Raw genomic sequence first — 71,280 nt, forward strand, 5'->3', positions numbered from 1 at the left:
CGCGGGGCAGCGGATTTTTGTTTCCAAGAGAAATGGTCCGTGGTTTGTTTTTGGGGGTTTATGGCTGGGTGTGGCCGGCTGGCTCCTTAAAAAGCTCGATATGCAGGATGGTTCCCTGACACAAGGTGGCACCAGTGCCACGTCGGGCGGTTTTCGTAGTACAAAGTGCGTCCTAAAATTTGCCATCCAGAAGAGGGGCAGTTGAGTTTTGTTTGCCAGAGAAAAGGGCCGTGGTTTGTTTTTGGGGGCATATGGCTGAGAGTGGCCGGCTGGCTCCTGAAAAGCTACGATAGGCAGGATGTTTACCAGACCCATGGTGGCACCAGTGCCAAGTTGGGCTGATTTGATAGTACCAAGTGGCTCCTGCAATCTGCCATCCAGAATCGGGGTAGCTTACTTTTGTTTTCCAGGGAAACGGGCCGAGGTTTGTGTCTGGGGGTCTATGGTTGGGAGTGGCCGGCTGGCTCCTTAGAAACCACGATACGCAGCATGGTTCCCAGACAAGAGGTGCCACCAGTGCCAAGTTGGGCTGGTTTGATACTACCAAGTGGTTCCTGCAATCTGCCATCCAGAAGCGGGGCAGCTTACTTTTGTTTGCCAGGGAAACGGATCGTTGTTTGTGTTTGGGGGCCTATGGCTGGGACTGACCGGCTGGCTCCATAAAATCCACGATACGCAGGATGGTTCCCAGACCAGAGGTGGCACCAGTGCCAAGTCGGGCTGGTTTGATAGTACCAAGTGGATCCTGCAATCTGCCATCCAGAAGCGGGGCAGCTTACTTTTGTTTGCCAGGGAAACGGGCCGAGGTTTTGTCTGGGGGCCTATGGCTGGGAGTGACCGGCTGGCTCCTGAAAAGCTACGATAGGCAGGATGGTGACCAGACCCATGGTGGCAGCAGTGCCAAGTTGGGCTGGTTTGATAGTACCAAGTGGCTCCTGCAATCTGCCATCAAAAAGTTGGCAGGCGAGTTTTGTTTTCCAGGGAAAAGCGCCGTTGTTTGTGTTTGGGTGCCTGTGGCTGGGAGTGGCCGGTGGCTCTTTAGAATCCACGATACGCAGGATGGTTCCCAGACCAGTGGTGGCACCAGTGCCAAGTCGGGCGGGTTAGATAGTAACAAGTGCGTCCTACAATCTGCCATCCAGAAGCGGGGCAGCTTACTTTTGTTTGCCAGGGAAACGGGCCGAGGTTTTTGTCTGGGGGCCTATGGCTGGGAGTGACCGGCTGGCTCGTGAAAAGCTACGATAGGCAGGATGGTGACCAGACCCATGGCGGCACCAGTGCCAAGTTGGGCTGGTTTGATAGTAGCAAGTGGCTCCTGCAATCTGCCATCAAAAAGTTGGCAGGCGAGTTTTGTTTTCCAGGGAAAAGCGCCGTTGTTTGTGTTTGGCGGCCTGTGGCTGGGAGTGGTCGGCTGGCTCCTTAGAATCCACGATACGCAGGATGGTTCCCAGACCAGAGGTGGCACCAGTGCCAAGTCGGGCTGGTTTGATAGTACCAAGTGGCTCCTGCAATCTGCCATCCAGAATCGGGGCAGCTTACTTTTGTTTGCCAGGGAAACGGGCCGAGGTTTGTGTCTGGGGGCCTATGGCTGGGAGTGACCGGCTGGCTCCTGAAAAGCTACGATAGGCAGGATGGTGACCAGACCCATGGTGGCACCAGTGCCAAGTTGGGCTGGTTGGATAGTACCAAGTGGCTCCTGCAATCTGCCATCAAAAAGTTGGCAGGCAAGTTTTCTTTACCAGGGAAAAGCGCCGTTGTTTTTGTTTGGGGGCCTATGGCTGGGAGTGGCCGGCTGGCTCCTTAGAATCCACGATACGCAGGATGGTTCCTAGACTTGACGTGGCACCAGTGCCAAGTTGGGCTGGTTTGATAGTACCAAGTGCGTCCTGCAATCTGCCATCCAGAAGTGGGGTAGCTTACTTTTGTTTGCCAGGGAAACGGGCCGAGGTTTGTGTCTCGGGGCATATGGCTGGGAGTGACCGGCTGGCTCCTGAAAAGCTACGATAGGCAGGATGGTGACCAGACCCATGGTGGCACCAGTGCCAAGTTGGGCTGGTTTGATAGTACCAAGTGGCTCCTGCAATCTGCCATCAAAAAGTTGGCAGGCGAGTTTGTTATCCAGGGAAAAGCGCCGTTGTTTGTGCCTGGGGCCCTATCGCCTGGAGTGGACGGATGGCTAATTAGAATCCACGATACACAGGATGGTTCCCAGACCCATGGTGGCACCAGTGCCAAGTTGGGCTGGTTTGATAGTACCAAGTGGTTCCTGCAATCTGCCATCCAGAAGCGGGGCAGCTTACTTTTGTTTGCCAGGGAAACGGTCCGAGGATTGTGTCTGGGGGCCTAAGCCTGGAAGTGACCGGCTGGCTCGTGAAAAGCTACGATAGGCAGGATGGTGACCAGACCCATGACGGCACCAGTGCCAAGTTGGGCTGGTTTGATAGTACCAAGTGGCTCCTGCAATCTGCCATCAAAAACTTGGCAGGCGAGTTTTGTTTTCCAGGGAAAAGCGCCGTTGTTTGTGTTTGGGGGCCTGTGGCTGGGAGTGGCCTGCTGGCTCCTTAGAATCCACGATACTCAGCATGGTTCCCAGACCAAAGGTGGCACCAGTGCCAAGTTGGGCTGGTTTGATAGTACCAAGTGGTTCCTGCAATCTGCCATCCAGAAGCGGGGCAGCTTACATTTGTTGGCCAGGGAAACGGGCCGAGGTTTGTGTCTGGGGGCCTATGGCTGGGAGTGACCGGCTGGCTCCTGAAAAGCTACGATAGGCAGGATGGTGACCAGACCCATGGTGGCACCAGTGCCAAGTTGGGCTGGTTGGATAGTACCAAGTGGCTCCTGCAATCTGCCATCAAAAAGTTGGCAGGCGAGTTTTGTTTTCCAGGGGAAAGCGCCGTTGTTTGTGTTTGGGGGCCTGTGGCTGGGAGTGGCCGGCTGGCTCCTTAGAATCCACCATACCCAGGCTCATTCCCAGACCTGAGGTGGCACCAGTGCCAAGTCGGGCTAGTTGGATGGTGCAAAGTGGCTCCTGCAATCTGCCATCCAGAAGCGGGGTAGCTTACTTTTGTTTGCCAGGGAAACGGGCCGAACTTTGTGTCTGGGGGCCTATGGCTGCGAGTGACCGGCTGGCTCCTGAAAAGCTACGATAGGCAGGATGGTGACCAGACCCATGGTGGCACCAGTGCCAAGTTGGGCTGGTTTGATAGTACCAAGTGGCTCCTGCAATCTGCCATCAAAAAGTTGGCAGGCGAGTTTTGTTTTCCAGGGAAAAGCGCCGTTGTTTGTGTCTGGGGGCCTGTGGCTGGAGTGGCCGTCTGGTTCCTTAGTCTCCACGATACGCAGGATGGTTCCCAGACCAGAGGTGGCACCAGTGCCAAGTCGGGCTAGTTTGATGGTGCAAAGTGGCTCCTGCAATCTGCAATCCAGAAGCGGGGCAGCTTACTTTTGTTTGCCAGGGAAACGGGCCGAGGTTTTTCTCTGGGGGCCTATGGCAGGGAGGGACCGGCTGGCTCCTGAAAAGCTACGATAGGCAGGATGGTGACCAGACCCATGGTGGCACCAGTGGCATGTTGGGCTGATTTGATAGTACCAAGTGGCTCCTGCAATCTGCCATCAAAATATTGGCAGGCCAGTTTTGTTTTCCAGGGAAAAGCGCCGTTGTTTGTGTTTGGGGGCCTGTGGCTGGGAGTGACCGGCTGGCTCCTTAGAATCCACGATACGCAGGATGGTTCCCAGACCCAAGGTGGCACCAGTGCCAAGTTGGGCTGGTTTCATAGTACCAAGTTATTCCTGCAATCTGCCATCCAGAAGCGGGGCAGCTTACTTTTGTTTGCCAGGGAAACGGGCCGAGGTTTGTGTCTGGGGGCCTATGGCTGGGAGTGACCGGCTGGCTCCTGAAAAGCTACGATAGGCAGGATGGTGACAAGACCCAAGGTGGCACCAGTGCCAAGTTGGGCTGGTTTGATAGTACCAAGTGGCTCCTGCAATCTGCCATCAAAAAGTTGGCAGGCGAGTTTTGTTTTCCAGGGAAAAGCGCCGTTGTTTGTGTTTGGGGGCCTGTGGCTGGGAGTGGCCGGCTGGCTCCTTAGAATCCACGATACGCAGCATGGTTCCCAGACCAGAGGTGGCACCAGTGCCAAGTAGGGCTGGTTTTATAGTACCAAGTGGCTCCTGCAATCTTCCATCCAGAAGCGGGGCAGCTTACTTTTGTTTGCCAGGGAAACGGGCCGAGGTTTTTGTATGGGGGCCTATGGCTTGGAGTGACAGGCTGGCTCCTGAAAAGCTACGATAGGCAGGATGGTGACCAGACCCATGGTGGCACCAGTGCCAAGTTGGGCTGGTTTGATAGTACCAAGTGGCTCCTGCAATCTGCCATCAAAAAGTTGGCAGGCGAGTTTTGTTTTCCAGGGGAAAGCGCCGTTGTTTGTGTTTGGGCGCCTGTGGGTGGGAGTGGCCGGCTGGCTAATTAGAATCCACGATACGCAGCATGGTTCCCAGACCAGAGGTGGCACCAGTGCCAAGTCGGGCAGGTTTGATAATACCTAGTGGATCCTGCAATCTGCCATCCAGAAGCGGGACAGCTTACTTTTGTTTGCCAGGGAAACGGGCAGATCTTTGTGTCTGGGGGCCTATGGCTGGGAGTGACCTGCTAGGTCCTGAAAAGCTACGATAGGCAGGATGGTGACCATATCCATGGTGGCACCAGTGCCAAGTTGGACTGGTTTGATAGTACCAAGTGGCTCCTGCAATCCGCCATCAAAAATTTGGCAGGCGAGTTTTGTTTTCCAGGGAAAAGCGCCGTTGTTTGTGTTTGGGTGCCTGTGGGTGGGAGTGGCCGGATGGCTCCTTAGAATCCACGATAGGCAGGATGGTTCCCAGACCTGAGGTGGCACCAGTGCCAAGTTGGGCTGGTTTGATAGTACCAAGTGGTTCCTGCAATCTGCCATCCAGAAGCGGGGCAGCTTACTCGTTTGCCAGGGAAACGGGCCGAGCTTTGTGTCTGGGGGCCTATGGCTGCGAGTGACCGTCTAGGTCCTGAAAAGCTACGATAGGCAGGATGGTGACCAGACCCATGGTGGCACCAGTGCCAAGTTGGGCTGGTTTGATAGTACCAAGTGGCTCCTGCAATCTGCCATCAAAAATTTGGCAGGCGAGTTTTGATTTCCAGGGGAAAGCGCCGTTGTTTGTGTTTGGGGGCCTGTGGCTGGGAGTGGCCGGCTTTATAATTGGAATCCACGATACGCAGGATGGTTCCCAGACCTGACGTGGCACCAGTGCCAAGTCGGGCTAGTTGGATGCTGCAAAGTGGCTCCTGCAATCAGCCATGCAGAAGCGGGGTGGCTTACTTTTGTTTGCCAGGGAAAATGGCCGAGGTTTTGTCTGGGGGCCTATGGCTTGGAGTGACCGGCTGGCTCCTGAAAAGCTACGATAGGCAGGATGGTGACCAGACCCATGGTGGCACCACTGTCAAGTTGGGCTGGTTTGATAGTACCAAGTGGCTCCGGCAATCTGCCATCAAAATTTGGCAGGCGAGTTTTGTTTTCCAGGGAAAGGCGCCGCTGTTTGTGTTTGAGGGCCTGTGGCTGGGAGTGTCCGGCTGGCTCCTTAGAATCCACGATACGCAGGATGGTTCCCAGACCTGAGGTGGCACCAGTGCCAAGTCGGGCTAGTTTGATGGTGCAAAGTGGCTCCTGCAATCTGCCATCCAGAAGCGGGGCAGCTTACTTTTTTTTGCCAGGGAAACGGGCCGAGGTTTGTGTCTGGGGTCTATGGCTGGGAGTGACCGGCTGGCTCCTGAAAAGCTACGATAGGCAGGATGGTGACCAGACCCATGGTGGCACCAGTGCCAAGTTGGGCTGGTTTGATAGTACCAAGTGGCTCCGGCAATCTGCCATCAAAAAGTTGGCAGGCGAGTTTTGTTTTCCAGGGAAAAGCGCCGATGTTTGTGTTTGGGGGCCTGAGGCTGGGAGTGGCCGGCTGGCTCCTTAGACTCCACGATACGCAGGATGGTTCCCAGACCTGAGGTAGCACCAGTGCCAAGTCGGGCTGGTTTGATAGTACCAAGTGCGTCCTGCAATCTGCCATCCAGAAGCGGGGCAGCTTACTTTTGTTTGCCAGGGAAACGGGCCGAGGTTTGTGTTTGGGGGCCTATGGCAGGGAGTGACCGGCTGGCTCCTGAAAAGCTACGATAGGCAGGATGGTGACCAGACCCATGGTGGCACCAGTGCCAAGTTGGGCTGGTTTGATAGTACCAAGTGGCTCCTGCAATCTGCCATCAAAAAGTTGGCAGGTGAGTTTTGTTTTCCAGGGAAAAGCGCCGTTGTTTGTGTTTGGGGGCCTGTGGCTGGGAGTGGCCGGCTGGCTCCTTAGAATCCACAATACGCAGGATGGTTCCCTGACCTGAGGTGGCACCAGTGATAAGTTGGGCTGGTTTGATAGTACCAAGTGCGTCCTGCAATCTGCCATCCAGAAGCGGGGTAGCTTACTTTTGTTTGCCAGGGAAACGGGCCGAGCTTTGTGTCTGGGGGCCTATGGCTGGGAGTGACCGGCTGGCTCCTGAAAAGCTACGATAGGCAGGATGGTGACCAGACCCATGGTGGCACCAGAGCCATGTTCGGCTGATTTCAAAGTACAAAGTGGCTCCTGCAATCTGCCATCAAAAGTCAGCAGGCAAGCTTTGTTTTCCAGGGAAAAGCGCTGTTGTTTGTGTCTGCGGGCCTGTGGCTGGAGTGGCCGGCTGGCTCCTTTAAACACACGATACGCCGGATGGTTCCCAGACCCAAGGTGGCACCAGTGCCAAGTTGGGCTGGTTTGATAGTACCAAGTGGTTCCTGCAATCTGCCATCAAAATGTTGGCAGGCGACTTTTGTTTTCCAGGGAAAAGCGCCGATGTTTTTTTTTGGGGGCCTGTGGCTGGGAGTGGCCGGCTGGCTCCTTAGAATCCACGATACGCAGGATGGTTCCCAGACCAGAGGTGGCACCAGTACCAAGTCGGGCTGGTTTGATAATAACAAGTGGATCCTGAAATCTGCCATCCAGAAGCGGGGCAGCTTACTTTTGTTTGCCAGGGAAACGGGCCGAGGTTTGTGTCTGGGGGCCTATGGCTGGGAGTGACCGGCTGGCTCCTGAAAAGCTACGATAGGCAGGAAGGTGACCAGACCCATGGTGTCAGCAGTGCCAAGTTGGGCTGGTTTGATAGTACCAAGTGGCTCCTGCAATCTGCCATCAAAAAGTTGGCAGGCGAGTTTTGTTTTCCAGGGAAAAGCGCCGTTGTTTGTGTTTGGGGGCCTGTGGCTGGGAGTGGCCGTCTTGCTAATTGGAATCCACGATACGCAGGAGGGTTCCCAGACCTGAGGTGGCACCAGTGACAAGTCGGGCCAGTTTGATGGTGCAAAGTGGCTCCTGCAATCTGCCATCCAGAAGCGGGGCAGCTTACTTTTGTTTGCCAGGGAAACGGGCCGAGGTTTGTGTCTTGGTTCCTATGGCTGGGAGTGACCGGCTGGCACCTGAACAGCTACGATAGGCAGGATGGTGACCAGATCCATGGTGGCACCAGTGCCAAGTTGGGCTGATTTGATAGTACCAAGTGGCTCCTGCAATCTGCCATCAAAAATTTGGCAGGCGAGTTTTGTTTTCCAGGGAAAAGCGCCGTTGTTTGTATTTGGGGGCCTGTGGCTGGGAGTGGCCCGCTGGCTCCTTAGAATCCACGATACGCAGGATGGTTCCCAGACCCAAGGTGGCACCATTTCCAAGTTGGGCTGGTTTGATAGTACCAAGTGCGTCCTGCAATCTGCCATCCAGAAGCGGGGCAGCTTACTTTTGTTTGCCAGGGAAACGGGCCGAGGTTTTTGTCTGGGGGCCTATGGCTGGGAGTGACCGGCTGGCTCCTGAAAACTACGATAGGCAGGATGGTGACCAGACCCATGGTGGCACCAGTGCCAAGTTGGGCTGATTTGATAGTACCAAGTGGCTCCTGCAATCTGCCATCAAAAAGTTGGCAGGCGAGTTTTGTTTTCCAGGGAAAAGCGCCGTTGTTTGTGTTTGGGGGCCTGTGGTTGGGAGTGGCCAGCTGGCTCCTTAGAATCCACGATACGCAGGATGGTTCCCAGACCCAAGGTGGCACCAGTGCCAAGTTGGGCTGGTTTGATAGTACCAAGTGTCTCCTGCAATCTGCCATCCAGAAGCAGGGCAGCTTACTTTTGTTTGCCAGAGAAATAGGCCTAGGTTTTTGTTTGGGGGCCTGTGGCTAGGTGGGGCCGGCTGGCTCCTAAGAATCCACGATACGCAGGATGTTTCCCAGACCCAAAGTGGCACCAGTGCCAAGTCGGGCTGGTTTGATCCTACCAAGTGGCTCCTGCAAACTCCATCAAAAAGTTGGCAGGCGTGTTTTGTTTTCCAGGGAACAGCGCCGTTGATTTTGTTTGGGGGCCTGTGGCTGGGAGTGGCCGGCTGGCTCCTTAGAATCCACGATACGCAGGATGGTTCCCAGACCCAAGGTGGCACCAGTGCCAAGTCGGGCTGGTTTGATTACACCAAGTGGCTCCTGCAATCTGCCATCCAGAAGTGAGGCAGCTAAGTTTTGTTTGCGAGAAAAAAGGGCCGTGGTTTTTGTTGGGGGCCTGTGGCTGGGAGTAGCCGGCTGGCTCCTTAAAATCCACGATAGGCAGGATGGTTCCCAGACCCAAGGTGGCACCAGTGCCAAGTCGGGCTGGTTTGATAGTACCAAGTGGCTCCTGCAATCTGCCATCCAGAAGCGGGGCAGCTGAGTTTTGTTTGCCAGAGAAAAAGGCTGTGGTTTGTGTTTGGGGGCCTGTGGCTGGCAGTGGCCGGCTGGCTCCTGAAAATCCACGATACGCAGCATGGTTCCCAGACCCAAGGTGGCACCAGTGCCAAGTGGGGCTCGTTTGACAGTGTCAAGTGCCTCCTGCAATCTCCCATCCAGAAGCGGGGCAGCTGAGTTTTTTTTGCCAGGGAAACGGACCTTTGTTTTTGATTGGGCTCTGTGGCCCAGAGTGGTCGGCTGTCTCCTGACAATCCACAATACGCAGGATGGTTCCCAGACCCAAGGTGGCACCAGTGCCAAGTCGGGCTGGTTTGATAGTACCAAGTGTCTCCTGCAATCTGCCATCCAGAAGCGGGGCAGCTGAGTTTTGTTTGCCAGAGAAAAGGGCCGTGGGTTGTGTTTGGGGGCATATGGCTGGGAGTGGCCACCTGGCTCCTTAAAATGCACGATACGCCGCATGGTAACCAGACGCAAGGTGGCACCAGTGCCAAGTCAGGCTGTTTTTGTAGTACCCAGTGGCTCCTGCAATTTGCCATCCAGAAGCGGGGCAGTTGAATTTTGTTTGCTAGAGAAAAGGGCTGTGGTTTGTGTTTGGGGGCCTATGGCTGAGAGTGGCCGGCTGGCCCCTGAAAATCAACGATAGGCAGGATGGTTCCCAGATCCAAGGTGGCACCAGTGCCAAGTAAGGCTGGTTGTATGGTTCAAAGTAACTCCTGCAATCTGCCATCCAGAAGCGGGACAGCTGAGTTTTTTTTGCCAGAGAAAAGGTCCATGGTTTCTTTTTGGGGCATACGGCTGGGAATTGCCGGCTGGCTGCTTAAAATGCTCGATACACAGGATGGTTCCCAGAGCCAAGGTGGCACCACTGCCAAGTCGGGCTCTTTTTGTAGTACCAAGTGCGTCCTGCAATTTGCCATCCAGAAGAGGGGCAGTTGAGTTTTGTTTGCCAGAGAAAAGGGCCGTTGTTTGTGTTTGGGGGCCTGTGGCTGGGAGTGTTCGGCTGGTTCCTGAATATGTACGATACGCAGGATTGTTCCCAGATCCAAGGTGGCAGCAGTGCCATGTTGTGCTGGTGTGATAGTCCCAAGTGGCTCCTGCAATCTGCCATCCAGAAGTGGGGCAGCTGATTTTTGTTTGCCAGAGAAAAGGTCCGTGGTTTGTTTTTGGGGGCATATGGCTGAGAGTGGCCGGCTGGCCCCTGAAAATCCACGATACACAGGATGGTTCCCAGATCCAAGGTGGCACCTGTGCCAAGTCGGGCTGATTTGATAGTACTAAGTAGCTCCTGCAATCTGCCATCCAGAAGCGGGGCAGCTTACTTTTGTTTGCCAGGGAAACGGGCCGAGGTTTGTGTTTGGGGGCCTATGGCTGAGAGTGACCGGCTGGCTCCTGAAAAGCTACAATAGGCAGGATGGTGACCAGACCCATGGTGGCACCAGTGCCAAGTTGGGCTGGTTTGATAGTACCAAGTGGTTCCTGCAATCTGCCATCCAGAAGCAGGGCAGCTGAGTTTTGTTTGCCAGAGAAAAGGGCCTTGGTTTGTGTTTGGGGGCATATGGCTGGGTGTGGCCAGCTGGCTCCTTAAAATGCACGATATGCAACATGGCTCCCAGACCCAAGGTGGCACAAGTGCCAAGTTGGGCTGGTTTGATAGTACCAAGTGGCTCCTGCAATCTTCCATGATCACGTGGAGAAATACTTTCTGGTTTCAGCCTCATGCTCTTTCTTCTCTCCCTCAACTTCTCTATCACCTCTCATCTGGTTCACATGCGCTGTCTTCAAGGTCCACAGGCTACTTTTCACAGAATCTTCTGGCCTGATGAAGTAAGGATGATGAATAGAACAGAGCTGGGATCTATTTTCCAGTTTGGATAAAATGCATTCTGCACACAAATCCAAGGAGAACGGGCTGCCCCGATGCCCAGAAAATCTTTCACTCCTGCTAGTGTTCTACGTCAACCGCAACTTAGTCTGAAAGAAAAGCTTTTTCTCTGAGAGCATCTGAGAGGTTTGCATGAAGCACTGATATCTGACATATGCAATTTTGAATAGGAGAGGAAAAAGAAAATGGCAAGGAGTTTTTAATTTTAGTGGTTTCAATTTTAATTTCCGTGCACTTTTTCAAAACTTGTCAGCTCAAATGCCCATCAACATCTTTTAGTCATCTGTAAGTCAGTATTCATATAAAATGTGCTTCAAATCCAAAGAATTTCAAATTTGCACTCCAAGCTTCTATGCCTAGATTTATGATTTCCTACACATATTAGATGAAAGGAAGGCCTTTTTTACTGTGGGAGTGCTGGAACACTGGAACAGGTTGCCCAGAGAAGTTGTGGGTGTCCCATCCCTGAAAGTATTCAAGGTCACCCTGGACGGGGCTTGGAGCAGCAACAAAGGAGAAGCTTGATGGTAGAGAAACAAAGTTGGACTATAGAAGAAACTCGGATTGAAGTATAGGATCAAGTTTTCTCTCAGCTCTTGGGGTAAATTCAAAGTTGTACAAAATGACATTTATCTGTGCTATTCACTACTGTAACAGAAAGTTTCATGAAAACTGTACAGAAGATAGTAAATTTTAAAAGAGATAAGAATTACAGCATAAAATCCATGGGATAGGTTACAACATGAGACACTCTCTAAGAGAAAATCTCTGTGTTTCAGCACTTCATCGGGGTAAGATTTCATGAAGTGCCAAAGAAGGCGGCAAAATATCATTCGGGACATTATTTACTGGAATTCAGCCTGGCCATTAGTAGGAACTGCCTTTGAACATATCATGTAGATATACCACACACACTTTCCCTTCACTGAAAAATTACTGTTTACAACAAATAAGCAATTGACAATCAAAATTGATTGAAAGCATCTTAAACATGTCAAGTATTTCATTGTAGATGATCTGTGATCCAAATGCTTCTTCCACCTTCGAGAGGGACAGAAGAATTCTTCCATATCATGATGGTTTAAAATTGTATCAACCAATGTTTTCTGCTGAAAAGATATCATCTATTTTTTTCTATTTTTGGAAGAAAATATTCCTAGACATACAACAGGTGAGAACTAAGTAATTTTAAAGAAACAAATGAAATGAAAATATTCTGTAAATAGAATGAAATGAAAAGCTGTGTTTTAAATAGGAGCTAAATATTAAACAGAATTTTTGTACCAGGCATTTGAATTACTGCACCAGCTCTTTTGCCCATCAAGAGAGGCATTTAGCATTTCAGTCTTTTCCAAGGTGTTCATGATCTGCTATGCTGATCTCTGTGTGTGCCTAGGTGTGTGTGGAGGGGGGGGCATATGAAGGGGAGTGTGTATGTTTGCTTTACAATTGTTGTGGCAGATTCATGCCTCAGCTCCACATTTTGTTTTAAAAAGGTCACACCGAGTGGATATGAAGTTTACTATCAACAAGAGATCGATTCCCAAATCATCCATTTGACTCTCCCTTATAAATCATGTGCTTTGTTGCATATTTTATCAAATATACTTTCAAGCCAGATGGAGGAAGGAGGATGTGGGAATCCCTCCACCATCTTGCAACTTTTATGTAAGTAGGTTTTCAAGAAAATCATCATTTCTCTTTTAAATATGTCTGGAACAGGCATGATGGTAGTGTCAACCTGTTGGAGTTTTTGTTGCTGGAAGAAGTTGTACAAAAGGATTGGTTTTTACATTGACCAGTTACTGAATCAAGCGCAGGAATACATTGGAAATTTAGCTGGGGGTTCCTTTTCCCAGCAGACTACTTCTAGAACGAGCTTGTACACTGAAGCTGACTCTTTTGCTCTCTTTTTGTTTCTTTCCTATTTTCTTGGCTTCTTTGCCACTATCTAGACAATTTTGGAACTTTGTTCCCAACTAAAATGGTTTCAATAGTCTGATTGTGATCATACATTTTTACAAGGAATTTTTAAAATCTTTCCTCGAGTCCAGAAAGTCAAGGACTTAGATCTTTTTCTTCCCTTATCAATATTGCCATGAAATTGATAAATAAAGACCAACTCTTTATTTTTGTTTTTAACCCACGTAGATAATTCCCATCCATTAATCCATTTTGTGGACCAATAGCTGCCATTCTGATGGAAGCTGTCACTTCTTAACAATAGGCATTCTGTGACTATGTTGACAGCACTTTGGGTGAAGATCCTAACTGGTCTTAGATATACATAGGGAGAAATTTGCTCAGCCAGTGTCAGTCTTAAGCATGCGTATCAGAAGATCTTTCTAGAGCTGGGAATTTTCCCATGAAAGGGATTCAGTTAGGGAAGAGACACTTGTGCCAGAGTTTTACATTCTTCTTGAACACTGCTTAAGGAACTTAGATGCCATGTCCATTTGGATCTCTGTCTGCACAGAACTTTGTCATGCCAGTGCTTTGAAATGCATCTTGAAGAGAATTCACTAGCACAGAATGAAAGAGAGTGGAAGGGGTTGGTGGGGCTAACCAGGCCCAACCCCCCTGCCTAAACCAGGATACCTAGAGCCTCTTGCCCAGGATTCTATCTGGGTGTACTTTTAATGTCTTCAAAGATCCAGGCTCCACAATCTTTCTGGGCAGTCTGTGCCGTGGTTCAGTCACCCTGACAGTAAAGAAACATTTACTGATGTTCAAAGGCAATCTCCTGTATTTCAGTGTGTGCCCACTGCCTCTTGTCTTTTCCCTCAGCATCACTGAAAAGACACTGATTCCCTCCCCTTTGCACTATTGCTTCCATATGTATGTGTGATGCCATGTAGAGGTATGTCAAAAACCTCCCTGAAGCCCAGGCAGAAAATATTCCCTTCATCTACCAGTCAAGTTGATTCATCAGAGGAGTTTAAAGTGATGTTCAGCATGAAATTCCCCTGAAAAATCATGCTAACTACATTATTTGGTCATCTGTCATGTGCCTGGCAAGGATTTCCAGGAAGAGCTGCTTCATCAACTTCCTGGGGATAAAAAAGAGGCTGGCTGGTTTGTACTATGGCGAGTCCTCTTAATTGCCTTTTTTGAAGATGGGTGTCATTTGCTAACATCCACTCTTTAGCCTCTCTTGTCGTCTACATCTTAGCAAAACGCTTTTCCACTATGTCTGGCTAGGAAAAACTGTGCCAGCACAGAAAACATCTCCCATCGTGTTCTAGAAGTTGCACGGATGTCTGCCAAGTGTTTGGCAGGAAGAAAAGAAAAGTTGTCCAAAACAGCTTCCAATCGAATGTTCCTGTGATTGGAAAAGTCAGGAGAGTGCAAAGTACTGTTTTCTATCAGTTGGCAAGGTGCGCACACAATCCCAGTGTTGTACAGCTTGCTTCTTCACCTTCCCGAAGCTGCCGCTCTCGCCTGCTGCCGGAGCCCAAGAAGCGGCTTCTTCGCGCAAAGACGATTGTGCCGCTCACAGTGCTCTCCTTAGCGCGGCTTCTGCCGAAAGACGCCCGGCAGCGGCTCTTACCTCCGGAGAGCATCCTACCTTCGTCTTTAGCTCCTCTTCTCATCTACACCTCGGCAAAAAGCTTTTCCACTATGTCTGGCTAGGAAAAACTGTGCCAGCACAGAAAACATCTCCCATCGTGTTCTAGACGTTGCACGGATGTCTGCCAAGTGTTTGGCAGGAAGAAAAGAAAAGTTGTCCAAAACAGCTTCCAATCGAATGTTCCTGTGATTGGAAAAGTCAGGAGAGTGCAAAGGTACTGTTTTCTATCAGTTGGCAAGGTGCGCACACAATCCCAGTGTTGTACAGCTTGCTTCTTCACCTTCCCGAAGCTGCCGCTCTCGCCGGCTGCCGGAGCCCAAGAAGCGGCTTCTTCGCGCAAAGACGATTGTGCCTCTCACAGGGCTCTCCTTAGCGCGGCTTCTGCCGAAAGACGCCCGGCAGCGGCTCTTACCTCCGGAGAGCATCCTACCTTCGTCTTTAGCTCCTCTTCTCATCTACACCTCGGCAAAAAGCTTTTCCACTATGTCTGGCTAGGAAAAACTGTGCCAGTACAGAAAACATCTCCCATCGTGTTCTAGATGTAGCACGGATGTCTGCCAAGTGTTTGGCAGGAAGAAAAGAAAAGTTGTCCAAAACAGCTTCCAATCGAATGTTCCTGTGATTGGAAAAGTCAGGAGAGTGCAAAGGTACTGTTTTCTATCAGTTGGCAAGGTGCGCACACAATCCCAGTGTTGTACAGCTTGCTTCTTCACCTTCCCGAAGCTGCCGCTCTCGCCGGCTGCCGGAGCCCAAGAAGCGGCTTCTTCGCGCAAAGACGATTGTGCCGCTCACAGTGCTCTCCTTAGCGCGGCTTCTGCCGAAAGACGCCCGGCAGCGGCTCTTACCTCCGGAGAGCATCCTACCTTCGTCTTTAGCTCCTCTTCTCATCTACACCTCGGCAAAAAGCTTTTCCACTATGTCTGGCTAGGAAAAACTGTGCCAGCACAGAAAACATCTCCCATCGTGTTCTAGAAGTTGCACGGATGTCTGCCAAGTGTTTGGCAGGAAGAAAAGAAAAGTTGTCCAAAACAGCTTCCAATCGAATGTTCCTGTGATTGGAAAAGTCAGGAGAGTGCAAAGGTACTGTTTTCTATCAGTTGGCAAGGTGCGCACACAATCCCAGTGTTGTACAGCTTGCTTCTTCACCTTCCCGAAGCTGCCGCTCTCGCCGGCTGCCGGAGCCGAAGAAGCGGCTTCTTCGCGCAAAGACGATTGTGCCGCTCACAGGGCTCTCCTTAGCGCGGCTTCTGCCGAAAGACGCCCGGCAGCGGCTCTTACCTCCGGAGAGCATCCTACCTTCGTCTTTCGCGTCTTTTGTAGTCTACATCTTAGCAAAACGCTTTTCCACTATGTCTGGCTAGGAAAAACTGTGCCAGCACAGAAAACATCTCCCATCGTGTTCTAGAAGTTGCACGGATGTCTGCCAAGTGTTTGGCAGGAAGAAAAGAAAAGTTGTCCAAAACAGCTTCCAATCGAATGTTCCTGTGATTGGAAAAGTCAGGAGAGTGCAAAGGTACTGTTTTCTATCAGTTGGCAAGGTGCGCACACAATCCCAGTGTTGTACAGCTTGCTTCTTCACCTTCCCGAAGCTGCCGCTCTCGCCGGCTGCTGGAGCCCAAGAAGCGGCTTCTTCGCGCAAAGACGGTTGTGCCGCTCACAGGGCTCTCCTTAGCGCGGCTTCTGCCGAAAGACGCCCGGCAGCGGCTCTTACCTCCGGAGAGCATCCTACCTTCGTCTTTCGCGTCTTTTGTAGTCTACATCTTAGCAAAACGCTTTTCCACTATGTCTGGCTAGGAAAAACTGTGCCAGCACAGAAAACATCTCCCATCGTGTTCTAGAAGTTGCACGGATGTCTGCCAAGTGTTTGGCAGGAAGAAAAGAAAAGTTGTCCAAAACGCTTCCAAACAAATGTTCCTGTGATTGGAAAAGTCAGGAGAGTGCAAAGGTACTGTTTTCTATCAGTTGGCAAGGTGCGCACACAATCCCAGTGTTGTACAGCGTGCTTCTTCACCTTCCCGAAGCTGCCGCTCTCGCCGGCTGCCGGAGCCCAAGAAGCGGCTTCTTCGCGCAAAGACGATTGTGCCGCTCACAGTGCTCTCCTTAGCGCGGCTTCTGCCGAAAGACGCCCGGCAGCGGCTCTTACCTCCTGAGAGTGGCAGCTTCGGGAAGGTGAAGAAGCAAGCTGTACAACACTGGGATTGTGTGCGCACCTTGCCAACTGATAGAAAACAGTACCTTTGCACTCCTGACTTTTCCAATCACATGAACATTCGATTGGAAGCTGTTTTGGACAACTTTTCTTTTCTTCCTCCCAAACACTTGGCAGACATCCGTGCAACTTCTAGAAAACGATGGGAGATGTTTTCTGTGCTGGCACGGTTTTTCCTAGCCAGACATAGTGGAAAAGCGTTTTGCTAAGATGTAGACTAGAAAAGACGCGAAAGACGAAGGTAGGATGCTCTCCGGAGGTAAGAGCCGCTGCCGGGCGTCTTTCGGCAGAAGCCGCGCTAAGGAGAGCCCTGTGAGCGGCACAATCGTCTTTGCGCGAAGAAGCCGCTTCTTGGGCTCCGGCAGCCGGCGAGAGCGGCAGCTTCGGGAAGGTGAAGAAGCAAGCTGTACAACACTGGGATTGTGTGCGCACCTTGCCAACTGATAGAAAACAGTACCTTTGCACTCTCCTGACTTTTCCAATCACAGGAACATTCGATTGGAAGCTGTTTTGGACAACTTTTCTTTTCTTCCTGCCAAACACTTGGCAGACATCCGTGCTACATCTAGAACACGATGGGAGATGTTTTCTGTGCTGGCACAGTTTTTCCTAGCCAGACATAGTGGAAAAGCTTTTTGCCGAGGTGTAGATGAGAAGAGGAGCTAAAGACGAAGGTAGGATGCTCTCCGGAGGTAAGAGCCGCTGCCGGGCGTCTTTCGGCAGAAGCCGCGCTAAGGAGAGCCCTGTGAGCGGCACAATCGTCTTTGCGCGAAGAAGCCGCTTCTTGGGCTCCGGCAGCCGGCGAGAGCGGCAGCTTCGGGAAGGTGAAGAAGCAAGCTGTACAACACTGGGATTGTGTGCGCACCTTGCCAACTGATAGAAAACAGTACCTTTGCACTCTCCTGACTTTTCCAATCACAGGAACATTCGATTGGAAGCTGTTTTGGACAACTTTTCTTTTCTTCCTGCCAAACACTTGGCAGACATCCGTGCAACTTCTAGAACACGATGGGAGATGTTTTCTGTGCTGGCACAGTTTTTCCTAGCCAGACATAGTGGAAAAGCGTTTTGCTAAGATGTAGACGACAAGAGAGGCTAAAGAGTGGATGTTAGCAAATGACACCCATCTTCAAAAAAGGCAATTAAGAGGACTCGCCATAGTACAAACCAGCCAGCCTCTTTTTTATCCCCAGGAAGTTGATGAAGCAGCTCTTCCTGGAAATCCTTGCCAGGCACATGACAGATGACCAAATAATGTAGTTAGCATGATTTTTCAGGGGAATTTCATGCTGAACATCACTTTAAACTCCTCTGATGAATCAACTTGACTGGTAGATGAAGGGAATATTATCTGCCTGGGCTTCAGGGAGGTTTTTGACATACCTCTACATGGCATCACACATACATATGGAAGCAATAGTGCAAAGGGGAGGGAATCAGTGTCTTTTCAGTGATGCTGAGGGAAAAGACAAGAGGCAGTGGGCACACACTGAAATACAGGAGATTGCCTTTGAACATCAGTAAATGTTTCTTTACTGTCAGGGTGACTGAACCACGGCACAGACTGCCCAGAAAGATTGTGGAGCCTGGATCTTTGAAGACATTAAAAGTACACCCAGATAGAATCCTGGGCAAGAGGCTCTAGGTATCCTGGTTTAGGCAGGGGGGTTGGGCCTGGTTAGCCCCACCAACCCCTTCCACTCTCTTTCATTCTGTGCTAGTGAATTCTCTTCAAGATGCATTTCAAAGCGCTGGCATGACAAAGTTCTGTGCAGACAGAGATCCAAATGGACATGGCATCTAAGTTCCTTAAGCAGTGTTCAAGAAGAATGTAAAACTCTGGCACAAGTGTCTCTTCCCTAACTGAATCCCTTTCATGGGAAAATTCCCAGCTCTAGAAAGATCTTCTGATACGCATGCTTAAGACTGACACTGGCTGAGCAAATTTCTCCCTATGTATATCTAAGACCAGTTAGGATCTTCACCCAAAGTGCTGTCAACATAGTCACAGAATGCCTATTGTTAAGAAGTGACAGCTTCCATCAGAATGGCAGCTATTGGTCCACAAAATGGATTAATGGATGGGAATTATCTACGTGGGTTAAAAACAAAAATAAAGAGTTGGTCTTTATTTATCAATTTCATGGCAATATTGATAAGGGAAGAAAAAGATCTAAGTCCTTGACTTTCTGGACTCGAGGAAAGATTTTAAAAATTCCTTGTAAAAATGTATGATCACAATCAGACTATTGAAACCATTTTAGTTGGGAACAAAGTTCCAAAATTGTCTAGATAGTGGCAAAGAAGCCAAGAAAATAGGAAAGAAACAAAAAGAGAGCAAAAGAGTCAGCTTCAGTGTACAAGCTCGTTCTAGAAGTAGTCTGCTGGGAAAAGGAACCCCCAGCTAAATTTCCAATGTATTCCTGCGCTTGATTCAGTAACTGGTCAATGTAAAAACCAATCCTTTTGTACAACTTCTTCCAGCAACAAAAACTCCAACAGGTTGACACTACCATCATGCCTGTTCCAGACATATTTAAAAGAGAAATGATGATTTTCTTGAAAACCTACTTACATAAAAGTTGCAAGATGGTGGAGGGATTCCCACATCCTCCTTCCTCCATCTGGCTTGAAAGTATATTTGATAAAATATGCAACAAAGCACATGATTTATAAGGGAGAGTCAAATGGATGATTTGGGAATCGATCTCTTGTTGATAGTAAATTTCATATCCACTCGGTGTGACCTTTTTAAAACAAAATGTGGAGCTGAGGCATGAATCTGCCACAACAATTGTAAAGCAAACATACACACTCCCCTTCATATGCCCCCCCCTCCACACACACCTAGGCACACACAGAGATCAGCATAGCAGATCATGAACACCTTGGAAAAGACTGAAATGCTAAATGCCTCTCTTGATGGGCAAAAGAGCTGGTGCAGTAATTCAAATGCCTGGTACAAAAATTCTGTTTAATATTTAGCTCCTATTTAAAACACAGCTTTTCATTTCATTCTATTTACAGAATATTTTCATTTCATTTGTTTCTTTAAAATTACTTAGTTCTCACCTGTTGTATGTCTAGGAATATTTTCTTCCAAAAATAGAAAAAAATAGATGATATCTTTTCAGCAGAAAACATTGGTTGATACAATTTTAAACCATCATGATATGGAAGAATTCTTCTGTCCCTCTCGAAGGTGGAAGAAGCATTTGGATCACAGATCATCTACAATGAAATACTTGACATGTTTAAGATGCTTTCAATCAATTTTGATCGTCAATTGCTTATTTGTTGTAAACAGTAATTTTTCAGTGAAGGGAAAGTGTGTGTGGTATATCTACATGATATGTTCAAAGGCAGTTCCTACTAATGGCCAGGCTGAATCCCAGTAAATAATGTCCCGAATGATATTTTGCCGCCTTCTTTGGCACTTCATGAAATCTTACCCCGATGAAGTGCTGAAACACAGAGATTTTCTCTTAGAGAGTGTCTCATGTTGTAACCTATCCCATGGATTTTATGCTGTAATTCTTATCTCTTTTAAAATTTACTATCTTCTGTACAGTTTTCATGAAACTTTCTGTTACAGTAGTGAATAGCACAGATAAATGTCATTTTGTACAACTTTGAATTTACCCCAAGAGCTGAGAGAAAACTTGATCCTATACTTCAATCCGAGTTTCTTCTATAGTCCAACTTTGTTTCTCTACCATCAAGCTTCTCCTTTGTTGCTGCTCCAAGCCCCGTCCAGGGTGACCTTGAATACTTTCAGGGATGGGACACCCACAACTTCTCTGGGCAACCTGTTCCAGTGTTCCAGCACTCCCACAGTAAAAAAGGCCTTCCTTTCATCTAATATGTGTAGGAAATCATAAATCTAGGCATAGAAGCTTGGAGTGCAAATTTGAAATTCTTTGGATTTGAAGCACATTTTATATGAATACTGACTTACAGATGACTAAAAGATGTTGATGGGCATTTGAGCTGACAAGTTTTGAAAAAGTGCACGGAAATTAAAATTGAAACCACTAAAATTAAAAACTCCTTGCCATTTTCTTTTTCCTCTCCTATTCAAAATTGCATATGTCAGATATCAGTGCTTCATGCAAACCTCTCAGATGCTCTCAGAGAAAAAGCTTTTCTTTCAGACTAAGTTGCGGTTGACGTAGAACACTAGCAGGAGTGAAAGATTTTCTGGGCATCGGGGCAGCCCGTTCTCCTTGGATTTGTGTGCAGAATGCATTTTATCCAAACTGGAAAATAGATCCCAGCTCTGTTCTATTCATCATTCTTACTTCATCAGGCCAGAAGATTCTGTGAAAAGTAGCCTGTGGACCTTGAAGACAGCGCATGTGAACCAGATGAGAGGTGATAGAGAAGTTGAGGGAGAGAAGAAAGAGCAAGAGGCTGAAACCAGAAAGTATTTCTCCACGTGATCATGGAAGATTGCAGGAGCCACTTGGTACTATCAAACCAGCCCAACTTGGCACTGGTGCCGCCATGGGTCTGGTCACCATCCTGCCTATCGTAGCTTTTCAGGAGCCAGCCGGTCACTCCCAGCCATAGGCCCCCAGACAAAAACCTCGGCCCGTTTCCCTGGCAAACAAAAGTAAGCTGCCCCGCTTCTGGATGGCAGATTGCAGGATCCACTTGGTACTATCAAACCAGCCCGACTTGGCACTGGTGCCACGACAAGTCTGGGAACCATCCTGCGTATCGTGGATTCTAAGGAGCCAGCCGGCCACTCCCTGCCACAGGCCCCCAAACACAAACAACGGCGCTTTTCCCTGGAAAACAAAACTCGCCTACCAACGTTTTGATGGCAGATTGCAGGAGCCACTTGGTACTATCAAATCAGCCCAACTTGGCACTGGTGCCACCATGGGTCTGGTCACCATCCTGCCTATCGTAACTTTTCAGGAGCCAGCCGGTCACTCCCAGCCATAGGCCCCCAGACACAAAGCTCGGCCCGTTTCCCTGGCAAAGGAAATTAAGCTGCCCCGCTTCTGGATGGCAGATTGCAGGAGCCACTTGGTACTATCAAACCAGCCCGACTTGGCACTGGTGCCACCTCTGGTCTGGGAACCATCCTGCGTATCGTGGATTCTAAGGAGCCAGTCGGCCACTCCCAGCCACAGGCCCCCAAACACAAACAACGGCCCGTTTCCGTGGCAAACAAAAGTAAGCTGCCCCGCTTCTGGATGGCAGATTGCAGGAGCCACTTGGTACTATCAAACCAGCCCGACTTGGCACTGGTGCCACCTCTGGTCTGGGAACCATCCTGCGTATCGTGGTTTCTAAGGAGCCAGCCGGCCACTCCCAACCACAGGCCCCCAAACACAATCAACGGCGCTTTTCCCTGGAAAACAAAACTCGCCTGCCAACTTCTTGATGGCAGATTGCAGGAGCCACTTGGTACTATCAAACCAGCCCAACTTGGCACTGGTGCCACCATGGGTCTGGTCACCATCCTGCCTATCGTAGCTTTCAGGAGCCAGCCGGTCACTGCCTGCCATAGGCCCCGAGACACAAACCTCGGCCCGTTTCCCTGGCAAACAAAAGTAAGCTGCCCCGCTTCTGGATGGCAGATTGCAGGAGCCACTTGGTACTATCAAATCAGCCCAACTTGGCACTGGTGCCACCATGGGTCTGGTAAACATCCTGCCTATCGTAGCTTTTCAGGAGCCAGCCGGCCACTCTCAGCCATATGCCCCCAAAAACAAACCACGGCCCTTTTCTCTGGCAAACAAAACTCAACTGCCCCTCTTCTGGATGGCAAATTTTAGGACGCACTTTGTACTACGAAAACCGCCCGACGTGGCACTGGTGCCACCTTGTGTCAGGGAACCATCCTGCATATCGAGCTTTTTAAGGAGCCAGCCGGCCACGCCCAGCCATAAACCCCCAAAAACAAACCACGGACCATTTCTCTTGGAAACAAAAATCCGCTGCCCCGCGTCTGTATGGCAGATTGCAGGAGCCACTTTGCACCATCAAACCAGCCCGACTTGGCACTGGTGCCACCTTGGGTCTGGGAACAATCCTGCATATCGTGGATTCTAAGGAGCCAGCCGGCCACTCCCAGCCACAGGCCCCCAAACACAAACAACGGCGCTTTTCCCTGGAAAACAAAATTCGCCTGCCAAATTTGGATGGCAGATTGCAGGAGCCACTTGGTACTATCAAATCATCCCAACTTGGCACTGGTGCCACTCTGGGTCTGGGAACCATCCTGCCTATTGTAGCATTTCAGGAGCCAGCCGGTCACTCCCAGCCATAGGCCCCCAGACACAAACCTCGGACCGTTTCCCTGGCAAACAAAATTAAGCTGCCCCGATTCTGGATGGCAGATTGCAGGAGCCACTTGGTTGTGTCAAACCAGCCCGACTTGGCACTGGTGCCACCTTGGGTCTGGGAACCATCCTGCGTATCGTGGATTCTAAGCAGCCACCCGGCCACTCTGAGCCACAGGCCCCCAAACAAAAACTACGGCGCTTTTCCCTGGAAAACAAAACTCGCCTGCCAACTTTTTGATGGCAGATTGCAGGAGCCACTTGGTACTATCAAACCAGCCCAACATTGGCACTGGTGCCACCTCTGGTCTGGGAACCATCCTGCCTATCGTAGCTTTTCAGGAGCCAGCCGGTCACTCCCAGCCATAGACCCCCAGACACAAACCTCGGCCCGTTTCCCTGGCAAACAAAAGTAAGCTGCCCCGCTTTTGGATGGCAGATTGCAGGAGCCACGTTGCACCATCAAACCAGCCCCACTTGGCACTGGTGCCACCTTGGGTCTGGGAACAAGTTGGGCTGGTTTGATAGTACCAAGTGGCTCCTGCAATCTGCCATCCAGAAGCGGGACAGCTTACTTTTGTTTCCCAGGGAAACGGGCCGAGGTATTTGTCTGGGGGCCTATGGCTGGGAGTGACCGGCTGACTACTGAAAAGCTACGATAGGCAGGATGGTTACCAGACTCATGGTGCCACCAGTGCCAAGTCGGGCTGGTTTGATAATACTAAATAGCTCCTGCAATCTGCCATCCAGACGCGGGGCAGCGGATTTTTGTTTGCTGGAGAAAAGTTCCGTGGTTTTTTTTTTGGGGGTATATGACTGGACGTGGCCGGCTGGCTCCTTAAAAAGCTCTATACACAGGATTGTTCCCTGACCCAAGGTGGCATCAGTGCCAAGTCGGGCTGTTTTCGTAGTACCAAGTGCGTCCTGCAATTTGCCATCCAGAAGCGGGGCAGCCTACTTTTGTTTGCCAGGGAAACGTGCCGAGGTATTTGTCTGGGGGCCTATGGCTGGGAGTGAGCGGCTGGCTCCTGAAAAGCTACGATAGGCAGGATGGTGACCAGACCCATGGTGGCACCAGTGCCAAGTTGGGCTGGTTTGATAGTACCAAGTGGCTCCTGCAATCTGCCATCAAGAAGTTGGCAGGTGAGTTTTGTTTTCCAGGGAAAAGCGCCGTTGTTTTTGTTTAGAGGCCTGTGGCTGGGAGTGGCCGCCTGTCCTCGTAGAATCTACGTTACGCAGCATGGTTCCCAGACCAGAGGTGGCACCAGGGCCAAGTCGGGCTGGTTTGTAAGTACCAACTGCATCCTGCAATCTGCCATCCAAAAGCGGGGCAGCTTACTTTTGTTTGCCAGGGAAACGGGCCGAGGTTTGTGTCCGGGGGCCTATGGCAGGGAGTGACCGGCTGGCTCCTGAAAAGCTACGATAGGCAGGATGTTTACCAGACCCATGGTGGCACCAGTGCCAAGTTGGGCTGATTTGATAGTACCAAGTGGCTCCTGCAATCTGCCATCCAGAATCGGGGTAACTTACTTTTGTTTTCCAGGGAAACGGGCCGAGGTTTGTGTCTGGGGGTCTATGGCTGGGAGTGACCGGCTGGCTCCTGAAAAGCTACGATAGGCAGGATGGTTCCCAGACCAGAGGTGGCACCAGTGCCAAGTTGGGCTGGTTTGATAGTACCAAGTGGCTCCTGCAATCTGCCATCAAAAAGTTGGCAGGCGAGTTTTGTTTTCCAGGGAAAAGCGCCGTTGTTTGTGTTTGGGGGCCTGTGGCTCAGAGTGGCCGGGTGGCTGCTTAGAATCCACGTTACGCAGGATGGTTCCCAGACCCAAGGTGGCACCAGTGCCAAGTCGGGCTGGTTTGACACAACCAAGTGGCTCCTGCAATCTGCCATCCAGAATCGGGGCAGCTTAATTTTGTTTGCCAGGGAAACGGGCCGAGCTTTGTGTCTGGGGGCCTATGGCTGGGAGTGACCGGCTGGCTCCTGAAATGCTACAATAGGCAGGATGGTTCCCAGACCCATAGTGGCACCAGTGCCAAGTTGGGATGATTTGATAGTACCAAGTGGCTCCTGCAATCTGCCATCAAAATGCTGGCAGGCGAATTTTGTTTTCCAGGGAAAAGCGCCGTTGTTTTTGTTTGGGGGCCTGTGGCAGGGAGTGGCCGGCTGGCTCCTTAGAATCCACGATATGCAGGATTGTTCCCAGACCCAAGGTGGCACCAGTGCCAAGTCGGGCTAGTTTGATGGTGCAAAGTGGCTCCTGCAATCTGCCATCCAGACGCGGGGCAGCGGATTTTTGTTTCCAAGCGATATGGTCCGTGGTTTGTTTTTGGGGGTGTATGGCTGGGCGTGGCCGGCTGGCTCCTTAAAAAGCTCGATATGCAGGATGGTTCCCTGACACAAGGTGGCACCAGTGCCACGTCGGGCGGTTTTCGTAGTACAAAGTGCGTCCTAAAATTTGCCATCCAGAAGAGGGGCAGTTGAGTTTTGTTTGCCAGAGAAAAGGGCCGTGGTTTGTTTTTGGGGCATATGGCTGAGAGTGGCCGGCTGGCCCCTGAAAATCCACGATAGGCAGGATGGTTCCCAGACCAGAGGTGTCACCAGTGCCAAGTCGGGCTGGTTTGATAGTACTAAGTAGCTCCTGCAATCTGCCATGCAGAAGCGGGGCAGCTTACTTTTGTTTGCCAGGGAAACGGGCCGAGGTTTGTGTCTGGGGGCCTATGGCTGGGAGTGACCGGCTGGCTCCTGAAAAGCTACGATAGGCAGGATGTTGACCAGACCCATGGTGGCACCAGTGCCAAGTTGGGCTGGTTTGATAGTACCAAGTGGCTCCTGCAATCTGCCATCAAAAAGTTGGCAGGCGAGTTTTGTTTTCCAGGGAAAAGCGCCGTTGTTTGTGTTTGGGTGCCTGTGGCTGGGAGTGGCCAGCTGGCTCCTTAGAACCCACGATACGCAGCATGGTTCCCAGACCTGAGTTGGCACCAGTGCCAAGTTGGGCTGGTTTGATGGTACCAAGTGGCTCCTGCAATCTGCCATCCAGAAGCAGGGCAGCTTACTTTTGTTTGCCAGGGAAACGGGCCGAAATATTTGTCTGGGGGCCTCTGGCTGGGGGTGGCTGGCTGGCTCCTGAAAAGCTACGATAGGCAGGATGGTGACCAGACCCATGGTGGCACCAGTGCCAAGTTGGGCTGGTTTGATAATACCAAGTGGCTCCTGCAATCTGCCATCAAAAGTTTGGCAGGCGAGTTTTGTTTTCCAGGGAAAAGCACCGTTGTGTGTGTTTTGGGGCCTGTGGCTGGGAGTGGCCAGCTGGCTCCTTAGAATCCACGATACGCAGGATGGTTCCCAGACCCAAGGTGGCATCAGTGCCAAGTCGGGCTGGTTTGTTAGTACCAAGTGGTTCCTGCAATCTGCCATCCAGAAGCGGGGCAGCTGAATTTTGTTTGCCAGAGAAAAAGGCTGTTTTTTGTGTTTCGGGGCCTGTGGCTGGCAGTGGCCGGCTGGCTCCTGAAAATCCATGATACGCAGCATGGTTCCCAGACCCAAGGTGGCATCAGTGCCAAGTAGGGCTGGTTTCATAGTACCCAGTGGCTCCTGCAATCTCCCATCCAGAAGCGGGGCAGCTGAGTTTTGTTTGCCTGTGAAACGGGCCGTTGTTTTTAATTGGGGTCTGTGGCCGAGAGTGTTCGGCTGGCTCCTGACAACCCACAATACGCAGGATGGTTCCCAGACCCAAGGTGGCACCAGTGCCAAGTTGGGCTGGTTTGATAGTACCAAGTGGCTCCTGCAATCTGCCATCCAGAAGCGGTGCAGTTGAGTTTTGTTTGCCAGAGAAAAGGGCCGTGGGTTGTGTTTGGGGGCATATGGCTGGGAGTGGCCGGCTGTCTCATTAAAAAGTTCGATACGCAGGATGGTTCCCAGACCCAAGAGGGCACCAGTGCCAAGTCGGGCTGTTTTTATAGTACCAAGTGCGTCCTGCAATTTGCCATCCAGAAGAGGGGCAGTTGAGTTTTGTTTGCCAGAGAATAGCGCCGTTGTTTGTGTTTGGGGGCTTGTGGCTCGTAGTGGCCGACTGGCGCCTTAGAATCTGTGTTACGCAGCATGGTTCCCAGACCCAAGGTGGCACCAGTGCCAAGTTGGGCTGGTTTGATAGTACCAAGTGGCTCCTGCAATCTGCCATCCAGAAGCGGGGTAGCTTACTTTTGTTTGCCAGGGAAACGGGCCGAGGTTTGTGACTGGGGACCTATGGCTGGGAGTGACCGGCTGGCTCCTGGAAAGCTACGATAGGCAGGATGGTTACCAGACCCATGGTGGCACCAGTGCCAAGTTGGGCTGGTTTGATAGTACCAAGTGGCTCCTGCAATCTGCCATCAAAAAGTTGGCAGGCGAGTTTTGTTTTCCAGGGAAAAGCGACATTGTTTGTATTTGGGGGCCTGTGGCTGGGAGTGACCGGCTGGCTCCTTTGAACCCACGATACGCAGGATGGTTCCCAGACCCAAGGTGGCACCAGTGCCAAGTTTTGCTGGTTTGATAGTACCAAGTGCGTCCTGCAATCTGCCATCCAGAAGCGGGGCAGCTTAATTTTGTTTGCCAGGGAAACGGGCCGTGGGTTTTGTTTGGGGGCATATAGCTGAGAGTGGCCGGCTGGCTCCTGAAAATCCACGCTAGGCAGCATGGTTCCCAGATGCAATGTGGCACCAGTGCCAAGTCGGGCTGGTTTGATGGTGCAAAGTGGCTCCTGCAATCTGCCATCCAGAAGCGAGGCAGCTGATTTTTGTTTGCCAGAGGAAAATTCCGTGGATTGTTTTTGGGGGCATATTGCTGGGAGTGGCCGGCTGGCTCCTTAAAATGCTCGATACGCATGATGGTTCCCAGGCCCAAGGTGTCACCACTACCAAGTCGGCCTGCGGTTTTAGTATCAAGTTCATCCTGCAATTTGCCATCCAGAAGAGGGGCAGTTGAGTTTTGTTTGCCAGAGAAACGGGCCGAGGTTTCTGTTTGGGGACATATGGCTGAGAGTGGCCGGCTGGCCCCTGAATATCCACGATACAGAGCATGGTTCCCAGATCCAAGGTGGCACCAGTGCCAAGTTGGGCTGGTTTGATAGTACCAAGTGTCTCCTGCAATCTGCCATCCAGAAGCAGGGCAGCTTACTTTTGTTTGCCAGAGAAATAGGCCTAGGTTTTTGTTTGGGGGCCTGTGGCTAGGAGTGGCCGGCTGGCTCCTTAGAATCCACGATACGCAGGATGGTTCCCAGACCCAAGGTGGCACCAGTGCCAAGTCGGGCTGGTTTGATAGTACCAAGTGGCTCCTGCAAACTCCATCAAAAAGTTGGCAGGCGTGTTTTGTTTTCCAGGGAACAGCGCCGTTGATTTTGTTTGGGGGCCTGTGGCTGGGAGTGGCCGGCTGGCTCCTTAGAATCCACGATACGCAGGATGGTTCCCAGACCCAAGGTGGCACCAGTGCCAAGTCGGGCTGGTTTGATTACACCAAGTGGCTCCTGCAATCTGCCATCCAGAAGTGAGGCAGCTAAGTTTTGTTTGCGAGAAAAAAGGGCCGTGGTTTTTGTTGGGGGCCTGTGGCTGGGAGTAGCCGGCTGGCTCCTTAAAATCCACGATAGGCAGGATGGTTCCCAGACCCAAGGTGGCACCAGTGCCAAGTCGGGCTGGTTTGATAGTACCAAGTGGCTCCTGCAATCTGCCATCCAGAAGCGGGGCAGCTGAGTTTTGTTTGCCAGAGAAAAAGGCTGTGGTTTGTGTTTGGGGGCCTGTGGCTGGCAGTGGCCGGCTGGCTCCTGAAAATCCACGATACGCAGCATGGTTCCCAGACCCAAGGTGGCACCAGTGCCAAGTGGGGCTCGTTTGACAGTGTCAAGTGCCTCCTGCAATCTCCCATCCAGAAGCGGGGCAGCTGAGTTTTTTTTGCCAGGGAAACGGACCTTTGTTTTTGATTGGGCTCTGTGGCCGAGAGTGGTTGGCTGTCTCCTGACAATCCACAATACGCAGGATGGTTCCCAGACCCAAGGTGGCACCAGTGCCAAGTCGGGCTGGTTTGATAGTACCAAGTGTCTCCTGCAATCTGCCATCCAGAAGCGGGGCAGCTGAGTTTTGTTTGCCAGAGAAAAGGGCTGTGGGTTGTGTTTGGGGGCATATGGCTGGGAGTGGCCACCTGGCTCCTTAAAATGCACGATACGCCGCATGGTAACCAGACGCAAGGTGGCACCAGTGCCAAGTCAGGCTGTTTTTGTAGTACCCAGTGGCTCCTGCAATTTGCCATCCAGAAGCGGGGCAGTTGAATTTTGTTTGCTAGAGAAAAGGGCTGTGGTTTGTGTTTGGGGGCCTATGGCTGAGAGTGGCCGGCTGGCCCCTGAAAATCAACGATAGGCAGGATGGTTCCCAGATCCAAGGTGGCACCAGTGCCAAGTAAGGCTGGTTGTATGGTTCAAAGTAACTCCTGCAATCTGCCATCCAGAAGCGGGACAGCTGAGTTTTTTTTGCCAGAGAAAAGGTCCATGGTTTCTTTTTGGGGCATACGGCTGGGAATTGCCGGCTGGCTCCTTAAAATGCTCGATACGCAGGATGGTTCCCAGAGCCAAGGTGGCACCACTGCCAAGTCGGGCTCTTTTTGTAGTACCAAGTGCGTCCTGCAATTTGCCATCCAGAAGAGGGGCAGTTGAGTTTTGTTTGCCAGAGAAAAGGGCCGTTGTTTGTGTTTGGGGGCCTGTGGCTGGGAGTGTTCGGCTGGTTCCTGAATATGTACGATACGCAGGATTGTTCCCAGATCCAAGGTGGCAGCAGTGCCATGTTGTGCTGGTGTGATAGTCCCAAGTGGCTCCTGCAATCTGCCATCCAGAAGTGGGGCAGCTGATTTTTGTTTGCCAGAGAAAAGGTCCGTGGTTTGTTTTTGGGGGCATATGGCTGAGAGTGGCCGGCTGGCCCCTGAAAATCCACGATACACAGGATGGTTCCCAGATCCAAGGTGGCACCTGTGCCAAGTCGGGCTGATTTGATAGTACTAAGTAGCTCCTGCAATCTGCCATGCAGAAGCGGGGCAGCTTACTTTTGTTTGCCAGGGAAACGGGCCGAGGTTTGTGTTTGGGGGCCTATGGCTGAGAGTGACCGGCTGGCTCCTGAAAAGCTACAATAGGCAGGATGGTGACCAGACCCATGGTGGCACCAGTGCCAAGTTGGGCTGGTTTGATAGTACCAAGTGGTTCCTGCAATCTGCCATCCAGAAGAGGGGCAGTTGAGTTTTGTTTGCCAGAGAAAAGGGCCTTGGTTTGTGTTTGGGGGCATATGGCTGGGTGTGGCCAGCTGGCTCCTTAAAATGCACGATATGCAACATGGCTCCCAGACCCAAGGTGGCACAAGTGCCAAGTTGGGCTGGTTTGATAGTACCAAGTGGCTCCTGCAATCTTCCATGATCACGTGGAGAAATACTTTCTGGTTTCAGCCTCATCCTCTTTCTTCTCTCCCTCAACTTCTCTATCACCTCTCATCTGGTTCACATGCGCTGTCTTCAAGGTCCACAGGCTACTTTTCACAGAATCTTCTGGCCTGATGAAGTAAGGATGATGAATAGAACAGAGCTGGGATCTATTTTCCAGTTTGGATAAAATGCATTCTGCACACAAATCCAAGGAGAACGGGCTGCCCCGATGCCCAGAAAATCTTTCACTCCTGCTAGTGTTCTACGTCAACCGCAACTTAGTCTGAAAGAAAAGCTTTTTCTCTGAGAGCATCTGAGAGGTTTGCATGAAGCACTGATATCTGACATATGCAATTTTGAATAGGAGAGGAAAAAGAAAATGGCAAGGAGTTTTTAATTTTAGTGGTTTCAATTTTAATTTCCGTGCACTTTTTCAAAACTTGTCAGCTCAAATGCCCATCAACATCTTTTAGTCATCTGTAAGTCAGTATTCATATAAAATGTGCTTCAAATCCAAAGAATTTCAAATTTGCACTCCAAGCTTCTATGCCTAGATTTATGATTTCCTACACATATTAGATGAAAGGAAGGCCTTTTTTACTGTGGGAGTGCTGGAACACTGGAACAGGTTGCCCAGAGAAGTTGTGGGTGTCCCATCCCTGAAAGTATTCAAGGTCACCCTGGACGGGGCTTGGAGCAGCAACAAAGGAGAAGCTTGATGGTAGAGAAACAAAGTTGGACTATAGAAGAAACTCGGATTGAAGTATAGGATCAAGTTTTCTCTCAGCTCTTGGGGTAAATTCAAAGTTGTACAAAATGACATTTATCTGTGCTATTCACTACTGTAACAGAAAGTTTCATGAAAACTGTACAGAAGATAGTAAATTTTAAAAGAGATAAGAATTACAGCATAAAATCCATGGGATAGGTTACAACATGAGACACTCTCTAAGAGAAAATCTCTGTGTTTCAGCACTTCATCGGGGTAAGATTTCATGAAGTGCCAAAGAAGGCGGCAAAATATCATTCGGGACATTATTTACTGGAATTCAGCCTGGCCATTAGTAGGAACTGCCTTTGAACATATCATGTAGATATACCACACACACTTTCCCTTCACTGAAAAATTACTGTTTACAACAAATAAGCAATTGACAATCAAAATTGATTGAAAGCATCTTAAACATGTCAAGTATTTCATTGTAGATGATCTGTGATCCAAATGCTTCTTCCACCTTCGAGAGGGACAGAAGAATTCTTCCATATCATGATGGTTTAAAATTGTATCAACCAATGTTTTCTGCTGAAAAGATATCATCTATTTTTTTCTATTTTTGGAAGAAAATATTCCTAGACATACAACAGGTGAGAACTAAGTAATTTTAAAGAAACAAATGAAATGAAAATATTCTGTAAATAGAATGAAATGAAAAGCTGTGTTTTAAATAGGAGCTAAATATTAAACAGAATTTTTGTACCAGGCATTTGAATTACTGCACCAGCTCTTTTGCCCATCAAGAGAGGCATTTAGCATTTCAGTCTTTTCCAAGGTGTTCATGATCTGCTATGCTGATCTCTGTGTGTGCCTAGGTGTGTGTGGAGGGGGGGGCATATGAAGGGGAGTGTGTATGTTTGCTTTACAATTGTTGTGGCAGATTCATGCCTCAGCTCCACATTTTGTTTTAAAAAGGTCACACCGAGTGGATATGAAGTTTACTATCAACAAGAGATCGATTCCCAAATCATCCATTTGACTCTCCCTTATAAATCATGTGCTTTGTTGCATATTTTATCAAATATACTTTCAAGCCAGATGGAGGAAGGAGGATGTGGGAATCCCTCCACCATCTTGCAACTTTTATGTAAGTAGGTTTTCAAGAAAATCATCATTTCTCTTTTAAATATGTCTGGAACAGGCATGATGGTAGTGTCAACCTGTTGGAGTTTTTGTTGCTGGAAGAAGTTGTACAAAAGGATTGGTTTTTACATTGACCAGTTACTGAATCAAGCGCAGGAATACATTGGAAATTTAGCTGGGGGTTCCTTTTCCCAGCAGACTACTTCTAGAACGAGCTTGTACACTGAAGCTGACTCTTTTGCTCTCTTTTTGTTTCTTTCCTATTTTCTTGGCTTCTTTGCCACTATCTAGACAATTTTGGAACTTTGTTCCCAACTAAAATGGTTTCAATAGTCTGATTGTGATCATACATTTTTACAAGGAATTTTTAAAATCTTTCCTCGAGTCCAGAAAGTCAAGGACTTAGATCTTTTTCTTCCCTTATCAATATTGCCATGAAATTGATAAATAAAGACCAACTCTTTATTTTTGTTTTTAACCCACGTAGATAATTCCCATCCATTAATCCATTTTGTGGACCAATAGCTGCCATTCTGATGGAAGCTGTCACTTCTTAACAATAGGCATTCTGTGACTATGTTGACAGCACTTTGGGTGAAGATCCTAACTGGTCTTAGATATACATAGGGAGAAATTTGCTCAGCCAGTGTCAGTCTTAAGCATGCGTATCAGAAGATCTTTCTAGAGCTGGGAATTTTCCCATGAAAGGGATTCAGTTAGGGAAGAGACACTTGTGCCAGAGTTTTACATTCTTCTTGAACACTGCTTAAGGAACTTAGATGCCATGTCCATTTGGATCTCTGTCTGCACAGAACTTTGTCATGCCAGTGCTTTGAAATGCATCTTGAAGAGAATTCACTAGCACAGAATGAAAGAGAGTGGAAGGGGTTGGTGGGGCTAACCAGGCCCAACCCCCCTGCCTAAACCAGGATACCTAGAGCCTCTTGCCCAGGATTCTATCTGGGTGTACTTTTAATGTCTTCAAAGATCCAGGCTCCACAATCTTTCTGGGCAGTCTGTGCCGTGGTTCAGTCACCCTGACAGTAAAGAAACATTTACTGATGTTCAAAGGCAATCTCCTGTATTTCAGTGTGTGCCCACTGCCTCTTGTCTTTTCCCTCAGCATCACTGAAAAGACACTGATTCCCTCCCCTTTGCACTATTGCTTCCATATGTATGTGTGATGCCATGTAGAGGTATGTCAAAAACCTCCCTGAAGCCCAGGCAGAAAATATTCCCTTCATCTACCAGTCAAGTTGATTCATCAGAGGAGTTTAAAGTGATGTTCAGCATGAAATTCCCCTGAAAAATCATGCTAACTACATTATTTGGTCATCTGTCATGTGCCTGGCAAGGATTTCCAGGAAGAGCTGCTTCATCAACTTCCTGGGGATAAAAAAGAGGCTGGCTGGTTTGTACTATGGCGAGTCCTCTTAATTGCCTTTTTTGAAGATGGGTGTCATTTGCTAACATCCACTCTTTAGCCTCTCTTGTCGTCTACATCTTAGCAAAACGCTTTTCCACTATGTCTGGCTAGGAAAAACTGTGCCAGCACAGAAAACATCTCCCATCGTGTTCTAGAAGTTTCACGGATGTCTGCCAAGTGTTTGGCAGGAAGAAAAGAAAAGTTGTCCAAAACAGCTTCCAATCGAATGTTCCTGTGATTGGAAAAGTCAGGAGAGTGCAAAGTACTGTTTTCTATCAGTTGGCAAGGTGCGCACACAATCCCAGTGTTGTACAGCTTGCTTCTTCACCTTCCCGAAGCTGCCGCTCTCGCCTGCTGCCGGAGCCCAAGAAGCGGCTTCTTCGCGCAAAGACGATTGTGCCGCTCACAGTGCTCTCCTTAGCGCGGCTTCTGCCGAAAGACGCCCGGCAGCGGCTCTTACCTCCGGAGAGCATCCTACCTTCGTCTTTAGCTCCTCTTCTCATCTACACCTCGGCAAAAAGCTTTTCCACTATGTCTGGCTAGGAAAAACTGTGCCAGCACAGAAAACATCTCCCATCGTGTTCTAGACGTTGCACGGATGTCTGCCAAGTGTTTGGCAGGAAGAAAAGAAAAGTTGTCCAAAACAGCTTCCAATCGAATGTTCCTGTGATTGGAAAAGTCAGGAGAGTGCAAAGGTACTGTTTTCTATCAGTTGGCAAGGTGCGCACACAATCCCAGTGTTGTACAGCTTGCTTCTTCACCTTCCCGAAGCTGCCGCTCTCGCCGGCTGCCGGAGCCCAAGAAGCGGCTTCTTCGCGCAAAGACGATTGTGCCTCTCACAGGGCTCTCCTTAGCGCGGCTTCTGCCGAAAGACGCCCGGCAGCGGCTCTTACCTCCGGAGAGCATCCTACCTTCGTCTTTAGCTCCTCTTCTCATCTACACCTCGGCAAAAAGCTTTTCCACTATGTCTGGCTAGGAAAAACTGTGCCAGTACAGAAAACATCTCCCATCGTGTTCTAGATGTAGCACGGATGTCTGCCAAGTGTTTGGCAGGAAGAAAAGAAAAGTTGTCCAAAACAGCTTCCAATCGAATGTTCCTGTGATTGGAAAAGTCAGGAGAGTGCAAAGGTACTGTTTTCTATCAGTTGGCAAGGTGCGCACACAATCCCAGTGTTGTACAGCTTGCTTCTTCACCTTCCCGAAGCTGCCGCTCTCGCCGGCTGCCGGAGCCCAAGAAGCGGCTTCTTCGCGCAAAGACGATTGTGCCGCTCACAGTGCTCTCCTTAGCGCGGCTTCTGCCGAAAGACGCCCGGCAGCGGCTCTTACCTCCGGAGAGCATCCTACCTTCGTCTTTAGCTCCTCTTCTCATCTACACCTCGGCAAAAAGCTTTTCCACTATGTCTGGCTAGGAAAAACTGTGCCAGCACAGAAAACATCTCCCATCGTGTTCTAGAAGTTGCACGGATGTCTGCCAAGTGTTTGGCAGGAAGAAAAGAAAAGTTGTCCAAAACAGCTTCCAATCGAATGTTCCTGTGATTGGAAAAGTCAGGAGAGTGCAAAGGTACTGTTTTCTATCAGTTGGCAAGGTGCGCACACAATCCCAGTGTTGTACAGCTTGCTTCTTCACCTTCCCGAAGCTGCCGCTCTCGCCGGCTGCCGGAGCCGAAGAAGCGGCTTCTTCGCGCAAAGACGATTGTGCCGCTCACAGGCCTCTGCTTAGCGCGGCTTCTGCCGAAAGACACCCGGCAGCGGCTCTTACCTCCGGAGAGCATCCTACCTTCGTCTTTCGCGTCTTTTGTAGTCTACATCTTAGCAAAACGCTTTTCCACTATGTCTGGCTAGGAAAAACTGTGCCAGCACAGAAAACATCTCCCATCGTGTTCTAGAAGTTGCACGGATGTCTGCCAAGTGTTTGGCAGGAAGAAAAGAAAAGTTGTCCAAAACAGCTTCCAATCGAATGTTCCTGTGATTGGAAAAGTCAGGAGAGTGCAAAGGTACTGTTTTCTATCAGTTGGCAAGGTGCGCACACAATCCCAGTGTTGTACAGCTTGCTTCTTCACCTTCCCGAAGCTGCCGCTCTCGCCGGCTGCCGGAGCCCAAGAAGCGGCTTCTTCGCGCAAAGACGGTTGTGCCGCTCACAGGGCTCTCCTTAGCGCGGCTTCTGCCGAAAGACGCCCGGCAGCGGCTCTTACCTCCGGAGAGCATCCTACCTTCGTCTTTCGCGTCTTTTGTAGTCTACATCTTAGCAAAACGCTTTTCCACTATGTCTGGCTAGGAAAAACTGTGCCAGCACAGAAAACATCTCCCATCGTGTTCTAGAAGTTGCACGGATGTCTGCCAAGTGTTTGGCAGGAAGAAAAGAAAAGTTGTCCAAAACGCTTCCAAACAAATGTTCCTGTGATTGGAAAAGTCAGGAGAGTGCAAAGGTACTGTTTTCTATCAGTTGGCAAGGTGCGCACACAATCCCAGTGTTGTACAGCTTGCTTCTTCACCTTCCCGAAGCTGCCGCTCTCGCCGGCTGCCGGAGCCGAAGAAGCGGCTTCTTCGCGCAAAGACGATTGTGCCGCTCACAGTGCTCTCCTTAGCGCGGCTTCTGCCGAAAGACGCCCGGCAGCGGCTCTTACCTCCTGAGAGTGGCAGCTTCGGGAAGGTGAAGAAGCAAGCTGTACAACACTGGGATTGTGTGCGCACCTTGCCAACTGATAGAAAACAGTACCTTTGCACTCCTGACTTTTCCAATCACATGAACATTCGATTGGAAGCTGTTTTGGACAACTTTTCTTTTCTTCCTCCCAAACACTTGGCAGACATCCGTGCAACTTCTAGAAAACGATGGGAGATGTTTTCTGTGCTGGCACGGTTTTTCCTAGCCAGACATAGTGGAAAAGCGTTTTGCTAAGATGTAGACTAGAAAAGACGCGAAAGACGAAGGTAGGATGCTCTCCGGAGGTAAGAGCCGCTGCCGGGCGTCTTTCGGCAGAAGCCGCGCTAAGGAGAGCCCTGTGAGCGGCACAATCGTCTTTGCGCGAAGAAGCCGCTTCTTGGGCTCCGGCAGCCGGCGAGAGCGGCAGCTTCGGGAAGGTGAAGAAGCAAGCTGTACAACACTGGGATTGTGTGCGCACCTTGCCAACTGATAGAAAACAGTACCTTTGCACTCTCCTGACTTTTCCAATCACAGGAACATTCGATTGGAAGCTGTTTTGGACAACTTTTCTTTTCTTCCTGCCAAACACTTGGCAGACATCCGTGCAACTTCTAGAACACGATGGGAGATGTTTTCTGTGCTGGCACAGTTTTTCCTAGCCAGACATAGTGGAAAAGCTTTTTGCCGAGGTGTAGATGAGAAGAGGAGCTAAAGACGAAGGTAGGATGCTCTCCGGAGGTAAGAGCCGCTGCCGGGCGTCTTTCGGCAGAAGCCGCGCTAAGGAGAGCACTGTGAGCGGCACAATCGTCTTTGCGCGAAGAAGCCGCTTCTTGGGCTCCGGCAGCCGGCGAGAGCGGCAGCTTCGGGAAGGTGAAGAAGCAAGCTGTACAACACTGGGATTGTGTGCGCACCTTGCCAACTGATAGAAAACAGTACCTTTGCACTCTCCTGACTTTTCCAATCACAGGAACATTCGATTGGAAGCTGTTTTGGACAACTTTTCTTTTCTTCCTGCCAAACACTTGGCAGACATCCGTGCAACTTCTAGAACACGATGGGAGATGTTTTCTGTGCTGGCACAGTTTTTCCTAGCCAGACATAGTGGAAAAGCGTTTTGCTAAGATGTAGACGACAAGAGAGGCTAAAGAGTGGATGTTAGCAAATGACACCCATCTTCAAAAAAGGCAATTAAGAGGACTCGCCATAGTACAAACCAGCCAGCCTCTTTTTTATCCCCAGGAAGTTGATGAAGCAGCTCTTCCTGGAAATCCTTGCCAGGCACATGACAGATGACCAAATAATGTAGTTAGCATGATTTTTCAGGGGAATTTCATGCTGAACATCACTTTAAACTCCTCTGATGAATCAACTTGACTGGTAGATGAAGGGAATATTATCTGCCTGGGCTTCAGGGAGGTTTTTGACATACCTCTACATGGCATCACACATACATATGGAAGCAATAGTGCAAAGGGGAGGGAATCAGTGTCTTTTCAGTGATGCTGAGGGAAAAGACAAGAGGCAGTGGGCACACACTGAAATACAGGAGATTGCCTTTGAACATCAGTAAATGTTTCTTTACTGTCAGGGTGACTGAACCACGGCACAGACTGCCCAGAAAGATTGTGGAGCCTGGATCTTTGAAGACATTAAAAGTACACCCAGATAGAATCCTGGGCAAGAGGCTCTAGGTATCCTGGTTTAGGCAGGGGGGTTGGGCCTGGTTAGCCCCACCAACCCCTTCCACTCTCTTTCATTCTGTGCTAGTGAATTCTCTTCAAGATGCATTTCAAAGCGCTGGCATGACAAAGTTCTGTGCAGACAGAGATCCAAATGGACATGGCATCTAAGTTCCTTAAGCAGTGTTCAAGAAGAATGTAAAACTCTGGCACAAGTGTCTCTTCCCTAACTGAATCCCTTTCATGGGAAAATTCCCAGCTCTAGAAAGATCTTCTGATACGCATGCTTAAGACTGACACTGGCTGAGCAAATTTCTCCCTATGTATATCTAAGACCAGTTAGGATCTTCACCCAAAGTGCTGTCAACATAGTCACAGAATGCCTATTGTTAAGAAGTGACAGCTTCCATCAGAATGGCAGCTATTGGTCCACAAAATGGATTAATGGATGGGAATTATCTACGTGGGTTAAAAACAAAAATAAAGAGTTGGTCTTTATTTATCAATTTCATGGCAATATTGATAAGGGAAGAAAAAGATCTAAGTCCTTGACTTTCTGGACTCGAGGAAAGATTTTAAAAATTCCTTGTAAAAATGTATGATCACAATCAGACTATTGAAACCATTTTAGTTGGGAACAAAGTTCCAAAATTGTCTAGATAGTGGCAAAGAAGCCAAGAAAATAGGAAAGAAACAAAAAGAGAGCAAAAGAGTCAGCTTCAGTGTACAAGCTCGTTCTAGAAGTAGTCTGCTGGGAAAAGGAACCCCCAGCTAAATTTCCAATGTATTCCTGCGCTTGATTCAGTAACTGGTCAATGTAAAAACCAATCCTTTTGTACAACTTCTTCCAGCAACAAAAACTCCAACAGGTTGACACTACCATCATGCCTGTTCCAGACATATTTAAAAGAGAAATGATGATTTTCTTGAAAACCTACTTACATAAAAGTTGCAAGATGGTGGAGGGATTCCCACATCCTCCTTCCTCCATCTGGCTTGAAAGTATATTTGATAAAATATGCAACAAAGCACATGATTTATAAGGGAGAGTCAAATGGATGATTTGGGAATCGATCTCTTGTTGATAGTAAACTTCATATCCACTCGGTGTGACCTTTTTAAAACAAAATGTGGAGCTGAGGCATGAATCTGCCACAACAATTGTAAAGCAAACATACACACTCCCCTTCATATGCCCCCCCCTCCACACACACCTAGGCACACACAGAGATCAGCATAGCAGATCATGAACACCTTGGAAAAGACTGAAATGCTAAATGCCTCTCTTGATGGGCAAAAGAGCTGGTGCAGTAATTCAAATGCCTGGTACAAAAATTCTGTTTAATATTTAGCTCCTATTTAAAACACAGCTTTTCATTTCATTCTATTTACAGAATATTTTCATTTCATTTGTTTCTTTAAAATTACTTAGTTCTCACCTGTTGTATGTCTAGGAATATTTTCTTCCAAAAATAGAAAAAAATAGATGATATCTTTTCAGCAGAAAACATTGGTTGATACAATTTTAAACCATCATGATATGGAAGAATTCTTCTGTCCCTCTCGAAGGTGGAAGAAGCATTTGGATCACAGATCATCTACAATGAAATACTTGACATGTTTAAGATGCTTTCAATCAATTTTGATTGTCAATTGCTTATTTGTTGTAAACAGTAATTTTTCAGTGAAGGGAAAGTGTGTGTGGTATATCTACATGATATGTTCAAAGGCAGTTCCTACTAATGGCCAGGCTGAATTCCAGTAAATAATGTCCCGAATGATATTTTGCCGCCTTCTTTGGCACTTCATGAAATCTTACCCCGATGAAGTGCTGAAACACAGAGATTTTCTCTTAGAGAGTGTCTCATGTTGTAACCTATCCCATGGATTTTATGCTGTAATTCTTATCTCTTTTAAAATTTACTATCTTCTGTACAGTTTTCATGAAACTTTCTGTTACAGTAGTGAATAGCACAGATAAATGTCATTTTGTACAACTTTGAATTTACCCCAAGAGCTGAGAGAAAACTTGATCCTATACTTCAATCCGAGTTTCTTCTATAGTCCAACTTTGTTTCTCTACCATCAAGCTTCTCCTTTGTTGCTGCTCCAAGCCCCGTCCAGGGTGACCTTGAATACTTTCAGGGATGGGACACCCACAACTTCTCTGGGCAACCTGTTCCAGTGTTCCAGCACTCCCACAGTAAAAAAGGCCTTCCTTTCATCTAATATGTGTAGGAAATCATAAATCTAGGCATAGAAGCTTGGAGTGCAAATTTGAAATTCTTTGGATTTGAAGCACATTTTATATGAATACTGACTTACAGATGACTAAAAGATGTTGATGGGCATTTGAGCTGACAAGTTTTGAAAAAGTGCACGGAAATTAAAATTGAAACCACTAAAATTAAAAACTCCTTGCCATTTTCTTTTTCCTCTCCTATTCAAAATTGCATATGTCAGATATCAGTGCTTCATGCAAACCTCTCAGATGCTCTCAGAGAAAAAGCTTTTCTTTCAGACTAAGTTGCGGTTGACGTAGAACACTAGCAGGAGTGAAAGATTTTCTGGGCATCGGGGCAGCCCGTTCTCCTTGGATTTGTGTGCAGAATGCATTTTATCCAAACTGGAAAATAGATCCCAGCTCTGTTCTATTCATCATCCTTACTTCATCAGGCCAGAAGATTCTGTGAAAAGTAGCCTGTGGACCTTGAAGACAGCGCATGTGAACCAGATGAGAGGTGATAGAGAAGTTGAGGGAGAGAAGAAAGAGCAAGAGGCTGAAACCAGAAAGTATTTCTCCACGTGATCATGGAAGATTGCAGGAGCCACTTGGTACTATCAAACCAGCCCAACTTGGCACTGGTGCCGCCATGGGTCTGGTCACCATCCTGCCTATCGTAGCTTTTCACGAGCCAGCCGGTCACTCCCAGCCATAGGCCCCCAGACAAAAACCTCGGCCCGTTTCCCTGGAAAACAAAAGTAAGCTGCCCTGCTTCTGGATGGCAGATTGTAGGACGCACTTGTTACTATCAAACCCGCCCGACTTGGCACTGGTGCCACCACTGGTCTGGGAACCATCCTGCGTATCGTGGATTCTAAAGAGCCAGCCGGCCACTCCCACCACAGGCACCCAAACACAAACAACGGCGCTTTTCCCTGGAAAACAAAACTCGCCTGCCAACTTTTTGATGGCAGATTGCAGGAGCCACTTGGTACTATCAAACCAGCCCAACTTGGCACTGCTGCCACCATGGGTCTGGTCACCATCCTGCCTATCGTAGCTTTTCAGGAGCCAGCCGGTCACTCCCAGCCATAGGCCCCCAGACAAAAACCTCGGCCCGTTTCCCTGGCAAACAAAAGTAAGCTGCCCCGCTTCTGGATGGCAGATTGCAGGATCCACTTGGTACTATCAAACCAGCCCGACTTGGCACTGGTGCCACGACAAGTCTGGGAACCATCCTGCGTATCGTGGATTCTAAGGAGCCAGCCGGCCACTCCCAGCCACAGGCCCCCAAACACAAACAACGGCGCTTTTCCCTGGAAAACAAAACTCGCCTACCAACGTTTTGATGGCAGATTGCAGGAGCCACTTGGTACTATCAAATCAGCCCAACTTGGCACTGGCGCCACCATGGGTCTGGCCACCATCCTTCCTATCGTAACTTTTCAGGAGCCAGCCGGTCACTCCCAGCCATAGGCCCCCAGACACAAAGCTCGGCCCGTTTCCCTGGCAAAGAAAATTAAGCTGCCCCGCTTCTGGATGGCAGATTGCAGGAGCCACTTGGTACTATCAAACCAGCCCGACTTGGCACTGGTGCCACCTCTGGTCTGGGAACCATCCTGCGTATCGTGGATTCTAAGGAGCCAGTCGGCCACTCTCAGCCACAGGCCCCCAAACACAAACAACGGCCCGTTTCCGTGGCAAACAAAAGTAAGCTGCCCCGCTTCTGGATGGCAGATTGCAGGAGCCACTTGGTACTATCAAACCAGCCCGACTTGGCACTGGTGCCACCTCTGGTCTGGGAACCATCCTGCGTATCGTGGTTTCTAAGGAGCCAGCCGGCCACTCCCAACCACAGGCCCCCAAACACAAACAACGGCGCTTTTCCCTGGAAAACAAAACTCGCCTGCCAACTTCTTGATGCCAGATTGCAGGAGCCACTTGGTACTATCAAACCAGCCCAACTTGGCACTGGTGCCACCATGGGTCTGGTCACCATCCTGCCTATCGTAGCTTTCAGGAGCCAGCCGGTCACTGCCTGCCATAGGCCCCGAGACACAAACCTCGGCCCGTTTCCCTGGCAAACAAAAGTAAGCTGCCCCGCTTCTGGATGGCAGATTGCAGGAGCCACTTGGTACTATCAAACCAGCCCGACTTGGCACTGGTGCCACCTCTGGTCTGGGAACCATGCTGCTTATCGTGGATTTTATGGAGCCAGCCGGTCAGTCCCAGCCATAGGCCCCCAAACACAAACAACGATCCGTTTCCCTGGCAAACAAAAGTAAGCTGCCCCGCTTCTGGATGGCAGATTGCAGGAACCACTTGGTAGTATCAAACCAGCCCAACTTGGCACTGGTGGCACCTCTTGTCTGGGAACCATGCTGCGTATCGTGGTTTCTAAGGAGCCAGCCGGCCACTCCCAACCATAGACCCCCAGACACAAACCTCGGCCCGTTTCCCTGGAAAACAAAAGTAAGCTACCCCGATTCTGGATGGCAGATTGCAGGAGCCACTTGGTACTATCAAATCAGCCCAACTTGGCACTGGTGCCACCATGGGTCTGGTAAACATCCTGCCTATCGTAGCTTTTCAGGAGCCAGCCGGCCACTCTCAGCCATATGCCCCCAAAAACAAACCACGGCCCTTTTCTCTGGCAAACAAAACTCAACTGCCCCTCTTCTGGATGGCAAATTTTAGGACGCACTTTGTACTACGAAAACCGCCCGACGTGGCACTGGTGCCACCTTGTGTCAGGGAACCATCCTGCATATCGAGCTTTTTAAGGAGCCAGCCGGCCACGCCCAGCCATAAACCCCCAAAAACAAACCACGGATCATTTCTCTTGGAAACAAAAATCCGCTGCCCCGCGTCTGTATGGCAGATTGCAGGAGCCACTTTGCACCATCAAACCAGCCCGACTTGGCACTGGTGCCACCTTGGGTCTGGGAACAATCCTGCATATCGTGGATTCTAAGGAGCCAGCCGGCCACTCCCAGCCACAGGCCCCCAAACACAAACAACGGCGCTTTTCCCTGGAAAACAAAATTCGCCTGCCAAATTTTGATGGCAGATTGCAGGAGCCACTTGGTACTATCAAATCATCCCAACTTGGCACTGGTGCCACCATGGGTCTGGGAACCATCCTGCCTATTGTAGCATTTCAGGAGCCAGCCGGTCACTCCCAGCCATAGGCCCCCAGACACAAACCTCGGACCGTTTCCCTGGCAAACAAAATTAAGCTGCCCCGATTCTGGATGGCAGATTGCAGGAGCCACTTGGTTGTGTCAAACCAGCCCGACTTGGCACTGGTGCCACCTTGGGTCTGGGAACCATCCTGCGTATCGTGGGTTCTAAGCAGCCACCCGGCCACTCTGAGCCACAGGCCCCCAAACAAAAACTACGGCGCTTTTCCCTGGAAAACAAAACTCGCCTGCCAACTTTTTGATGGCAGATTGCAGGAGCCACTTGGTACTATCAAACCAGCCCAACTTGGCACTGGTGCCACCTCTGGTCTGGTCACCATCCTGCCTATCGTAGCTTTTCAGGAGCCAGCCGGTCACTCCCAGCCATAGACCCCCAGACACAAACCTCGGCCCGTTTCCCTGGCAAACAAAAGTAAGCTGCCCCGCTTTTGGATGGCAGATTGCAGGAGCCACGTTGCACCATCAAACCAGCCCCACTTGGCACTGGTGCCACCTTGGGTCTGGGAACAAGTTGGGCTGGTTTGATAGTACCAAGTGGCCCCTGCAATCTGCCATCCAGAAGCGGGACAGCTTACTTTTGTTTCCCAGGGAAACGGGCCGAGGTATTTGTCTGGGGCCCTATGGCTGGGAGTGACCGGCTGACTACTGAAAAGCTACGATAGGCAGGATGGTTACCAGACTCATGGTGCCACCAGTGCCAAGTCGGGCTGGTTTGATAATACTAAATAGCTCCTGCAATCTGCCATCCAGACGCGGGGCAGCGGATTTTTGTTTGCTGGAGAAAAGTTCCGTGGTTTTTTTTTTGGGGGTATATGACTGGACGTGGCCGGCTGGCTCCTTAAAAAGCTCTATACACAGGATTGTTCCCTGACCCAAGGTGGCATCAGTGCCAAGTCGGGCTGTTTTCGTAGTACCAAGTGCGTCCTGCAATTTGCCATCCAGAAGCGGGGCAGCCTACTTTTGTTTGCCAGGGAAACGTGCCGAGGTATTTGTCTGGGGGCCTATGGCTGGGAGTGAGCGGCTGGCTCCTGAAAAGCTACGATAGGCAGGATGGTGACCAGACCCATGGTGGCACCAGTGCCAAGTTGGGCTGGTTTGATAGTACCAAGTGGCTCCTGCAATCTGCCATCAAGAAGTTGGCAGGCGAGTTTTGTTTTCCAGGGAAAAGCGCCGTTGTTTTTGTTTAGAGGCCTGTGGCTGGGAGTGGCCGCCTGTCCTCGTAGAATCTACGCTACGCAGCATGGTTCCCAGAGCCAAGGTGGCACCAGGGCCAAGTCGGGCTGGTTTGTAAGTACCAAGTGCATCCAGCAATCTGCCATCCAAAAGCGGGGCAGCTTACTTTTGTTTGCCAGGGAAACGGGCCGAGGTTTGTGTCCGGGGGCCTATGGCAGGGAGTGACCGGCTGGCTCCTGAAAAGCTACGATAGGCAGGATGTTTACCAGACCCATGGTGGCACCAGTGCCAAGTTGGGCTGATTTGATAGTACCAAGTGGCTCCTGCAATCTGCCATCCAGAATCGGGGTAACTTACTTTTGTTTTCCAGGGAAACGGGCCGAGGTTTGTGTCTGGGGGTCTATGGCTGGGAGTGACCGGCTGGCTCCTGAAAAGCTACGATAGGCAGGATGGTTCCCAGACCAGAGGTGGCACCAGTGCCAAGTTGGGCTGGTTTGATAGTACCAAGTGGCTCCTGCAGTCTGCCATCAAAAAGTTGGCAGGCGAGTTTTGTTTTCCAGGGAAAAGCGCCGTTGTTTGTGTTTGGGGGCCTGTGGCTCAGAGTGGCCGGGTGGCTGCTTAGAATCCACGTTACGCAGGATGGTTCCCAGACCCAAGGTGGCACCAGTGCCAAGTCGGGCTGGTTTGACACAACCAAGTGGCTCCTGCAATCTGCCATCCAGAATCGGGGCAGCTTAATTTTGTTTGCCAGGGAAACGGTCCGAGGTTTGTGTCTGGGGGCCTATGGCTGGGAGTGACCGGCTGGCTCCTGAAATGCTACAATAGGCAGGATGGTTCCCAGACCCATAGTGGCACCAGTGCCAAGTTGGGATGATTTGAACGTACCAAGTGGCTCCTGCAATCTGCCATCAAAATGCTGGCAGGCGAATTTTGTTTTCCAGGGAAAAGCGCCGTTGTTTTTGTTTGGGGGCCTGTGGCAGGGAGTGGCCGGCTGGCTCCTTAGAATCCACGATATGCAGGATTGTTCCCAGACCCAAGGTGGCACCAGTGCCAAGTCGGGCTAGTTTGATGGTGCAAAGTGGCTCCTGCAATCTGCCATCCAGACGCGGGGCAGCGGATTTTTGTTTCCAAGAGATATGGTCCGTGGTTTGTTTTTGGGGGTGTATGGCTGGGCGTGGCCGGCTGGCTCCTTAAAAAGCTCGATATGCAGGATGGTTCCCTGACACAAGGTGGCACCAGTGCCACGTCGGGCGGTTTTCGTAGTACAAAGTGCGTCCTAAAATTTGCCATCCAGAAGAGGGGCAGTTGAGTTTTGTTTGCCAGAGAAAAGGGCCGTGGTTTGTTTTTGGGGCATATGGCTGAGAGTGGCCGGCTGGCCCCTGAAAATCCACGATAGGCAGGATGGTTCCCAGACCAGAGGTGTCACCAGTGCCAAGTCGGGCTGGTTTGATAGTACTAAGTAGCTCCTGCAATCTGCCATGCAGAAGCGGGGCAGCTTACTTTTGTTTGCCAGGGAAACGGGCCGAGGTTTGTGTCTGGGGGCCTATGGCTGGGAGTGACCGGCTGGCTCCTGAAAAGCTACGATAGGCAGGATGGTGACCAGACCCATGGTGGCACCAGTGCCAAGTTGGGCTGGTTTGATAGTACCAAGTGGCTCCTGCAATCTGCCATCAAAAAGTTGGCAGGCGAGTTTTGTTTTCCAGGGAAAAGCGCCGTTGTTTGTGTTTGGGTGCCTGTGGCTGGGAGTGGCCAGCTGGCTCCTTAGAACCCACGATACGCAGCATGGTTCCCAGACCTGAGTTGGCACCAGTGCCAAGTTGGGCTGGTTTGATGGTACCAAGTGGCTCCTGCAATCTGCCATCCAGAAGCAGGGCAGCTTACTTTTGTTTGCCAGGGAAACGGGCCGAAATATTTGTCTGGGGGCCTCTGGCTGGGGGTGGCTGGCTGGCTCCTGAAAAGCTACGATAGGCAGGATGGTGACCAGACCCATGGTGGCACCAGTGCCAAGTTGGGCTGGTTTGATAATACCAAGTGGCTCCTGCAATCTGCCATCAAAAGTTTGGCAGGCGAGTTTTGTTTTCCAGGGAAAAGCGCCGTTGTTTGTGTTTGGGGGCCTGTGGCTGGGAGTGGCCAGCTGGCTCCTTAGAATCCACGATACGCAGGATGGTTCCCAGACCCAAGGTGGCATCAGTGCCAAGTCGGGCTGGTTTGTTAGTACCAAGTGGTTCCTGCAATCTGCCATCCAGAAGCGGGGCAGCTGAATTTTGTTTGCCAGAGAAAAAGGCTGTTTTTTGTGTTTCGGGGCCTGTGGCTGGCAGTGGCCGGCTGGCTCCTGAAAATCCATGATACGCAGCATGGTTCCCAGACCCAAGGTGGCATCAGTGCCAAGTAGGGCTGGTTTTATAGTACCCAGTGGCTCCTGCAATCTCCCATCCAGAAGCGGGGCAGCTGAGTTTTGTTTGCCTGTGAAACGGGCCGTTGTTTTTAATTGGGGTCTGTGGCCGAGAGTGTTCGGCTGGCTCCTGATAACCCACAATACGCAGGATGGTTCCCAGACCCAAGGTGGCACCAGTGCCAAGTCGGGCTGGTTTGATAGTACCAAGTGGCTCCTGCAATCTGCCATCCAGAAGCGGTGCAGTTGAGTTTTGTTTGCCAGAGAAAAGGGCCGTGGGTTGTGTTTGGGGGCATATGGCTGGGAGTGGCCGGCTGTCTCATTAAAAAGATCGATACGCAGGATGGTTCCCAGACCCAAGAGGGCACCAGTGCCAAGTCGGGCTGTTTTTATAGTACCAAGTGCGTCCTGCAATTTGCCATCCAGAAGAGGGGCAGTTGAGTTTTGTTTGCCAGAGAATAGCGCCGTTGTTTGTGTTTGGGGGCTTGTGGCTCGTAGTGGCCGACTGGCGCCTTAGAATCTGTGTTACGCAGCATGGTTCCCAGACCCAAGGTGGCACCAGTGCCAAGTTGGGCTGGTTTGATAGTACCAAGTGGCTCATGCAATCTGCCATCCAGAAGCGGGGTAGCTTACTTTTGTTTGCCAGGGAAACGGGCCGAGGTTTGTGACTGGGGACCTATGGCTGGGAGTGACCGGCTGGCTCCTGGAAAGCTACGATAGGCAGGATGGTGACCAGACCCATGGTGGCACCAGTGCCAAGTTGGGCTGGTTTGATAGTACCAAGTGGCTCCTGCAATCTGCCATCAAAAAGTTGGCAGGCGAGTTTTGTTTTCCAGGGAAAAGCGACATTGTTTGTATTTGGGGGCCTGTGGCTGGGAGTGACCGGCTGGCTCCTTTGAACCCACGATACGCAGGATGGTTCCCAGACCCAAGGTGGCACCAGTGCCAAGTTTTGCTGGTTTGATAGTACCAAGTGCGTCCTGCAATCTGCCATCCAGAAGCGGGGCAGCTTAATTTTGTTTGCCAGGGAAACGGGCCGTGGGTTTTGTTTGGGGGCATATAGCTGAGAGTGGCCGGCTGGCTCCTGAAAATCCACGCTAGGCAGCATGGTTCCCAGATGCAATGTGGCACCAGTGCCAAGTCGGGCTGGTTTGATGGTGCAAAGTGGCTCCTGCAATCTGCCATCCAGAAGCGAGGCAGCTGATTTTTGTTTGCCAGAGGAAAATTCCGTGGATTGTTTTTGGGGGCATATTGCTGGGAGTGGCCGGCTGGCTCCTTAAAATGCTCGATACGCATGATGGTTCCCAGGCCCAAGGTGTCACCACTACCAAGTCGGCCTGCGGTTTTAGTATCAAGTTCATCCTGCAATTTGCCATCCAGAAGAGGGGCAGTTGAGTTTTGTTTGCGAGAGAAACGGGCCGAGGTTTCTGTTTGGGGACATATGGCTGAGAGTGGCCGGCTGGCCCCTGAATATCCACGATACAGAGCATGGTTCCCAGATCCAAGGTGGCACCAGTGCCAAGTTGGGCTGGTTTGATAGTACCAAGTGTCTCCTGCAATCTGCCATCCAGAAGCAGGGCAGCTTACTTTTGTTTGCCAGAGAAATAGGCCTAGGTTTTTGTTTGGGGGCCTGTGGCTAGGAGTGGCCGGCTGGCTCCTTAGAATCCACGATACGCAGGATGGTTCCCAGACCCAAGGTGGCACCAGTGCCAAGTCGGGCTGGTTTGATTACACCAAGTGCCTCCTGCAATCTCCCATCCAGAAGCGGGGCAGCTGAGTTTTGTTTGCCTGTGAAACGGGCCGTTGTTTTTAATTGGGGTCTGTGGCCGAGAGTGTTCGGCTGGCTCCTGACAACCCACAATACGCAGGATGGTTCCCAGACCCAAGGTGGCACCAGTGCCAAGTCGGGCTGGTTTGATAGTACCAAGTGGCTCCTGCAATCTGCCATCCAGAAGCGGTGCAGTTGAGTTTTGTTTGCCAGAGAAAAGGGCCGTGGGTTGTGTTTGGGGGCATATGGCTGGGAGTGGCCGGCTGTCTCATTAAAAAGATCGATACGCAGGATGGTTCCCAGACCCAAGGGGGCACCAGTGCCAAGTCGGGCTGTTTTTATAGTACCAAGTGCGTCCTGCAATTTGCCATCCAGAAGAGGGGCAGTTGAGTTTTGTTTGCCAGAGAATAGCGCCGTTGTTTGTGTTTGGGGGCTTGTGGCTCGTAGTGGCCGACTGGCGCCTTAGAATCTGTGTTACGCAGCATGGTTCCCAGACCCAAGGTGGCACCAGTGCCAAGTTGGGCTGGTTTGATAGTACCAAGTGGCTCCTGCAATCTGCCATCCAGAAGCGGGGTAGCTTACTTTTGTTTGCCAGGGAAACGGGCCGAGGTTTGTGACTGGGGACCTATGGCTGGGAGTGTCCGGCTGGCTCCTGGAAAGCTACAATAGGCAGGATGGTTACCAGACCCATGGTGGCACCAGTGCCAAGTTGGGCTGGTTTGATAGTACCAAGTGGCTCCTGCAATCTGCCATCAAAAAGTTGGCAGGCGAGTTTTGTTTTCCAGGGAAAAGCGACATTGTTTGTATTTGGGGGCCTGTGGCTGGGAGTGACCGGCTGGCTCCTTTGAACCCACGATACGCAGGATGGTTCCCAGACCCAAGGTGGCACCAGTGCCAAGTTTTGCTGGTTTGATACTACCAAGTGCGTCCTGCAATCTGCCATCCAGAAGCGGGGCAGCTTAATTTTGTTTGCCAGGGAAACGGGCCGTGGGTTTTGTTTGGGGGCATATAGCTGAGAGTGGCCGGCTGGCTCCTGAAAATCCACGCTAGGCAGCATGGTTCCCAGATGCAATGTGGCACCAGTGCCAAGTCGGGCTGGTTTGATGGTGCAAAGTGGCTCCTGCAATCTGCCATCCAGAAGCGAGGCAGCTGATTTTTGTTTGCCAGAGGAAAATTCCGTGGATTGTTTTTGGGGGCATATTGCTGGGAGTGGCCGGCTGGCTCCTTAAAATGCTCGATACGCATGATGGTTCCCAGGCCCAAGGTGTCACCACTACCAAGTCGGCCTGCGGTTTTAGTATCAAGTTCATCCTGCAATTTGCCATCCAGAAGAGGGGCAGTTGAGTTTTGTTTGCCAGAGAAACGGGCCGAGGTTTCTGTTTGGGGACATATGGCTGAGAGTGGCCGGCTGGCCCCTGAATATCCACGATACAGAGCATGGTTCCCAGATCCAAGGTGGCACCAGTGCCAAGTTGGGCTGGTTTGATAGTACCAAGTGTCTCCTGCAATCTGCCATCCAGAAGCAGGGCAGCTTACTTTTGTTTGCCAGAGAAATAGGCCTAGGTTTTTGTTTGGGGGCCTGTGGCTAGGAGTGGCCGGCTGGCTCCTTAGAATCCACGATACGCAGGATGGTTCCCAGACCCAAGGTGGCACCAGTGCCAAGTCGGGCTGGTTTGATAGTACCAAGTGGCTCCTGCAAACTCCATCAAAAAGTTGGCAGGCGTGTTTTGTTTTCCAGGGAACAGCGCCGTTGATTTTGTTTGGGGGCCTGTGGCTGGGAGTGGCCGGCTGGCTCCTTAGAATCCACGATACGCAGGATGGTTCCCAGACCCAAGGTGGCACCAGTGCCAAGTCGGGCTGGTTTGATTACACCAAGTGGCTCCTGCAATCTGCCATCCAGAAGTGAGGCAGCTAAGTTTTGTTTGCGAGAAAAAAGGGCCGTGGTTTTTGTTGGGGGCCTGTGGCTGGGAGTAGCCGGCTGGCTCCTTAAAATCCACGATAGGCAGGATGGTTCCCAGACCCAAGGTGGCACCAGTGCCAAGTCCGGCTGGTTTGATAGTACCAAGTGGCTCCTGCAATCTGCCATCCAGAAGCGGGGCAGCTGAGTTTTGTTTGCCAGAGAAAAAGGCTGTGGTTTGTGTTTGGGGGCCTGTGGCTGGCAGTGGCCGGCTGGCTCCTGAAAATCCACGATACGCAGCATGGTTCCCAGACCCAAGGTGGCACCAGTGCCAAGTGGGGCTCGTTTGACAGTGTCAAGTGCCTCCTGCAATCTCCCATCCAGAAGCGGGGCAGCTGAGTTTTTTTTGCCAGGGAAACGGACCTTTGTTTTTGATTGGGCTCTGTGGCCGAGAGTGGTTGGCTGTCTCCTGACAATCCACAATACGCAGGATGGTTCCCAGACCCAAGGTGGCACCAGTGCCAAGTCGGGCTGGTTTGATAGTACCAAGTGTCTCCTGCAATCTGCCATCCAGAAGCAGGGCAGCTGAGTTTTGTTTGCCAGAGAAAAGGGCCGTGGGTTGTGTTTGGGGGCATATGGCTGGGAGTGGCCACCTGGCTCCTTAAAATGCACGATACGCCGCATGGTAACCAGACGCAAGGTGGCACCAGTGCCAAGTCAGGCTGTTTTTGTAGTACCCAGTGGCTCCTGCAATTTGCCATCCAGAAGCGGGGCAGTTGAATTTTGTTTGCTAGAGAAAAGGGCTGTGGTTTGTGTTTGGGGGCCTATGGCTGAGAGTGGCCGGCTGGCCCCTGAAAATCAACGATAGGCAGGATGGTTCCCAGATCCAAGGTGGCACCAGTGCCAAGTAAGGCTGGTTGTATGGTTCAAAGTAACTCCTGCAATCTGCCATCCAGAAGCGGGACAGCTGAGTTTTTTTTGCCAGAGAAAAGGTCCATGGTTTCTTTTTGGGGCATACGGCTGGGAATTGCCGGCTGGCTCCTTAAAATGCTCGATACGCAGGATGGTTCCCAGAGCCAAGGTGGCACCACTGCCAAGTCGGGCTCTTTTTGTAGTACCAAGTGCGTCCTGCAATTTGCCATCCAGAAGAGGGGCAGTTGAGTTTTGTTTGCCAGAGAAAAGGGCCGTTGTTTGTGTTTGGGGGCCTGTGGCTGGGAGTGTTCGGCTGGTTCCTGAATATGTACGATACGCAGGATTGTTCCCAGATCCAAGGTGGCAGCAGTGCCATGTTGTGCTGGTGTGATAGTCCCAAGTGGCTCCTGCAATCTGCCATCCAGAAGTGGGGCAGTTGAGTTTTGTTTGCCAGAGAAAAGGTCCGTGGTTTGTTTTTGGGGGCATATGGCTGAGAGTGGCCGGCTGGCCCCTGAATATCCACGATACAGGGCATGGTTCCCAGATCCAAGGTGGCACCAGTGCCAAGTTGGGCTGGTTTGATAGTACCAAGTGTCTCCTGCAATCTGCCATCCAGAAGCAGGGCAGCTTACTTTTGTTTGCCAGAGAAATAGGCCTAGGTTTTTGTTTGGGGGCCTGTGGCTAGGAGTGGCCGGCTGGCTCCTTAGAATCCACGATACGCAGGATGGTTCCCAGACCCAAGGTGGCACCAGTGCCAAGTCGGGCTGGTTTGATAGTACCAAGTGGCTCCTGCAAACTCCATCAAAAAGTTGGCAGGCGTGTTTTGTTTTCCAGGGAACAGCGCCGTTGATTTTGTTTGGGGGCCTGTGGCTGGGAGTGGCCGGCTGGCTCCTTAGAATCCACGATACGCAGGATGGTTCCCAGACCCAAGGTGGCACCAGTGCCAAGTCGGGCTGGTTTGATTACACCAAGTGGCTCCTGCAATCTGCCATCCAGAAGTGAGGCAGCTAAGTTTTGTTTGCGAGAAAAAAGGGCCGTGGTTTTTGTTGGGGGCCTGTGGCTGGGAGTAGCCGGCTGGCTCCTTAAAATCCACGATAGGCAGGATGGTTCCCAGACCCAAGGTGGCACCAGTGCCAAGTCCGGCTGGTTTGATAGTACCAAGTGGCTCCTGCAATCTGCCATCCAGAAGCGGGGCAGCTGAGTTTTGTTTGCCAGAGAAAAAGGCTGTGGTTTGTGTTTGGGGGCCTGTGGCTGGCAGTGGCCGGCTGGCTCCTGAAAATCCACGATACGCAGCATGGTTCCCAGACCCAAGGTGGCACCAGTGCCAAGTGGGGCTCGTTTGACAGTGTCAAGTGCCTCCTGCAATCTCCCATCCAGAAGCGGGGCAGCTGAGTTTTTTTTGCCAGGGAAACGGACCTTTGTTTTTGATTGGGCTCTGTGGCCGAGAGTGGTTGGCTGTCTCCTGACAATCCACAATACGCAGGATGGTTCCCAGACCCAAGGTGGCACCAGTGCCAAGTCGGGCTGGTTTGATAGTACCAAGTGTCTCCTGCAATCTGCCATCCAGAAGCGGGGCAGCTGAGTTTTGTTTGCCAGAGAAAAGGGCCGGGGATTGTGTTTGGGGGCATATGGCTGGGAGTGGCCACCTGGCTCCTTAAAATGCACGATACGCCGCATGGTAACCAGACGCAAGGTGGCACCAGTGCCAAGTCAGGCTGTTTTTGTAGTACCCAGTGGCTCCTGCAATTTGCCATCCAGAAGCGGGGCAGTTGAATTTTGTTTGCTAGAGAAAAGGGCTGTGGTTTGTGTTTGGGGGCCTATGGCTGAGAGTGGCCGGCTGGCCCCTGAAAATCAACGATAGGCAGGATGGTTCCCAGATCCAAGGTGGCACCAGTGCCAAGTAAGGCTGGTTGTATGGTTCAAAGTAACTCCTGCAATCTGCCATCCAGAAGCGGGACAGCTGAGTTTTTTTTGCCAGAGAAAAGGTCCATGGTTTCTTTTTGGGGCATACGGCTGGGAATTGCCGGCTGGCTCCTTAAAATGCTCGATACGCAGGATGGTTCCCAGAGCCAAGGTGGCACCACTGCCAAGTCGGGCTCTTTTTGTAGTACCAAGTGCGTCCTGCAATTTGCCATCCAGAAGAGGGGCAGTTGAGTTTTGTTTGCCAGAGTAAAGGGCCGTTGTTTGTGTTTGGGGGCCTGTGGCTGGGAGTGTTCGGCTGGTTCCTGAATATGTACGATACGCAGGATTGTTCCCAGATCCAAGGTGGCAGCAGTGCCATGTTGTGCTGGTGTGATAGTCCCAAGTGGCTCCTGCAATCTGCCATCCAGAAGTGGGGCAGCTGATTTTTGTTTGCCAGAGAAAAGGTCCGTGGTTTGTTTTTGGGGGCATATGGCTGAGAGTGGCCGGCTGGCCCCTGAAAATCCACGATACACAGGATGGTTCCCAGATCCAAGGTGGCACCTGTGCCAAGTCGGGCTGATTTGATAGTACTAAGTAGCTCCTGCAATCTGCCATGCAGAAGCGGGGCAGCTTACTTTTGTTTGCCAGGGAAACGGGCCGAGGTTTGTGTTTGGGGGCCTATGGCTGAGAGTGACCGGCTGGCTCCTGAAAAGCTACAATAGGCAGGATGGTGACCAGACCCATGGTGGCACCAGTGCCAAGTTGGGCTGGTTTGATAGTACCAAGTGGTTCCTGCAATCTGCCATCCAGAAGAGGGGCAGTTGAGTTTTGTTTGCCAGAGAAAAGGGCCTTGGTTTGTGTTTGGGGGCATATGGCTGGGTGTGGCCAGCTGGCTCCTTAAAATGCACGATATGCAACATGGCTCCCAGACCCAAGGTGGCACAAGTGCCAAGTTGGGCTGGTTTGATAGTACCAAGTGGCTCCTGCAATCTTCCATGATCACGTGGAGAAATACTTTCTGGTTTCAGCCTCATGCTCTTTCTTCTCTCCCTCAACTTCTCTATCACCTCTCATCTGGTTCACATGCGCTGTCTTCAAGGTCCACAGGCTACTTTTCACAGAATCTTCTGGCCTGATGAAGTAAGGATGATGAATAGAACAGAGCTGGGATCTATTTTCCAGTTTGGATAAAATGCATTCTGCACACAAATCCAAGGAGAACGGGCTGCCCCGATGCCCAGAAAATCTTTCACTCCTGCTAGTGTTCTACGTCAACCGCAACTTAGTCTGAAAGAAAAGCTTTTTCTCTGAGAGCATCTGAGAGGTTTGCATGAAGCACTGATATCTGACATATGCAATTTTGAATAGGAGAGGAAAAAGAAAATGGCAAGGAGTTTTTAATTTTAGTGGTTTCAATTTTAATTTCCGTGCACTTTTTCAAAACTTGTCAGCTCAAATGCCCATCAACATCTTTTAGTCATCTGTAAGTCAGTATTCATATAAAATGTGCTTCAAATCCAAAGAATTTCAAATTTGCACTCCAAGCTTCTATGCCTAGATTTATGATTTCCTACACATATTAGATGAAAGGAAGGCCTTTTTTACTGTGGGAGTGCTGGAACACTGGAACAGGTTGCCCAGAGAAGTTGTGGGTGTCCCATCCCTGAAAGTATTCAAGGTCACCCTGGACGGGGCTTGGAGCAGCAACAAAGGAGAAGCTTGATGGTAGAGAAACAAAGTTGGACTATAGAAGAAACTCGGATTGAAGTATAGGATCAAGTTTTCTCTCAGCTCTTGGGGTAAATTCAAAGTTGTACAAAATGACATTTATCTGTGCTATTCACTACTGTAACAGAAAGTTTCATGAAAACTGTACAGAAGATAGTAAATTTTAAAAGAGATAAGAATTACAGCATAAAATCCATGGGATAGGTTACAACATGAGACACTCTCTAAGAGAAAATCTCTGTGTTTCAGCACTTCATCGGGGTAAGATTTCATGAAGTGCCAAAGAAGGCGGCAAAATATCATTCGGGACATTATTTACTGGAATTCAGCCTGGCCATTAGTAGGAACTGCCTTTGAACATATCATGTAGATATACCACACACACTTTCCCTTCACTGAAAAATTACTGTTTACAACAAATAAGCAATTGACAATCAAAATTGATTGAAAGCATCTTAAACATGTCAAGTATTTCATTGTAGATGATCTGTGATCCAAATGCTTCTTCCACCTTCGAGAGGGACAGAAGAATTCTTCCATATCATGATGGTTTAAAATTGTATCAACCAATGTTTTCTGCTGAAAAGATATCATCTATTTTTTTCTATTTTTGGAAGAAAATATTCCTAGACATACAACAGGTGAGAACTAAGTAATTTTAAAGAAACAAATGAAATGAAAATATTCTGTAAATAGAATGAAATGAAAAGCTGTGTTTTAAATAGGAGCTAAATATTAAACAGAATTTTTGTACCAGGCATTTGAATTACTGCACCAGCTCTTTTGCCCATCAAGAGAGGCATTTAGCATTTCAGTCTTTTCCAAGGTGTTCATGATCTGCTATGCTGATCTCTGTGTGTGCCTAGGTGTGTGTGGAGGGGGGGGCATATGAAGGGGAGTGTGTATGTTTGCTTTACAATTGTTGTGGCAGATTCATGCCTCAGCTCCACATTTTGTTTTAAAAAGGTCACACCGAGTGGATATGAAGTTTACTATCAACAAGAGATCGATTCCCAAATCATCCATTTGACTCTCCCTTATAAATCATGTGCTTTGTTGCATATTTTATCAAATATACTTTCAAGCCAGATGGAGGAAGGAGGATGTGGGAATCCCTCCACCATCTTGCAACTTTTATGTAAGTAGGTTTTCAAGAAAATCATCATTTCTCTTTTAAATATGTCTGGAACAGGCATGATGGTAGTGTCAACCTGTTGGAGTTTTTGTTGCTGGAAGAAGTTGTACAAAAGGATTGGTTTTTACATTGACCAGTTACTGAATCAAGCGCAGGAATACATTGGAAATTTAGCTGGGGGTTCCTTTTCCCAGCAGACTACTTCTAGAACGAGCTTGTACACTGAAGCTGACTCTTTTGCTCTCTTTTTGTTTCTTTCCTATTTTCTTGGCTTCTTTGCCACTATCTAGACAATTTTGGAACTTTGTTCCCAACTAAAATGGTTTCAATAGTCTGATTGTGATCATACATTTTTACAAGGAATTTTTAAAATCTTTCCTCGAGTCCAGAAAGTCAAGGACTTAGATCTTTTTCTTCCCTTATCAATATTGCCATGAAATTGATAAATAAAGACCAACTCTTTATTTTTGTTTTTAACCCACGTAGATAATTCCCATCCATTAATCCATTTTGTGGACCAATAGCTGCCATTCTGATGGAAGCTGTCACTTCTTAACAATAGGCATTCTGTGACTATGTTGACAGCACTTTGGGTGAAGATCCTAACTGGTCTTAGATATACATAGGGAGAAATTTGCTCAGCCAGTGTCAGTCTTAAGCATGCGTATCAGAAGATCTTTCTAGAGCTGGGAATTTTCCCATGAAAGGGATTCAGTTAGGGAAGAGACACTTGTGCCAGAGTTTTACATTCTTCTTGAACACTGCTTAAGGAACTTAGATGCCATGTCCATTTGGATCTCTGTCTGCACAGAACTTTGTCATGCCAGTGCTTTGAAATGCATCTTGAAGAGAATTCACTAGCACAGAATGAAAGAGAGTGGAAGGGGTTGGTGGGGCTAACCAGGCCCAACCCCCCTGCCTAAACCAGGATACCTAGAGCCTCTTGCCCAGGATTCTATCTGGGTGTACTTTTAATGTCTTCAAAGATCCAGGCTCCACAATCTTTCTGGGCAGTCTGTGCCGTGGTTCAGTCACCCTGACAGTAAAGAAACATTTACTGATGTTCAAAGGCAATCTCCTGTATTTCAGTGTGTGCCCACTGCCTCTTGTCTTTTCCCTCAGCATCACTGAAAAGACACTGATTCCCTCCCCTTTGCACTATTGCTTCCATATGTATGTGTGATGCCATGTAGAGGTATGTCAAAAACCTCCCTGAAGCCCAGGCAGATAATATTCCCTTCATCTACCAGTCAAGTTGATTCATCAGAGGAGTTTAAAGTGATGTTCAGCATGAAATTCCCCTGAAAAATCATGCTAACTACATTATTTGGTCATCTGTCATGTGCCTGGCAAGGATTTCCAGGAAGAGCTGCTTCATCAACTTCCTGGGGATAAAAAAGAGGCTGGCTGGTTTGTACTATGGCGAGTCCTCTTAATTGCCTTTTTTGAAGATGGGTGTCATTTGCTAACATCCACTCTTTAGCCTCTCTTGTCGTCTACATCTTAGCAAAACGCTTTTCCACTATGTCTGGCTAGGAAAAACTGTGCCAGCACAGAAAACATCTCCCATCGTGTTCTAGAAGTTGCACGGATGTCTGCCAAGTGTTTGGCAGGAAGAAAAGAAAAGTTGTCCAAAACAGCTTCCAATCGAATGTTCCTGTGATTGGAAAAGTCAGGAGAGTGCAAAGGTACTGTTTTCTATCAGTTGGCAAGGTGCGCACACAATCCCAGTGTTGTACAGCTTGCTTCTTCACCTTCCCGAAGCTGCCGCTCTCGCCGGCTGCCGGAGCCCAAGAAGCGGCTTCTTCGCGCAAAGACGATTGTGCCGCTCACAGGGCTCTCCTTAGCGCGGCTTCTGCCGAAAGACGCCCGGCAGCGGCTCTTACCTCCGGAGAGCATCCTACCTTCGTCTTTAGCTCCTCTTCTCATCTACACCTCGGCAAAAAGCTTTTCCACTATGTCTGGCTAGGAAAAACTGTGCCAGCACAGAAAACATCTCCCATCGTGTTCTAGAAGTTGCACGGATGTCTGCCAAGTGTTTGGCAGGAAGAAAAGAAAAGTTGTCCAAAACAGCTTCCAATCGAATGTTCCTGTGATTGGAAAAGTCAGGAGAGTGCAAAGGTACTGTTTTCTATCAGTTGGCAAGGTGCGCACACAATCCCAGTGTTGTACAGCTTGCTTCTTCACCTTCCCGAAGCTGCCGCTCTCGCCGGCTGCCGGAGCCCAAGAAGCGGCTTCTTCGCGCAAAGACGATTGTGCCGCTCACAGTGCTCTCCTTAGCGCGGCTTCTGCCGAAAGACGCCCGGCAGCGGCTCTTACCTCCGGAGAGCATCCTACCTTCGTCTTTCGCGTCTTTTGTAGTCTACATCTTAGCAAAACGCTTTTCCACTATGTCTGGCTAGGAAAAACTGTGCCAGCACAGAAAACATCTCCCATCGTGTTCTAGAAGTTGCACGGATGTCTGCCAAGTGTTTGGCAGGAAGAAAAGAAAAGTTGTCCAAAACAGCTTCCAATCGAATGTTCCTGTGATTGGAAAAGTCAGGAGAGTGCAAAGGTACTGTTTTCTATCAGTTGGCAAGGTGCGCACACAATCCCAGTGTTGTACAGCTTGCTTCTTCACCTTCCCGAAGCTGCCGCTCTCGCCGGCTGCCGGAGCCCAAGAAGCGGCTTCTTCGCGCAAAGACGATTGTGCCGCTCACAGTGCTCTCCTTAGCGCGGCTTCTGCCGAAAGACGCCCGGCAGCGGCTCTTACCTCCGGAGAGCATCCTACCTTCGTCTTTCGCGTCTTTTGTAGTCTACATCTTAGCAAAACGCTTTTCCACTATGTCTGGCTAGGAAAAACTGTGCCAGCACAGAAAACATCTCCCATCGTGTTCTAGAAGTTGCACGGATGTCTGCCAAGTGTTTGGCAGGAAGAAAAGAAAAGTTGTCCAAAACAGCTTCCAATCGAATGTTCCTGTGATTGGAAAAGTCAGGAGAGTGCAAAGATACTGTTTTCTATCAGTTGGCAAGGTGCGCACACAATCCCAGTGTTGTACAGCTTGCTTCTTCACCTTCCCGAAGCTGCCGCTCTCGCCGGCTGCCGGAGCCCAAGAAGCGGCTTCTTCGCGCAAAGACGATTGTGCCGCTCACAGTGCTCTCCTTAGCGCGGCTTCTGCCGAAAGACGCCCGGCAGCGGCTCTTACCTCCGGAGAGCATCCTACCTTCGTCTTTCGCGTCTTTTGTAGTCTACATCTTAGCAAAACGCTTTTCCACTATGTCTGGCTAGGAAAAACTGTGCCAGCACAGAAAACATCTCCCATCGTGTTCTAGAAGTTGCACGGATGTCTGCCAAGTGTTTGGCAGGAAGAAAAGAAAAGTTGTCCAAAACAGCTTCCAATCGAATGTTCCTGTGATTGGAAAAGTCAGGAGAGTGCAAAGGTACTGTTTTCTATCAGTTGGCAAGGTGCGCACACAATCCCAGTGTTGTACAGCTTGCTTCTTCACCTTCCCGAAGCTGCCGCTCTCGCCGGCTGCCGGAGCCCAAGAAGCGGCTTCTTCGCGCAAAGACGATTGTGCCGCTCACAGTGCTCTCCTTAGCGCGGCTTCTGCCGAAAGACGCCCGGCAGCGGCTCTTACCTCCGGAGAGCATCCTACCTTCGTCTTTCGCGTCTTTTGTAGTCTACATCTTAGCAAAACGCTTTTCCACTATGTCTGGCTAGGAAAAACTGTGCCAGCACAGAAAACATCTCCCATCGTGTTCTAGAAGTTGCACGGATGTCTGCCAAGTGTTTGGCAGGAAGAAAAGAAAAGTTGTCCAAAACAGCTTCCAATCGAATGTTCCTGTGATTGGAAAAGTCAGGAGAGTGCAAAGGTACTGTTTTCTATCAGTTGGCAAGGTGCGCACACAATCCCAGTGTTGTACAGCTTGCTTCTTCACCTTCCCGAAGCTGCCGCTCTCGCCGGCTGCCGGAGCCCAAGAAGCGGCTTCTTCGCGCAAAGACGATTGTGCCGCTCACAGTGCTCTCCTTAGCGCGGCTTCTGCCGAAAGACGCCCGGCAGCGGCTCTTACCTCCGGAGAGCATCCTACCTTCGTCTTTCGCGTCTTTTGTAGTCTACATCTTAGCAAAACGCTTTTCCACTATGTCTGGCTAGGAAAAACTGTGCCAGCACAGAAAACATCTCCCATCGTGTTCTAGAAGTTGCACGGATGTCTGCCAAGTGTTTGGCAGGAAGAAAAGAAAAGTTGTCCAAAACAGCTTCCAATCGAATGTTCCTGTGATTGGAAAAGTCAGGAGAGTGCAAAGGTACTGTTTTCTATCAGTTGGCAAGGTGCGCACACAATCCCAGTGTTGTACAGCTTGCTTCTTCACCTTCCCGAAGCTGCCGCTCTCGCCGGCTGCCGGAGCCCAAGAAGCGGCTTCTTCGCGCAAAGACGATTGTGCCGCTCACAGTGCTCTCCTTAGCGCGGCTTCTGCCGAAAGACGCCCGGCAGCGGCTCTTACCTCCGGAGAGCATCCTACCTTCGTCTTTCGCGTCTTTTGTAGTCTACATCTTAGCAAAACGCTTTTCCACTATGTCTGGCTAGGAAAAACTGTGCCAGCACAGAAAACATCTCCCATCGTGTTCTAGAAGTTGCACGGATGTCTGCCAAGTGTTTGGCAGGAAGAAAAGAAAAGTTGTCCAAAACAGCTTCCAATCGAATGTTCCTGTGATTGGAAAAGTCAGGAGAGTGCAAAGGTACTGTTTTCTATCAGTTGGCAAGGTGCGCACACAATCCCAGTGTTGTACAGCTTGCTTCTTCACCTTCCCGAAGCTGCCGCTCTCGCCGGCTGCCGGAGCCCAAGAAGCGGCTTCTTCGCGCAAAGACGATTGTGCCGCTCACAGGGCTCTCCTTAGCGCGGCTTCTGCCGAAAGACGCCCGGCAGCGGCTCTTACCTCCGGAGAGCATCCTACCTTCGTCTTTCGCGTCTTTTGTAGTCTACATCTTAGCAAAACGCTTTTCCACTATGTCTGGCTAGGAAAAACTGTGCCAGCACAGAAAACATCTCCCATCGTGTTCTAGAAGTTGCACGGATGTCTGCCAAGTGTTTGGCAGGAAGAAAAGAAAAGTTGTCCAAAACAGCTTCCAATCGAATGTTCCTGTGATTGGAAAAGTCAGGAGAGTGCAAAGGTACTGTTTTCTATCAGTTGGCAAGGTGCGCACACAATCCCAGTGTTGTACAGCTTGCTTCTTCACCTTCCCGAAGCTGCCGCTCTCGCCGGCTGCCGGAGCCCAAGAAGCGGCTTCTTCGCGCAAAGACGATTGTGCCGCTCACAGTGCTCTCCTTAGCGCGGCTTCTGCCGAAAGACGCCCGGCAGCGGCTCTTACCTCCGGAGAGCATCCTACCTTCGTCTTTCGCGTCTTTTGTAGTCTACATCTTAGCAAAACGCTTTTCCACTATGTCTGGCTAGGAAAAACTGTGCCAGCACAGAAAACATCTCCCATCGTGTTCTAGAAGTTGCACGGATGTCTGCCAAGTGTTTGGCAGGAAGAAAAGAAAAGTTGTCCAAAACAGCTTCCAATCGAATGTTCCTGTGATTGGAAAAGTCAGGAGAGTGCAAAGGTACTGTTTTCTATCAGTTGGCAAGGTGCGCACACAATCCCAGTGTTGTACAGCTTGCTTCTTCACCTTCCCGAAGCTGCCACACTCAGGAGGTAAGAGCCGCTGCCGGGCGTCTTTCGGCAGAAGCCGCGCTAAGGAGAGCACTGTGAGCGGCACAATCGTCTTTGCGCGAAGAAGCCGCTTCTTGGGCTCCGGCAGCCGGCGAGAGCGGCAGCTTCGGGAAGGTGAAGAAGCAAGCTGTACAACACTGGGATTGTGTGCGCACCTTGCCAACTGATAGAAAACAGTACCTTTGCACTCTCCTGACTTTTCCAATCACAGGAACATTCGATTGGAAGCTGTTTTGGACAACTTTTCTTTTCTTCCTGCCAAACACTTGGCAGACATCCGTGCAACTTCTAGAACACGATGGGAGATGTTTTCTGTGCTGGCACAGTTTTTCCTAGCCAGACATAGTGGAAAAGCGTTTTGCTAAGATGTAGACTACAAAAGACGCGAAAGACGAAGGTAGGATGCTCTCCGGAGGTAAGAGCCGCTGCCGGGCGTCTTTCGGCAGAAGCCGCGCTAAGGAGAGCACTGTGAGCGGCACAATCGTCTTTGCGCGAAGAAGCCGCTTCTTGGGCTCCGGCAGCCGGCGAGAGCGGCAGCTTCGGGAAGGTGAAGAAGCAAGCTGTACAACACTGGGATTGTGTGCGCACCTTGCCAACTGATAGAAAACAGTACCTTTGCACTCTCCTGACTTTTCCAATCACAGGAACATTCGATTGGAAGCTGTTTTGGACAACTTTTCTTTTCTTCCTGCCAAACACTTGGCAGACATCCGTGCAACTTCTAGAACACGATGGGAGATGTTTTCTGTGCTGGCACAGTTTTTCCTAGCCAGACATAGTGGAAAAGCGTTTTGCTAAGATGTAGACTACAAAAGACGCGAAAGACGAAGGTAGGATGCTCTCCGGAGGTAAGAGCCGCTGCCGGGCGTCTTTCGGCAGAAGCTGCGCTAAGGAGAGCACTGTGAGCGGCACAATCGTCTTTGCGCGAAGAAGCCGCTTCTTGGGCTCCGGCAGCCGGCGAGAGCGGCAGCTTCGGGAAGGTGAAGAAGCAAGCTGTACAACACTGGGATTGTGTGCGCACCTTGCCAACTGATAGAAAACAGTACCTTTGCACTCTCCTGACTTTTCCAATCACAGGAACATTCGATTGGAAGCTGTTTTGGACAACTTTTCTTTTCTTCCTGCCAAACACTTGGCAGACATCCGTGCAACTTCTAGAACACGATGGGAGATGTTTTCTGTGCTGGCACAGTTTTTCCTAGCCAGACATAGTGGAGAAGCTTGTTGCCGAGGTGTAGATGAGAAGAGGAGCTAAAGACGAAGGTAGGATGCTCTCCGGAGGTAAGAGCCGCTGCCGGGCGTCTTTCGGCAGAAGCCGCGCTAAGGAGAGCCCTGTGAGCGGCACAATCGTCTTTGCGCGAAGAAGCCGCTTCTTGGGCTCCGGCAGCCGGCGAGAGCGGCAGCTTCGGGAAGGTGAAGAAGCAAGCTGTACAACACTGGGATTGTGTGCGCACCTTGCCAACTGATAGAAAACAGTACCTTTGCACTCTCCTGACTTTTCCAATCACAGGAACATTCGATTGGAAGCTGTTTTGGACAACTTTTCTTTTCTTCCTGCCAAACACTTGGCAGACATCCGTGCAACTTCTAGAACACGATGGGAGATGTTTTCTGTGCTGGCACAGTTTTTCCTAGCCAGACATAGTGGAAAAGCGTTTTGCTAAGATGTAGACTACAAAAGACGCGAAAGACGAAGGTAGGATGCTCTCCGGAGGTAAGAGCCGCTGCCGGGCGTCTTTCGGCAGAAGCCGCGCTAAGGAGAGCACTGTGAGCGGCACAATCGTCTTTGCGCGAAGAAGCCGCTTCTTGGGCTCCGGCAGCCGGCGAGAGCGGCAGCTTCGGGAAGGTGAAGAAGCAAGCTGTACAACACTGGGATTGTGTGCGCACCTTGCCAACTGATAGAAAACAGTACCTTTGCACTCTCCTGACTTTTCCAATCACAGGAACATTCGATTGGAAGCTGTTTTGGACAACTTTTCTTTTCTTCCTGCCAAACACTTGGCAGACATCCGTGCAACTTCTAGAACACGATGGGAGATGTTTTCTGTGCTGGCACAGTTTTTCCTAGCCAGACATAGTGGAAAAGCGTTTTGCTAAGATGTAGACTACAAAAGACGCGAAAGACGAAGGTAGGATGCTCTCCGGAGGTAAGAGCCGCTGCCGGGCGTCTTTCGGCAGAAGCCGCGCTAAGGAGAGCACTGTGAGCGGCACAATCGTCTTTGCGCGAAGAAGCCGCTTCTTGGGCTCCGGCAGCCGGCGAGAGCGGCAGCTTCGGGAAGGTGAAGAAGCAAGCTGTACAACACTGGGATTGTGTGCGCACCTTGCCAACTGATAGAAAACAGTACCTTTGCACTCTCCTGACTTTTCCAATCACAGGAACATTCGATTGGAAGCTGTTTTGGACAACTTTTCTTTTCTTCCTGCCAAACACTTGGCAGACATCCGTGCAACTTCTAGAACACGATGGGAGATGTTTTCTGTGCTGGCACAGTTTTTCCTAGCCAGACATAGTGGAAAAGCGTTTTGCTAAGATGTAGACTACAAAAGACGCGAAAGACGAAGGTAGGATGCTCTCCGGAGGTAAGAGCCGCTGCCGGGCGTCTTTCGGCAGAAGCCGCGCTAAGGAGAGCACTGTGAGCGGCACAATCGTCTTTGCGCGAAGAAGCCGCTTCTTGGGCTCCGGCAGCCGGCGAGAGCGGCAGCTTCGGGAAGGTGAAGAAGCAAGCTGTACAACACTGGGATTGTGTGCGCACCTTGCCAACTGATAGAAAACAGTACCTTTGCACTCTCCTGACTTTTCCAATCACAGGAACATTCGATTGGAAGCTGTTTTGGACAACTTTTCTTTTCTTCCTGCCAAACACTTGGCAGACATCCGTGCAACTTCTAGAACACGATGGGAGATGTTTTCTGTGCTGGCACAGTTTTTCCTAGCCAGACATAGTGGAAAAGCGTTTTGCTAAGATGTAGACGACAAGAGAGGCTAAAGAGTGGATGTTAGCAAATGACACCCATCTTCAAAAAAGGCAATTAAGAGGACTCGCCATAGTACAAACCAGCCAGCCTCTTTTTTATCCCCAGGAAGTTGATGAAGCAGCTCTTCCTGGAAATCCTTGCCAGGCACATGACAGATGACCAAATAATGTAGTTAGCATGATTTTTCAGGGGAATTTCATGCTGAACATCACTTTAAACTCCTCTGATGAATCAACTTGACTGGTAGATGAAGGGAATATTATCTGCCTGGGCTTCAGGGAGGTTTTTGACATACCTCTACATGGCATCACACATACATATGGAAGCAATAGTGCAAAGGGGAGGGAATCAGTGTCTTTTCAGTGATGCTGAGGGAAAAGACAAGAGGCAGTGGGCACACACTGAAATACAGGAGATTGCCTTTGAACATCAGTAAATGTTTCTTTACTGTCAGGGTGACTGAACCACGGCACAGACTGCCCAGAAAGATTGTGGAGCCTGGATCTTTGAAGACATTAAAAGTACACCCAGATAGAATCCTGGGCAAGAGGCTCTAGGTATCCTGGTTTAGGCAGGGGGGTTGGGCCTGGTTAGCCCCACCAACCCCTTCCACTCTCTTTCATTCTGTGCTAGTGAATTCTCTTCAAGATGCATTTCAAAGCACTGGCATGACAAAGTTCTGTGCAGACAGAGATCCAAATGGACATGGCATCTAAGTTCCTTAAGCAGTGTTCAAGAAGAATGTAAAACTCTGGCACAAGTGTCTCTTCCCTAACTGAATCCCTTTCATGGGAAAATTCCCAGCTCTAGAAAGATCTTCTGATACGCATGCTTAAGACTGACACTGGCTGAGCAAATTTCTCCCTATGTATATCTAAGACCAGTTAGGATCTTCACCCAAAGTGCTGTCAACATAGTCACAGAATGCCTATTGTTAAGAAGTGACAGCTTCCATCAGAATGGCAGCTATTGGTCCACAAAATGGATTAATGGATGGGAATTATCTACGTGGGTTAAAAACAAAAATAAAGAGTTGGTCTTTATTTATCAATTTCATGGCAATATTGATAAGGGAAGAAAAAGATCTAAGTCCTTGACTTTCTGGACTCGAGGAAAGATTTTAAAAATTCCTTGTAAAAATGTATGATCACAATCAGACTATTGAAACCATTTTAGTTGGGAACAAAGTTCCAAAATTGTCTAGATAGTGGCAAAGAAGCCAAGAAAATAGGAAAGAAACAAAAAGAGAGCAAAAGAGTCAGCTTCAGTGTACAAGCTCGTTCTAGAAGTAGTCTGCTGGGAAAAGGAACCCCCAGCTAAATTTCCAATGTATTCCTGCGCTTGATTCAGTAACTGGTCAATGTAAAAACCAATCCTTTTGTACAACTTCTTCCAGCAACAAAAACTCCAACAGGTTGACACTACCATCATGCCTGTTCCAGACATATTTAAAAGAGAAATGATGATTTTCTTGAAAACCTACTTACATAAAAGTTGCAAGATGGTGGAGGGATTCCCACATCCTCCTTCCTCCATCTGGCTTGAAAGTATATTTGATAAAATATGCAACAAAGCACATGATTTATAAGGGAGAGTCAAATGGATGATTTGGGAATCGATCTCTTGTTGATAGTAAACTTCATATCCACTCGGTGTGACCTTTTTAAAACAAAATGTGGAGCTGAGGCATGAATCTGCCACAACAATTGTAAAGCAAACATACACACTCCCCTTCATATGCCCCCCCCTCCACACACACCTAGGCACACACAGAGATCAGCATAGCAGATCATGAACACCTTGGAAAAGACTGAAATGCTAAATGCCTCTCTTGATGGGCAAAAGAGCTGGTGCAGTAATTCAAATGCCTGGTACAAAAATTCTGTTTAATATTTAGCTCCTATTTAAAACACAGCTTTTCATTTCATTCTATTTACAGAATATTTTCATTTCATTTGTTTCTTTAAAATTACTTAGTTCTCACCTGTTGTATGTCTAGGAATATTTTCTTCCAAAAATAGAAAAAAATAGATGATATCTTTTCAGCAGAAAACATTGGTTGATACAATTTTAAACCATCATGATATGGAAGAATTCTTCTGTCCCTCTCGAAGGTGGAAGAAGCATTTGGATCACAGATCATCTACAATGAAATACTTGACATGTTTAAGATGCTTTCAATCAATTTTGATCGTCAATTGCTTATTTGTTGTAAACAGTAATTTTTCAGTGAAGGGAAAGTGTGTGTGGTATATCTACATGATATGTTCAAAGGCAGTTCCTACTAATGGCCAGGCTGAATCCCAGTAAATAATGTCCCGAATGATATTTTGCCGCCTTCTTTGGCACTTCATGAAATCTTACCCCGATGAAGTGCTGAAACACAGAGATTTTCTCTTAGAGAGTGTCTCATGTTGTAACCTATCCCATGGATTTTATGCTGTAATTCTTATCTCTTTTAAAATTTACTATCTTCTGTACAGTTTTCATGAAACTTTCTGTTACAGTAGTGAATAGCACAGATAAATGTCATTTTGTACAACTTTGAATTTACCCCAAGAGCTGAGAGAAAACTTGATCCTATACTTCAATCCGAGTTTCTTCTATAGTCCAACTTTGTTTCTCTACCATCAAGCTTCTCCTTTGTTGCTGCTCCAAGCCCCGTCCAAGGTGACCTTGAATACTTTCAGGGATGGGACACCCACAACTTCTCTGGGCAACCTGTTCCAGTGTTCCAGCACTCCCACAGTAAAAAAGGCCTTCCTTTCATCTAATATGTGTAGGAAATCATAAATCTAGGCATAGAAGCTTGGAGTGCAAATTTGAAATTCTTTGGATTTGAAGCACATTTTATATGAATACTGACTTACAGATGACTAAAAGATGTTGATGGGCATTTGAGCTGACAAGTTTTGAAAAAGTGCACGGAAATTAAAATTGAAACCACTAAAATTAAAAACTCCTTGCCATTTTCTTTTTCCTCTCCTATTCAAAATTGCATATGTCAGATATCAGTGCTTCATGCAAACCTCTCAGATGCTCTCAGAGAAAAAGCTTTTCTTTCAGACTAAGTTGCGGTTGACGTAGAACACTAGCAGGAGTGAAAGATTTTCTGGGCATCGGGGCAGCCCGTTCTCCTTGGATTTGTGTGCAGAATGCATTTTATCCAAACTGGAAAATAGATCCCAGCTCTGTTCTATTCATCATCCTTACTTCATCAGGCCAGAAGATTCTGTGAAAAGTAGCCTGTGGACCTTGAAGACAGCGCATGTGAACCAGATGAGAGGTGATAGAGAAGTTGAGGGAGAGAAGAAAGAGCATGAGGCTGAAACCAGAAAGTATTTCTCCACGTGATCATGGAAGATTGCAGGAGCCACTTGGTACTATCAAACCAGCCCAACTTGGCACTTGTGCCACCTTGGGTCTGGGAGCCATGTTGCATATCGTGCATTTTAAGGAGCCAGCTGGCCACACCCAGCCATATGCCCCCAAACACAAACCAAGGCCCTTTTCTCTGGCAAACAAAACTCAACTGCCCCTCTTCTGGATGGCAGATTGCAGGAACCACTTGGTACTATCAAACCAGCCCAACTTGGCACTGGTGCCACCATGGGTCTGGTCACCATCCTGCCTATTGTAGCTTTTCAGGAGCCAGCCGGTCACTCTCAGCCATAGGCCCCCAAACACAAACCTCGGCCCGTTTCCCTGGCAAACAAAAGTAAGCTGCCCCGCTTCTGCATGGCAGATTGCAGGAGCTACTTAGTACTATCAAATCAGCCCGACTTGGCACAGGTGCCACCTTGGATCTGGGAACCATCCTGTGTATCGTGGATTTTCAGGGGCCAGCCGGCCACTCTCAGCCATATGCCCCCAAAAACAAACCACGGACCTTTTCTCTGGCAAACAAAAATCAGCTGCCCCACTTCTGGATGGCAGATTGCAGGAGCCACTTGGGACTATCACACCAGCACAACATGGCACTGCTGCCACCTTGGATCTGGGAACAATCCTGCGTATCGTACATATTCAGGAACCAGCCGAACACTCCCAGCCACAGGCCCCCAAACACAAACAACGGCCCTTTTCTCTGGCAAACAAAACTCAACTGCCCCTCTTCTGGATGGCAAATTGCAGGACGCACTTGGTACTACAAAAAGAGCCCGACTTGGCAGTGGTGCCACCTTGGCTCTGGGAACCATCCTGCGTATCGAGCATTTTAAGGAGCCAGCCGGCAATTCCCAGCCGTATGCCCCAAAAAGAAACCATGGACCTTTTCTCTGGCAAAAAAAACTCAGCTGTCCCGCTTCTGGATGGCAGATTGCAGGAGTTACTTTGAACCATACAACCAGCCTTACTTGGCACTGGTGCCACCTTGGATCTGGGCACCATCCTGCCTATCGTTGATTTTCAGGGGCCAGCCGGCCACTCTCAGCCATAGGCCCCCAAACACAAACCACAGCCCTTTTCTCTAGCAAAAAAAATTCAACTGCCCCGCTTCTGGATGGCAAATTGCAGGAGCCACTGGGTACTACAAAAACAGCCTGACTTGGCACTGGTGCCACCTTGCGTCTGGTTACCATGCGGCGTATCGTGCATTTTAAGGAGCCAGGTGGCCACTCCCAGCCATATGCCCCCAAACACAACCCACGGCCCTTTTCTCTGGCAAACAAAACTCAGCTGCCCCGCTTCTGGATGGCAGATTGCAGGAGACACTTGGTACTATCAAACCAGCCCGACTTGGCACTGGTGCCACCTTGGGTCTGGGAACCATCCTGCGTATTGTGGATTGTCAGGAGACAGCCAACCACTCTCGGCCACAGAGCCCAATCAAAAACAAAGGTCCGTTTCCCTGGCAAAAAAAACTCAGCTGCCCCGCTTCTGGATGGGAGATTGCAGGAGGCACTTGACACTGTCAAACGAGCCCCACTTGGCACTGGTGCCACCTTGGGTCTGGGAACCATGCTGCGTATCGTGGATTTTCAGGAGCCAGCCGGCCACTGCCAGCCACAGGCCCCCAAACACAAACCACAGCCTTTTTCTCTGGCAAACAAAACTCAGCTGCCCCGCTTCTGGATGGCAGATTGCAGGAGCCACTTGGTACTATCAAACCAGCCCGACTTGGCACTGGTGCCACCTTGGGTCTGGGAACCATCCTGCCTATCGTGGATTTTAAGGAGCCAGCCGGCTACTCCCAGCCACAGGCCCCCAACAAAAACCACGGCCCTTTTTTCTCGCAAACAAAACTTAGCTGCCTCACTTCTGGATGGCAGATTGCAGGAGCCACTTGGTGTAATCAAACCAGCCCGACTTGGCACTGGTGCCACCTTGGGTCTGGGAACCATCCTGCGTATCGTGGATTCTAAGGAGCCAGCCGGCCACTCCCAGCCACAGGCCCCCAAACAAAATCAACGGCGCTGTTCCCTGGAAAACAAAACACGCCTGCCAACTTTTTGATGGAGTTTGCAGGAGCCACTTGGTACTATCAAACCAGCCCGACTTGGCACTGGTGCCACCTTGGGTCTGGGAACCATCCTGCGTATCGTGGATTCTAAGGAGCCAGCCGGCCACTCCTAGCCACAGGCCCCCAAACAAAAACCTAGGCCTATTTCTCTGGCAAACAAAAGTAAGCTGCCCTGCTTCTGGATGGCAGATTGCAGGAGACACTTGGTACTATCAAACCAGCCCAACTTGGCACTGGTGCCACCTTGGATCTGGGAACCATGCTCTGTATCGTGGATATTCAGGGGCCAGCCGGCCACTCTCAGCCATATGCCCCCAAAAACAAACCACGGACCTTTTCTCTGGCAAACAAAAATCAGCTGCCCCACTTCTGGATGGCAGATTGCAGGAGCCACTTGGTACTATCACACCAGCACAACATGGCACTGCTGCCACCTTGGATCTGGGAACAATCCTGCGTATCGTACATATTCAGGAACCAGCCGAACACTCCCAGCCACAGGCCCCCAAACACAAACAACGGCCCTTTTCTCTGGCAAACAAAACTCAACTGCCCCTCTTCTGGATGGCAAATTGCAGGACGCACTTGGTACTACAAAAAGAGCCCGACTTGGCAGTGGTGCCACCTTGGCTCTGGGAACCATCCTGCGTATCGAGCATTTTAAGGAGCCAGCCGGCAATTCCCAGCCGTATGCCCCAAAAAGAAACCATGGACCTTTTCTCTGGCAAAAAAAACTCAGCTGTCCCGCTTCTGGATGGCAGATTGCAGGAGTTACTTTGAACCATACAACCAGCCTTACTTGGCACTGGTGCCACCTTGGATCTGGGCACCATCCTGCCTATCGTTGATTTTCAGGGGCCAGCCGGCCACTCTCAGCCATAGGCCCCCAAACACAAACCACAGCCCTTTTCTCTAGCAAAAAAAATTCAACTGCCCCGCTTCTGGATGGCAAATTGCAGGAGCCACTGGGTACTACAAAAACAGCCTGACTTGGCACTGGTGCCACCTTGCGTCTGGTTACCATGCGGCGTATCGTGC

This window comes from Melospiza melodia, chromosome 1, assembly GCF_035770615.1.
Source record: "Melospiza melodia melodia isolate bMelMel2 chromosome 1, bMelMel2.pri, whole genome shotgun sequence".
Classification (NCBI taxonomy): domain Eukaryota; kingdom Metazoa; phylum Chordata; class Aves; order Passeriformes; family Passerellidae; genus Melospiza; species Melospiza melodia.